The sequence below is a fragment of the Lithobates pipiens genome, unplaced genomic scaffold (genome assembly GCF_037356315.1).
Source record: "Lithobates pipiens isolate NorthernLeopardFrog02 unplaced genomic scaffold, aLitPip1_a1.2 Scaffold_28, whole genome shotgun sequence".
NCBI lineage: Eukaryota > Metazoa > Chordata > Amphibia > Anura > Ranidae > Lithobates > Lithobates pipiens.
Window position 1 is genome coordinate 179,778,101 of NW_027507789.1, and position 72,089 is coordinate 179,850,189.

Sequence of the window (72,089 nt, forward strand, 5' to 3'; positions counted from 1 at the left end):
TGGGAACATCTGGCCAGTTTTTCATCTTCCATTGCTGTACTCCACCCACCCACCTCACTGCTTTTGTTAGTAATCTGTTACTTGTTTGTAATTCAGTTGAGATGTTCAAAAATGTTGACGCTCGTATGCAAAAATTCAACCTTTTTGGTGATTCTGGGGATAGGCATTCTGTCCATCCAGTCTTCCTTTTTTTTTTTTTTTTTTTTTTATTAAACAGTTATGCCAGACAATCCAGGCTGACTGATGACATGTCTTCTCTCTACTTTAGCTAAGCAGTACAACTTGGTCTTCAGCAGCGTGTAATTGTACAATAAAGGAGCAGCAGCAGGCTAATGAGTGCCTCTCTCTGCTCACCCTGACCTCCTTTTCCTGTCACTATTTTACTTGTTGGCACATACACAGCGCAACAGATGTGTTGCCAGTCCCTCTACCAGTCTGAGTCCTATTACATAGGGGATGGACCAGACTGTTCCTAAGCTAGACATTAAAAATAATGTAACTGTATTCATTGGTATATTTACACAAATGCCCGAAGTTCAGCTTTAAAGTGTATGTCTGAACAGAATCCAATAAAGAATATGCGCATCTCTACAATACTCACAGGCTCCCCCATTTTTCATCTCTTTAAAAACCCCAGTTGATCCTGCCAGAAATCTAGCGAGCGGAGAACCCTGCCAGAAATCTAGCGAGCATACAACCCTGCCCTTGCTGGAGTGAAATTGCACATAAGCAGTGTTGTCAGCCCTGCTTATGTTCCTCCCTGTATTGTCTTTGCGGTATTCTCTATTTTTTCTTTTAGCTAAGATCCCAGAGGCAAATAAAACTTGATTATTATTAAATATATATATATATATATATATATATATATATATATATATATAATATCATTTTTTTTTTTTTTTTTTTTGTGTACAGAACTGTCCTCAATGTCCAACTAAAACTGGTGTGTGGTTTTTTTTTATTTATTTTTTTTTTTTTTTGTTTTTTAATGGGTGTACTTTGACTTTAATTATTTAGTGAATCCTTGACCAAGAACAAAGTTATTGAGCAGGTAGTGAAGGATTCAGAGTAGACCCACCTTATATCTCTCTTTACAGGTTCCCTTTAGTAAGGCATGCATTCTCTCATGATAACACTAGAGGGCACTGTAGGAATAGTATTTTTTACATTGCATTGTGTCTCCTCTCCATTGACTTGTCCCCGTTCTAGAAATTGGTTGTCATGCTGTCTTATGGGAATATGAAAGCTGTTTTCATTTGCATTGTATGCATGGTCTTTTTTTTTTTTCTTTCTGCCATTATTGGCGAGTCTGCCTGAAATAATCATCCTTCATGTCTGATTTAATGGCATCTAATCTATTAGTCTGCTCAGTACAGAAACATGACCCTCCACCACATTAGTTATGTAAAATATTTTCCCATTTTTGGATGGAGCAGGGAATGTATAAAACCAGTATCGGGTGTCCCATTGGAGAGGCTTCTTCCCTCTGTGTCTACAGGACAGGAGGTGAGGTCAATCGCTTCTTGAACATGTGCCAAATGAACCCAGAAAAAGATTTAGGCTGGCTATACACTAGTCACATTTACATTCAAAATTGTTTATTTTCGGAAATTTTGTTTGATTTTGTAATGGTTATTGGAGTCAAGTTGATGTCCATTTTCAACCAAAGTGATGTAGCAAGGTCTCCGGCCTGGTCCAATCTAATGAGTACTTTCCCAACCAGAGATAGCTGACATCCTTTTAATATGTGGTGGGTTGTGAGGCATAGTGGGTGCAAAGATGTTTTTTTATTTCTCTTAACAGACCTTTTTGTATTTTGGGGGGGGGGGGGAAGGGTTAGGGCCAGGACACCCTTAAATAGTTGTAGATTCAATTGGCAGACTCCAACACTTAAACAGGAGGACAGCCGTACAGGGAAAGGCCCCAGCAAGGCACCACTTCTGCACGTGCAGGATTGCTGTCTCCTATGGTAAGTCTTTACCAGTTCCTAACACAAATCCTCTCTGCTTCACTACAACTTCTACTTGTAGTTCTTCAGCCCCTTGAGCTCCTGGTCTCTCACTAGACCCTCTGATTCACTGACTCTGAATTCCTGGAGTTCCTCAAAGCTTTGTGGTGGTATCTCCCTTAAGCGCCACCCACGCTTCTGATGGGTCCCTAGCTTGGCACTCCAGATACTTCTCAAACTTCACCCCTGCTGACCGGCTCGGTCCCTGACTTGACACACAAGGCTGCTCTGCAAGCGTCACCTCCGCTGGTTGGGTCCCTGACTTGATCACCACCTGAGGTTTCCCGATTCTCCACCGTATCCGTTCAGTGAAAATACTGCTCCGGTACTTGCTTCAGTTACTCACTGTGGTCCCTGATAACGAGGTTGGTCCCTTTGTGGTGACAGCTTCCCTTCTAACTCCAACCAACAGAACTGTCACTTTTGGTTGGACTGCAAGCCGAAGTCCCAACCCTGTGATACTCTCTTGCTTCTGGATAGGCCCTCAGACAGCCTAGCAGCCAGATGCCCCCTGGGAGAGGCCCAATCTGGGGCCTAGCTACCCGGGGGCACACGACACACATCGACCCAGACAGCCGTCTGGGTGGAACAGAACATAGATCACCTGACTCCATCCGATTATATAGGTGCTCCCAGCAGGCCAGGGGAGTCAAGAAAACCCCCTGCCCATTTGGCTGGAATACCCCATATACCCATAACCTGACCTTGGATATCTAATACCACCAAGTACTCAGCCACCTAGTGGTAGAAGAGAAAAGTGCAACAAGGCCAAACTTAGGGAGAAATCAATGGATCTTTATCAATCAACCAAGATAACTACTCCTGGCAATTAAATTTGCGGGGATCTCCCTGCCTAAGCTACAGGGTGCTACAGTGAGAAAAGTCAGAGGATGGAAAGGTTTTCTTGAGTAAACCGATTTCTAACAGTGAATTTTTTTTTTTTTTTTTTTGTTCAGCAAATTCCATTCAAACCAAAACTGAAGGTTAGAAGACTAGGACATTTCCAAAGTACATTTGATCTAGATTTCTATTGGCGTTATTAAATGTTTTTTGAAAATTCTTTGTACAAACATTTATTCAAAAATCTACCAGTGTGCTTAAATTAGAACTTTCATGAGAAAATTAAGTCCTGTTCGATCACTTCAGGCTGGCCCCTTTTGCAGGTAAAACAATGTAAAAGTTATAGAAAAAAAATGAGGCGCTCTAGATGGAGGATGTATCTCCGTTCCTCATGCTAGTGTGGCAACCCCTCAGTGATTGTTCCTCTTGGCTGCAGACATTTTCTCTGGAACTTCTGGGCTACCTATACAAAAGGGGTGATCTGTTGTTTTGAGGTGTTGAACTCGTGTTTGAGGACACGTTTAGGAAATACATCATGACTGTTGGGCTTCTGACCAGAAAAGTCTATGCTTTTTGGCATCCGCTCCCTGTCCTTGGGGTTGGAATTTTTGGCCTTGAGGTAGGGCCCATCTTGACCTGACCCATCTGTCTGGATCTGCACGCTCTTCAGCATCTCTGATAGGGTCGGAGTGAGGGGTACATTCATCTCTCCTAACATCGCTAAATGTTCTGTTCTCATGGCAATTTTGTTCCAAACCACACATATCCCCTGAACCAGTCTTTCTCAAGTCCAGTCCTCAAGGCGCACCAACAAGTCATGTTTTCAGGATTTCCCTCAGGTGAAAAGGCTGTGGTAATTACTAAGGCAGTGAAACTGATCAAATCACCTGTGCAAAATAATGGAAAGCTGATCCCTTGAGGATTCTATGGTAAAATTACTTTAATTTATTTTAATTATTTGCGATATATGTATGACACTATATACGGGAAATAAACTCAACCTTCAGGGGTGCTTGTTATGGTTTCAATTACTATGTGTAGGAACAAAAATAAATTCTTTTAAGGGGTTATACCCCTAGTGTGTCTTTTTTGTATATTATATATAAAAAAAAAAAAATTATTTATATATATATATATATATATATATATATATATATATATATATATATATATATATATATATATATATATATATATATATATATATATATATATTATAATTTAATTGTAATAAATACTTTTTTTACCTTCAATTTGTATAATGACTTTTATTCTGAGAGGGGGTTCCCAGCAACTCTAAAGTCCCATTTTTGCATGATATTCTCTATAGCAGGGGTCTCCAAGCTTTTTAGCCCCATTGTAGATTTTACAAATATTCGCGGGCCGAAAAAATTTCATTATTTTATAAATAAAATTAAAATCATCTCATCATAGCCTTTCTGTGTGCCTGTGGGAGCCTTTCCGCGCGTCTGTGTCCCCCACTCTGATCACACCACCCCCTCTCTCCTACCGCAACCCTCCACCATGACACACACCTTTTGGGTTTTCCAGTCCTGCCAACAGTTCCTCCCAGTCCTGCGGCTCCTCCATATGTCAGTGGAGGAATCTGCAGCTCACCAGGGTGGGTTAGCTGTCACTGAGGCAGGCATGACAAGACTTCCATCCAAATCTCTGGTGTTGGTGGCAGCTGCACAGAGTGGGAAGCCTCCTTCATCCCGACCTCCTCTGACGGCTCCCCCATGCACAGCCAGCCTGCACATCCATGCTTCCTGACAGCGGGGCCCCGCCTCCTCCCTGCACGCATATGGGAATCTGCCCACAGCTCCGCCTTCCTCTGCCTCATTGGATCTGCTCTGACAGCAGCACACACTCATCGCCCCACCTGCCTTCTACTCTGCCCCGCTGCCTAAAACACAAGGGGGGGGGGGGGGGTTAAAGCAAGCAGTCTCTGAATGAGCTGCGGGCCGGGGTTTGGAGACTCTATAGCAATGTAAAAAAGAAGTGACTGTGAATACACGGTCTCACCCTGCTCTGCACATGCTCAGTTGCTCTCCATAATGGCATTGTGCTGATCGCTAGAGGCCAATCTGCTGACAGCCTAATGATTTATTGCTGTTCAGGGGTTCTGGGCTTCAGCAAAATGGCAGCCTCTGGAAAGAAGATACAGGATCAATGCTGGAGGCCATATACAGCAAATTTTGGTAGCATAATTATTAAAATGGAATGCGTGTTCCTTGCTAAAGAACATTGATTATCAAGTTGTTATGGATACAGTTCCACTTTTAACTTTCTATTCTTGTTCTGGTATAGCACCGCCCCCTTGGGGACTGCTTGGATTTACCTGCTCATCTGCATCGCTGTGACCCTGTAAACATTCCAACCTGACTCTCTGGGTTCAGACATCATTGCAGCACCTTTTAAGTAATAAGATAATACATTTATATTCTATTAACATTTATTGGAATACTTCAGATAAGCTATCCTTGTACAAAGGAGGTAATGGTTCCACTGAGATTTGAATAACAGCACAAACCCAGCAGAATGATCCCTCCGGTATGCCAGTTAAGACAGTTGGCAGACAACAGGATGCTATATACACATACAGTGGTGTGAAAAAGTGTTTGCCCCCTTCCTCATTTCCTGTTCCTTTGCATGTTTGTCACACTTAAGTGTTTCGGAACATCAAACCAATTTAAACAATAGTCAAGGACAACACAAGTAAACACAAAATGCAATTTGTAAATGAAGGTGTTTATTATTAAAGGTGAAAAAAATCCAAACCATCATGGCCATGTGTGAAAAAGTGATTGCCCCCTAAACCTAATAACTGGTTGGGCCACCCTTAGCAGCAACAACTGCAACCAAGCGTTTGCGATAAAGTGCAATGAGGCTTTTACAGCGTCCTGGAGGAATTTTGGCCCACTCATCTTTGCAGAATTGTCCTAATTCAGTTACATTAGAGGGTTTTCGAGCATGAACGGCCTTTTTAAAGTCATACCACAACATCTCAATAGGATTCAGGTCAGGACTTTGGCTAGGCCACTCCAAAGTCTTCATTTTGTTTTTCTTCAGCCATTCGGTGGTGGACTTGCTGGTGTGTTTAGGATCATTGTCCTGCTGCAGAACCCAAGTTCGTTTCAGCTTGAGTACACGAACAGATGGTCGGACATTCTCCTTCAGGATCTCTTGGTAGACAGCAGAATTCATAGTTCCTTTTATCACGGCAAGTCTTCCAGGTCCTGAAGCAGCAAAACAGCCCCAGACCATCACACTACCACCACCATATTTTACTGTTGGTATAATGTTCTTTTTATGAAATGCAGTGTTCCTTCTACGCCAGATATACTTGGACAGACACCTTCCAAAGAGTTCCACTTTTGTCTCATCGGTCCACAGAATGTTGTCCCAAAAGTCTTGGGGATCATCAAGATTTGTTGTGGAGAAATTGAGACAAGCTTTGATGTTCTTTTTGCTCAGCAGTGGTTTTCTCCTTGGAACTCTGCCATGCAGGCCATTTTTGCCCAGTCTTTTCCTGATGGTGGAGGCATGAACGCTGACCTTAACTGAGGCAAGTGAGGCCTGCAGTTCCTTGGACGTTGTTGTGGGGTCTTTTGTGACCTCTTGGATGAGTCCTCGCTGCGCTCTTGGGGTAATTTTGGGCGGCCGGCCACTCCTGGGAAGGTTCACCACTGTTCCATGTCTTCGCCATTTGTGGATAATGGCTCTCACTGTGGTTCGCTGGATTCCCAAAGCTTTGGAAATGGCTTTATAACCCTTTCCAGACTGATAGATCTCAATTACTTTCTTTCTCAATTGTTCCTGAATTTCTTTGGGTCTCGGCATGATGTGTAGCTTTTAAGGATCTTCTGGTGGACCTTACTGTGTCAAGCAGCTCCTATTTAAGTGATGCCTTAATTGTGAACAGGTGTGGCAATAATCAGGCCTGGGTGTGGCTAGAGAAATTGAACTCAGGTGTGGACAACCACAGTTATAGTATGTTTTAACAAGGGGGGCAATCACTTTTTCACACAGGGCCATGATGGTTTGGATTTTTTTTCACCTTTAATAATAAACACCTTCATTTACAAATTGCATTTTGTGTTTACTTGTGTTGTCCTTGACTATTGTTTCAATTGGTTTGATGTTCCGAAACACTTAAGTGTGACAAACATGCAAAGGAACAGGAAATGAGGAAGGGGGCAAACTCTTTTTCACACCACTGTATGTACAATAGAGTACCACTTGGACATAACCTGAAAGAATTTGCAAAGTTAAGCATCAATTCTGAAAATACTACTAGAAAGAGAAACCCAGGCCAACCTGTTCAACGTTTTTATCCTAATGAGATGAAGCTAAACATGGATGGTATGAGGGCCCTTTAAGCAGCAATGACTGTGTCACGTATCTGGTGTGACCAGAGCTGTGTGGACAGCAACTGAGGAACAAATGCAGATAAGGTGAAAATATATAATTTATTAAGATAAATTGATAAATACAACCACCGCCAATATACTATAATGTGCAACCAAACAACCACCAACAGAAACCCACAAATAGTAACAGACAAATATATACAAGTAAAGGGGAATACCGGAATCATAAACTGGGCCAGGCCAGGGTCGACAACGGGGGGTCAACAGCTGGGGAAGGAAGAAAAACAGGACGAGGAGAGGGTGGATGGTTCACAGGAGGGACGGATCAGGAACAAGTCTCAGGGTCCAGGGTTCAGGTAACAGACAGGAACAGGTTCAGAGCTTCACAGGTTCAGGGTCAGGGCACAAGGAAGATACCAAGGCAAGGTATCACTGTGTCTGCCGGGTACTTATACACACCTCCTGCAATTACTCAGGTGACGCCTAATTGCAGGAGATGTCGGCCCCACACTGCCAGGAACCATCCGCTGGTGGATGCCAGTACTGCGGCCCAAGGATCATATAATACTACTAACAGGGGAAGGCTCCCCAGGCAGTTCCAGACTTCCCGGAGACACCTGCTGGGGGACCACAGTACTGCACACCAAATGTCAGACAGTATCATCAGCAGGTGGAACCTTTCCTGACAGTACCCCCTCTCAAAGGAGCAGCCTCCGGACGCTCCAACTAGCTGTTGCTGAGAAAAGTCCATGATGTCAAGCTGGACAACGGATGGAGGTACATCAAGCCGGGCAGCGGGCACATCAAAGCAGACAGCGGGCACATGAAGGCAGATAGTGGACTCCGGGTCCTGGAGCTGGAAAGCGGGCTCTGGGTCATCCAGCTGGGCAACAGGCATGGGTACATCAAGATGGGCAGCAGGCAGTGGCACGTCAGGCTGGGCAGCAGGCAGTGGCACGTCAGGCTGGGCAGCAGGCACGGGAACATCAAGCTGGGTGGCAGGCACATCAAGCTGGGCGGCAGGCACGGGCACATCAAGCAGGTGGCGCTGGTGCCACGACACTGCAACCTCTCCCATATACTCTAGTTGTGGTGCAGGAATGAGCCCTGCTGCAAAGCATTGCATCAAAAATTTTAATTAAACGCCCCTGTTAAACAGGGGCTAAAAAATTGGGCTGGTGGCATCACCCAGAACCAAAAATGTTCTTCCAACATATCAGCGGAGGAGGAAGAGGATAGACAATCAACGTAACAGGTCAGTCACTCAGCATCAGCATAGGCAGTCTTGAAGGGATGTGATATTTAAAAAAAAAAAATTATTTGGTTACATCAGCTTCAGGTGCTTGGTAGCTGTGGGTGATCCAAGACTGATTCATCTTTATGAAGGTCAGTCGATCAACCGAGTCGGTGGACAGGCGCACCCTGTGATCGGTAACAAAGCTACCAGCAGCACTGAAGGTGCGTTCTGAAAGAACGCTGGATGCAGGACAGGCCAGTAGCTTAATTGCATACTGTGCAAGCTCTGGCCAGTGATCCATCCTCAAGACCCAGTAAGCCAGAGGATTTTCGGTGGGAAAGGTGTCCAAGTCTGACCTTGCCCCTAGGTATTCCTGCACCATGTAAATCAGACGCTGGCGATGGTTGCTGGAACCGATCATACCTTGGGGCTGCGGACTAAAAAATTGTCTGAACGCCTCGGTCAGACGGCCACCTTCTCCACCGCTCCTTCTGACCGATGCCTCAGCAACACGTTGTCCAGGACCAGGAGTTTGTAACCTCCCAGTCTCTTGGAACGCGTTGCACAGACCTTTCTGCAAGGCCTCCCAGAGATGTCTCATCCTCTGCTCCCTCTGCGATGGCAAGATAAGGTCGGCAACCTTACCCTTGTACCATGGTTCAAGGAGAGTGGCCAGCCAGTAATGGTCCCTCTCCTTTATCCAAAATATACGAGGATCCTTCCGCAGGCTTTGCAGGATCAGGGAGGCCATGCAGCGTAGGTTAGCTGAGGCATTCGGTCCGGAGTCCTCTGGGTCACTAAGGACAACATGATCCGCAGCTACCTCCTCACAGCCACGTACAAGCCCACGGGTTTCTTGGGACTGTAAATCATCCCTACTAGACTGCTGCTGATGCTGAGTGCCAGCCTCCACCTCCATGCTGACACAATCATCATCCTCCTCCTCCTCCTGCTGTCCCCCCATCACACAGGAAGAGGACAAGGAACACTGTCTGGATAAAGGGGGCTTTGAGAGGCAAGGAAGTCCTCCTCTTCCTGTCTCTGTTCTGCCTCAAGTGCCCTGTCCATTATTCCACGCAGCATATGCTCCAACAGGTGGACAAGAGGTACAGTGTCACTGATGCATGCACTGTCACTGCTCACCATCCTTGTGGCCTCCTCAAACGGTGACAGGACAGTACATGCATCCCTGATCATGCCCCACTGGCGCGTTGAGAAAAAACCGAGCTCCCCTGACCCTGTCCTGGTGCCGTAGTCGCACAGGTACTCATTGATGGCCCTCTGCTGCGTGTGCAGCCGCTGCAGCATGGCCAACGTTGAGTTCCACCTGGTGGGCATGTCACATATAAGGCGGTTCTTGGGCAGGTTCAACTCCTTTTGGAGCTCAGCCAGCCGAGCACAGGCATTAAATGATCAGCGGAAATGCACACAGACTTTCCTGGCCTGCTTCAGGACATCCTGTAAGCCCGGGTACCTGCCCAATAATCACTGCACCACCAGGTTAAGGACGTGAGCCACACAGGGCACATGGGTCAGTTGTCCCTGTCGGAGGGCGGAGAGGAGGTTGGCGCCATTGTCGCAAACCACCATTCCTGGCTTAAGCTGGCGTGGTGTCAACCACCTCTCGGCCTCCCCCTGCAGAGCTGACAAAACATCTGCCCCAGTGTGGCTCCTGTCCCCCAAACAAACCAGCGCAAGCACTGCATGGCATCATTTTGCCTGCGTACTTGCGTAGCCCCTTGAACGCCTACGGAGCACCGCTGGTTCTGAGGACAGAGCACTGGAAGAGGCCATGGAGGAAGAAGAAGAGGAGGAGGTGGAGGAGAGAGGTGTGTCACAACCAGTAGTAGAATTTTGGAGGCGTGGTGGCGGAACAACCTCCAACACTACTGCACATTGTCCTGCATCCTTCCCAGCTGCCAGAAGAGAGACCCAATGGGCCGTGAAAGACAGGTAACGTCCCTGTCCATGCCTGCTGGACCATGAGTCAGCGGTAATATGCACCTTACCGCTGACCGCCCTGTCCAGCGAGGCAAGGACATTGCCTTCCACATGCCGGTAGAGAGCCGGAATCGCCTTCCGTGAGAAAAAGTGGCGTTTGGGGACCTGCCACTGAGGAACCGCATATTGTACAAACTCACGGAAGGGGGCCCGAGTCTACCAACTGAAAAGGCAGCAGTTGAAGTGCTAGCAATTTAGCCAAGCTAGCATTCAACCGCTGGGCATGTGGATGGCTGGGAGTGAACTTCTTTCGACGGTCCAGCAGCTGGGGCAGGGAAATTTGCCTGCTATAATCGGACGTGGGTGTACTGCTAGCAGAGTGCCCGAAAGCACTTGGCTGTGACACACCTAATTCTACACCTTCATTCCTCTCAGAGCAGGTTTCAGAGAGGACTGAAGGTCTAGTGGGGTTGGAGATCCCAGCTGATGAGGAGCAAGGAGAGGTCCGCTTTGTTCTTTGGTGTGGGTCTTTGAGGTACGCTGGCCAACGAGCTGCATGGCAGGTCAACATATGTCTGGCCAAGCGGCTGATGTTTTGACCACGCGAGATACGCTTGAGACATATGTTGCAAATAGCAGCGGTGCGATCTGATGCACTCATCTCAAAAAAGGCCCACACCAAAGAACTTTTAGAATAATGCGTAGGCAGCGCCATGCACAGGCGGAGCTCTGCGGTGTGATTCAGTCGGTGTGCTGCCCCTAAGCTGGCCCCCGGAGGGCATCCTGCCTCGTTGGACATGTGCCTCCTCCTCTCTCCTACCAGGCACCCACGTGGAGTCGGTGCCCTGATCATCCCCTCCCTCTTCATCGCTGGAGCAAACCTGGCAGTATGCTGCAGCTTGTGGAACATGACTGCCAGATTGCTGTCCTTCTTGAGCATCCCCTCTCTCTGCGCTCACGCTACTGCCTTCCTGTAGCTGAGTATCATCATCAGAGCCTACAAAACACTGGGCATCCTCCTGGAGCATGTACCCAACACTGTGCTCAAAGAGTTCAGGAGACTCCTCAGGAGGACGTGGTGGGTCTAGGGAAGGAGTCACTGATGATGACATTGAGACGAGGGAAGACGATGTGTTGGCAGCTGCATTGCTAGTACCCTGAGCCTGGGTGAGAGAGGATGAGGAGGATGAAGAGGGCTTGGTCATCCACTCTACCAAGTCTTCCGCGTGATGCGGCTAAACACGTCCAGCTGCCGAAAAGGACAAGCGCGTCCCATGGCCACGTGCTGATGATGACGATGCACCGCATCCACGACCAGCACTGTTGTCTCTAGACACAGAGCCTGCTTGCCCTCTTTTATCGGCTCGCGCCTGTCTGCCTCTCCTTGTTGGCCTTCCAGACATGGTAATGGCCTGAAGGGAGATGGGAAAACCAGCAATTGGGTAGTGTATATTGTGCTGGAGGCACACAACATCCACTAACTCCTGCAGATGCCTTTATTATAGAACAGGAACACGAAGCTCATTACTAATATGTATATATTGTGTGTTGTCTCATGCTGTTGTGGACTCTTTGCTGTGATCGTTTAGGGTGGGGTTGTATTCCAATGTTCTATTGTGTCCGTCTGCCTTGGATATTATGGGATGTGTATGCAGATTAGCTGTGAGATTGGTGAGGGTGCATTCCTCCAACAACTCTCCCTGCTGATAAGATTGTTTACTGAGGAGAAATTTGAATACACCTGACCTGTGTGTCTATTGTGATTGGACAGTTTACCCCACCCTGAGTCCAAGGGTGGGGGGGGGGGGGTGTCTCCGAGTTTTACATTTGTGGTAACATGTGCTTGAATAAAAGTTTTGATGCTGTTCACCCTACACTGTGTTGCGGCTGGTAACTGGGTGGGCTAAAGGGTCTTGGATAGTGCTGATTCTGGACAGAGGATGCATTGATGGCAGACGTAAACCTGTTGAGGACAGGAGATCATCACAGTGCCCATGGACCTGCACTGCATGTATGTACATTATGGTGGATAGAAGACAATCCGCAACGCCATACATGCTCTTCAATAAGCCCAAGTTTATTTTAACTCCATAAAAGATAAATACATACAGCAGAAGTTAACGCGTTTCAGCTACAATGGCCTTGTTCACAAACACATTGTGGTGCGATGCAATAAAAAAGGCACAGCTCTAGTTTTTAAATTTGAATAGGCTGCCATCTTGCAGCTTGCTTTAACGGTATGAATGGGGTTTTAAGTGTTATAAACTTACTGTAGCTATAGCTTTCTAAAGAGGAAATAAACCCTGATGGGTTTACTTCCTCTTTGATTCCCTGCAAAGGCATCGCATAGTAGTCCATTATGTGTCACTTACCTGACATAGGAGCCAGCGAAGTCACCGCTGTCCCCTGTAGTTCCGAGCGTCCATCTTCTTGGTGGGTCTCACTGCTCCAGCGCTGTGAATTGCCAGAGCAGCGATGACGTCACTCCCGTGCATGCGCACGAGAGCCGACACTCGCGGCATATCGCCACGATCTGCAGCTTACCCAGTGCGCCTACGCGCCGCTGTCTACGGTGCATGCGCCATAGACAGCGGTGGCTGTCTTCAGGTAAATATCTCCTAAACCGTGTAGGTTTAGGAGATATTTCTTGGACCTACAGGTAAGCCTTAATCTAGGCTTACCTGTAGGTCAAAGTGGTTTGTAAGGGTTTACAACCACTTTCTAAAGTCGTTCACAGCAGCTTTTAGAGTATAGGGAATTCATTATTGGTCTTTCAGACTCTTGGTGTTGCATAGTGCTGCTACGACAAAATATCATCCTTGTCCTGCCCCAGCTTGGTCACTTCTGTCTACAACAGTTCACTGTCATCCACCCTGGATACCTTCACTTCCTCACTACACACAGAATCGGGCCCTGACCGCTACAATCCTGGCAGACAGACAATACCAGAAGCCTCAAAAAAAGTAGCCGTGCTCTTGAGTTTGTGTGGTGTAAGACTGTACACACTGTCAGACTTTCCGATGGAAAATGTGCGATCGGACTGTGTTGTCGGAAATTCGATCGTGTGTGGGCTCCATCTGACTTTTTTCCATCGAAATTTCCGACACACAAAGTTTGAGATCTGGATATAAAATTTTCAGATAACAAAATCCGATTGTTTAAATTCCGATCGTGCGTAGACAATTCCGACGCAAAAGTGCCATCCATGCTCAGAATAAATTACGAGATGAAAGCTATTGGCCTCTTTTATAATCCCGTTGTACGTCACCTCGTTCTGAGCAATTGGATTTTCCGACAACTTTGTGTGACCGTGTGTATGCAAGACAAGTTTGGGCCAAAATCCGTCAGAAAAAATCTGACGGATTTTATCATCGGAATGTCCGACTGTGTGTACAGAGCATAAGTCACAGCACGATTTCAGCCAATATAAACCTGGCCTCCAAAAATACCATTCCTGCCTCCACACTGCCAAACAGACCTACTTTATCACTCTCATCAACACCAACTCATGCAGTCCCTGTCAACTCTTTTCTACCTTTACCACTCTACTTCGTCCTCCATTAACACCACCGAGGAGATTGCTAATCACTTCAAAAATAAGATTGAGACAATTCGTCTTGAGATCTCCGCTCTACAGATATCTCCCTCACTTTACACTCCTTGTCCTCATGACCAATCAACACTTCCCTCTTTTAACCCAGCTACTATAGAGGAAGTGACTAAACTTTTTTCTAAAGCCCACCTAACCTCCTGCCCCCTGGACCCTGTTCCTTCCCAAATACTATGGTCACCATCTGACTCTATCCTACACACTTTAACTCATATCTTCAACCTCTCACTCTCTACTGGCATCTTCCCCAACCCTCTAAAACATGCGCTATAGTCACTCCTATACCAAAAAAGGCCTCACTAGACCCCACCAATCTTAACAACCTAAGACCCATCTCTTTACTCCCTTTTGCCTCCAAACTCCTTGAACTACCTCATTGAGAATAACCTTGATCCCCTTCAGTCTGGATTTCGCCCACAGCACGTCACAGAACTGCCTCCTAAAACTCACAAACAACTTCCAGCCAAAACCAATGGTCACTATTCCATACTCCTTACTCTTCCGCTGCCTTTCATACAGTTGACCAGCCCCTCCTCCTCAATAAACTCAATTTGCTTGGTCTCCGTGGCTGCACTCTCAGTTGGTTCGAATCTTGCCTATCTCATTGCACCTTCAGTGTCACTTATAACTCCACTTCCTCCTCTCCAACTCCTCTTACCGTTGGAGTCCCCCAAGGTTCTGTCATTGGACCTCTACTATTCTTGATCTACATGTCCTTCCTGGGTCAGCTGATAGCCTCCCATGGCTTCCACTACCATTTATATGCTGATGACACCCAAATATATCTCTCTGCCCCTCAGCTCACCCCATCAATCTGCTCACGCATCACTGATTTACTAACGGACATATCAGCCTGGATGTCAAACCACTTCCTCAAACTGAATCTATCTAAAACTGAGATCATAATATTTCCTCCCTCATGTGCCCCTGACTTCTCTGTCAAGTTCAATGGCACATCTATCAGTCCGTCCTCACATGCCAGGGTGCTAGGGGTAACCTTAGACTCTGAACTGTCCTTTTCAGGCCCACATACAATCCCTGTGAAAATCATGCCACCTTAGCCTCCGCAACATTTCCAGAATACGCCCCTTTTTAACTAATGACATCACCAAGCTTCTAATTCAATCCCTGGTTATCTCTCGCCTTGGCTACTGCAACTCCCTCCTCATTGGATTACCTTTACATAGACTATCCCCTCTTCAGTCCATAGTGAATGCTGCTGCAAGACTCATCCACCTTGCCAACCATTCAGTGTCCTCCACCCCTCTCTGCCAATCCCTTCACTGGCTTCCACTCACCCAACGAATAAAATTCAAAGTACTAACAATAATTTACAAAGCCATCCATAACTCTGCCCCCAGCTACATCACTAGCCTAGTCTCAAAATACCAACCAATCCGCTCTCTTCGGTCATCCCAAGACCTCCTGCTCTCCCTACCCCAATCTGTCCGACTGTCCCCTAATCTATCCATCTTTAGACAATCCCTGAAAACTCTTCTCTTTAAAGAAGCCTATCCTGCTTCTAACTAACACTGTTCTAGTTCCTCCATCAGCTCATCCCTCACAGCTATTACCTTTTTGTATCAATCGACCCTTCCGTTTTAGATTTTAAGCTCTAATGAGCAGGGCCCCCTGATTCCTCTTGTACCAAATTGTAATGTAACTGTAATGTCTTCCTTTATTTTTTTAAGTACTGCGCAAACTGTTGGCGTTATATAAAACCTGTATAATAATAATAGTGCTGTTAGTCTAGCCTATTTCAGGTCCTGGGAGATGAAGGGTCTAAGGTGAGGGACTGACCTGTCCTTTTGCTATTGTACTACTGGCCCCAGTGCAGGGAGGGTGAGGGGGGAATAAAAATGTGTAGCAAGTTATTTAAGATGGGGGGGAATGAATTCGTTTTAGTCCACCTATAAAGATTGTATTTTTATTGAATGAAGGTAGTTGAGTATAAAAGCCTCTAACGATATTAAGACAGTAGGATCTAAATGATGAGAGAACGTGTAAGAAGCTTTAATGATATTGGATTGCATTATAGGTTGAGAATGCAGAGGAGTGTGGAGATAATGATCTAATTAAATTAGGTGCTAATTCCATAGAAAACCCTTGGGAGATTTATTTAGACTTCATATAATCCAAAATCAGTTTTTTAAACACGTTTGATGAAAAAACACCTTTTTATCAAATTGTATTTTCAGATCCGACTGTGAATGTGTGTAAATAAATTAGGGTCCTGGTCTAAATATTTTACAACAAAAGGCTCCTGTATGTCAGTCTAAACATGTACTACATCCAATTACTGTGATGCACAAATCTCATAGTATACAAATATTTCCCCTCGCCTTCCCTGATTGACCCAAATCCTCCCTTAATTTTGTGTCTCACGCTCCCCCCTCCCAGCCACTGCAGCTCACAGTGGGATGGTTTCAGCAAAAGAGGCAGGGCTGTCAATCCTGAAAGCAGTGGGCAAGACTAGGTGTGGCCAGGTGCTGATTGGCAAGCTACAAGCCTGTGAATCAGCACTGCCAATGCTGATAGCCACACCTCCTGCAATATGTTCATATCCCACTGTAGTGTAAGCAGGTACAGCCTGCATAAGAGTGGAAACTCTACTCTGAATTCAAGAGCAGTGGAGCATTGTTGCCAACCCATTCACAAGCTGCATTAGGTGGACATCTTTGGCAAGATCCACAGGTAATTGTGGGACTTTGCAGGGGAACTACAAGACAACTGTAGGTACAGGTCCACTTCTATTTAAGTGATCCAGCAGGTATTTTTTTTTATTTTTTTTAATGGAAAGCCTTAGTTCTCCTCTTAAATGTGGTAGAACAGAAGACCGTGAAAGATATGATGGAAAAATAGTATTTTTGCAGCTTTTCAGGCTCCCTGCTGTGGATCAGCGTCATTCGTTGCCATGGTGCTGGTGGCCCAGGCCCTATAACTATAGCAGCAAATGACGCTGTTGGTTCAGCCCTTGAGCATCATTTGGTTGTTGTGCTGGCCCACCTTCACCATGGCAAGTCATGACGCAGGACATACTGGGCCTTGTGCTCTCTGCACACCTGGGGAACCCAAATGGCATCCCAGATTACCACGGCACCGCAGTTGAGCAACACTGCTGGATCAGCATCGTGAGTTGGCATGGTGCTGGTAGCCCAACCACTAACCCCAAATGGTACTGTGCATTCTACCCTAGAGCATTATTGGTTGTGATGGTGCTTGCAGCTGACTCAAATGGCATCCCAGTGTGCCCCGGCACCCCAGTTGAGAAACACTGCTCTGGAGAGTCTCAGATATGAACCCCCTGCAGATAGACTCCATATGAGTGGATCTGAAGCCCACGTATTGATAATAAATGTATGTTTATTTTTTCATAGTACAGTAAAACCTTGGTTTGAGAGTAACTTTGTTTGAGAGCGTTTTGCAAGACAAGCAAAATTTTTTTAAAAATTTTGACTTGATAAACAAGTGATACAAGTAGCGTCATGTCACAAATGGGTATAAAAGAAAAGAGAGGTGCCTCTAAGTGTAGCAATGTGGTTACATTTAATGAAGGTACAACATTTAGCAACTCGCATGGTTGATTGAAAGAGCAACATCTTATTATGCAGGCATCCGGGGTAAAGCTGTTCACACCGCCATTGCTGTCATCCCTTCCATACTGCGCTTCAAGCCTCACTTTCAAATCGCTCTACTGCAGGGTAGTCTTCCCGGTCACGACTGCAGACTGACTTTGGTGAGTCCTGGTGGTGCGGAGGATGGTCTATGTGGACTGCTTGCAAGATGCCTGCATACCGTACATGAATGTGCCTCTTTTAATCCTCAACCATGTGAGTTAATAAATGTTGTACCTTCTTTAAATGTAAGTAAGCATATTGCTACACTTAGAGGAGCTTCTCTACTCTTTTATACTCTGTAGCTCATGCTGGATTTTGCTTCTAATCCCCCTGTGGAGGCTGCCCTTTGTGGATGGACATTTTATGGTTGCACAATCACATTGCTATAATCTTTTTATATGGACTATAAACTGAAGTACTTAAAATAAATGGTTGTGGAACAAATCATCTGAGTTTCCATTATTTCGTGATGATATACGTGCTTTGGATTACAAGCATATTTCTGGGACGAATTGTGCTCGCAATCCAAGGTTTTACTGTACTTTTAATAAATGTTCTAGAAATCTTCACTATTTCAGTGCAATCTGGGTGTTTTCATGTACTACTGGCTCCTATGCCTGGTGTGCTAGGAGAACCAAATTATAAGTACAAGCAATTCATTTCACAATAATGCACAGCTGTGACTATGAAAGGGCTCATATGGGCAAGTCTGGTGCTTTGGGCGCAGTCTAATTTAGTAGCAGGAACTTTTGAAAAGGTCAAGCTCTTCAGCAGAGCTATAGAAAATACCAAAGTTGCTTTGTTTTGTAGCAGTCGTCTGTGAATCCATTCATGTTGTATCAAGTGAGTCTGAAAGTACACCACTCTAGAATTTCATGTAAGCTTCCAATTTACCATATCCCAGTGGAATTTCAGAACTTTGAACATCTATTACTATTAACTTATGGTTCTGAAAGGTCAACCACTTTATGGGATATTTCGGGGAAAGATTAATGGTAGCTTGGGTTCTCGTATACTATATGGCCGTAAGTATGAATATCAGACTAACACACCCACACTATATGGTCAAAAGTATGTGGATACTCCATATTTTTGAGTTCAGCTATTTGCAGGAAAATACTGTTGGTGCTATGGCATACAAAGACCATTTTGCTCTCCCGACATTTGTTATTGGTTTGGGGAATGTCCTTTTCTGTTCCAGCATGACACTATCCCTGTGCACAAAGCCAGCTCTATAAAGACATGGTTTGCTTTGGAGGAACTAGAGTGATCTGCATAGAGCCAGGATCTGAACAATTTTGGTGTGAACTAGAATGCCGACTGAGCCAGGACTTCCCCTCCAACATTAGTACCTGAACTCTGAGAGGGCACAAATTCCAACAGACACACTCCAATATCTTGCGAAAAGACTTCCAGAATAGAGTGGAGTGTGTGGAGGCTGTTATAGGCCACAAAAAGTGGGTCAAGTTTGTAATGGTTCCCATGGATTTGGAATCGATGTCCAGCAAACTCGTATAGATGTGACGGTCAGGTGTCTAAAAAATTGGCCAAATTGTGTATATCTTTGGGGGTTATTGTGTCGAGACACTCCCAGTGTCAGTCAACTGCTGCTTGCATGCAAATTTAAATGATGGGTCATGTTTGCTAATGGGTGTTTTATGCCGCGCACATACGACGGACTTTTCGAGGGACTAGGTCCGACAGACTTTCGACGGAGTTCTGACGGAGTTCTGACAGAGTTCTGATGGACTTTCCGAATGAACGGACTTGGCCACACATAATCACACCAAAGTCCGACGGATTCGAACGTGATGACGTACAACCGGACTAGAATAAGGAAGTTCATAGCCAGTAGCCAATAGCTGCCCTAGCGTCGGTTTTTGTCCGTTGGACTAGCATACACACGAGCAGATTTCTCGGTAGGAACTGGGTCCGGCGGAGTTCCGGCGGAAAAATTTGAAACATGTTCCATTTCTAAAGTCTGTCGGATTTTTGCAAATCAAAAGTCCGCTGCAGCCCACACACGATTGAATGGTCTGCCGGAATCGTTCCGTCTGACCTTTTGATGTTGAAAAGTCCTGTCGTGTGTACACGGCATTAGATTGATAGAATATAAAAATAAATGGTGATGACCAGTTGACAGATAAAGACCCCTATGGCTTCATAAGAGGTGGGAGACCAAACCTCCTGCAGGTTTCTGACAAATATACAGTAAACTATCCTATGTGGCTCGCCACTACTTACTCTATCAAAGTATCAGTTGACTGGTGAGTTATTTTTTTTTAACTATTGATAAATGTTTTTTTTATAAATAGAAGTATGACTTGGGTGTGGAATAGTCCTTCTGTGCCATGAAGTGAGCATTTATTTGTTGAACGTGCCTTATAGTTATAGATACCTTCCTTAAGCTTTAATACTGTAGGAGTGATAACTCTCCACATGTGGATATCAATATGCGCTTGGCTCTCTTTCATAAACCACTAGGTTACTCCACTCTGTAATCTGCATTTTTCTGTTTCATAAAAGGTTGTCCACAGTGTTTGATCTGTGATAACTCACAGATTTATTGTTGTCCATCAAGCCTAGAGATGTTCATGACTGGGGGAGAGGTTGGCCTTGATTTTAAGGACACATGATTGGGTTCTTGTCCTGGCTTGTGTTTTTTCTTTCTTTTTTTTTTTTTTTTTTTCTTTTTTCTTTTTTGGAATGGATTGTAATTTCCAGTTATGCCATACTACTGCTTTATAAGTGGACTCCTTTGTGAAAAGACTTTTTTACACCCAAAAATACTGCAAAAACTATAAAATGCGCAGTAGTGCAATAAATTAATCTCATCTCTGCCTTCTGCCAAATTTTTTTTCGAATTTATTATTTTTTTAAATGTGCAGTACCTAAAATAAGGCAAGTTTTGTGGATTGAGCTCATTATGTGTTTTAAGAGGAGCTGGACTGTAAAGAAATTGGTCATAACTTCAGTTGTCTATCTCTGAACCTGAAGGTTACGTTGACATTCTGTTTTCACTGGCGGTAACATCCTGTTTATGAACTTTTTCATCATGGGTTTGCCTTTAATGCCAATAGATTTTAGGTATTTTATTATGATTTGTAGGGATACGCCAAAAGTGACCTGATCAAGACTTTTCAGTGTTGTGACCCTCTGTCATTCCCCATAATACATGGGTAGGCAATCACTATGGTTGGTTGTTCTGTGATCATTTCTTGCCTCCAGTTTCTATTAATCGGCCCCTACGTTTGCTGGGTTGTCAAGACCTAGAGGGTGTCACTTGGCATATTACCGCTGCCAGGCCAAGGAGCCTAAAAATATGACACCTGCTATTCCATTCAGAGATTGCAGCGGTTCTTTCGGCCTATATACGGATAATAATTTCCCTCTGTAGAGATCTCTGGTCTCCTTGAAAAACACATTATTGTTTCAAATAAGGAGCTTTGGAACGCAGTAAATAAAACCAATTAACACTTTGACCTCTTTTGCTTGTAATGTGAGAAAGATTAATCTGCAAGACCCGCATCCACCACCTGCACTGACAATGGAAGAAGATTTATAAAACTGGCACAGGCTGAAAGCAAGGCAATGGGATGCTCTTTTCACAAAATGTATTTTGAGTGTATTTTTATAAATTCTCATCAAAAGCTTTTGCTATGTTCTGTGAAAAGCGGCACAAATGTGTATGTTTTCTATTGGGCATTGAAGACCTGGTTTTCAATCCCTTTTAAGCTTTCTGTCTATGTAGTCTTTATCTAGTAAAGGCTCCTATTGCATCCACAAATTCACCAAAAAATATTTTATTTAAATTGTTCATCTCTGCCCACGTAAAACCCACCTATTTTTAGTAATATCCTCCCAGTCTTGTGTGCGAAATGTCTTGTTGAAATAGGGTTACTAATAGGGAATTGTGCTATAAGTAATACCTATGATATTTTTTTTTCAATTTTCATTACTTATTTTTTGTTTGTTGGGAATAGATGGATTTGGTCAGCGGAGGTCAGATCCAGACGTCCATGCAGCTGCAGTGGCGTTACTACACTCCCAATGTAAACCCTATATGATGCATCGTTAAAAGTCCTGTTTATTTAGGCGCTAGCAATGTTGATGGTATGAGAATGATATATATAACTTTGACCCTGGTTTCTTATACATATTGGCAACTCGAGTAGCCTGATCTCTCCTAATTCATAAATGTGTTCCTGTCCACCCAGGGATTTTTGGGTGTTCCCATCCACCTTGGTGTGTTTTAGCACATCTTGTTCTATTCTCCAGTATATAAAATACATACAGCCAGCGAGATATATTCTATTTCTTTATGGAGTGAACTCTTCCTTATGGACCCAAGATGAAGTCTGCTGCAGGAGTGTGTTTGAGACGTGTGAGACATGCTGGTAGGTAATATAACTCATCCTTGTCCATGCAACAGTTGGTTTTGCACGGAGAGAACTTTTAGTTTAATGCACAAACGCATTGTGTAAAGTACAGTGGCCCTACATTGGCAATAAGATTTTACCTTTTTTAGAGTCAGTTTACAGCCATCAGAATGAGGAAAGGCGCCAGGTTGCTATGCGTGACTGCGCTCTTTACATTGCTCTTTGACATATTGAGTGTAGAATGTGTTGATGCGAAATAAATCGGACAGATGCAAACTCAGAACTGTGTTACTTCCATTAAACTTGCTTTTATTATCTGGACATGGTGAATTTCTCAGTCAGACAGACATTACGGATTGTGTGTTATGGGAGAGGCAGCGCTGGAAGAAATGGTGCACACACACGAAACGCACATGCGTGTTCTGCACACACCCCCCGGGAAGGGTGTCACCGACCACTCTGCACTCCGTTGGGCGGAGAGACTAGATACAGGAACCAGTCAGAATGCAAAATGGCATAAAAATAATAGATACGTTTAAAAAGAAGGGAAGGCGGGATAGCGGTCACCTGGGGAGCAGAGGGAGGAGAGGGCTCCAAGGGTCACCATTTATAGTAGGAGTCGTCGTACCTGGGAAGAGATGAAAAGGGCAGGGTTAATCAGGCAGAATGGAGTTCATGTATGTGTGTTAAATTGTGTTAGGCTGGCCATGCACTAGTAGAATTATGTTCAAAATTCTTAATTTTAAGAAAATTTTGTTTGAATTTCTAAGTGTTATTGGGGTGTGTTCAATTTCTTTCGAAATAACGAGAAAATATTAAAAGAGCGGGGTGACCTTTTTTTTTCTTGTGCAAACAAATTTCTAACAGTGTGTTTGGCTTTCATTCCATAAAGCCCATCTATTCCTAAATTGAATGTTATAAGTGAAATTTTAAAGTACTATTGGATGACTATGATTTGCCATCGAATGTACTGAGCATTTTCATAGGAATTTTAGCATGACTGTTCATTCGAACATCTACTAGTGTTTGGCCACCCTTGACTTAAAGATAGAGTTTTTAGGTATGGTAATTTTGATCGGGTGAGGTGGAGATTGCGACATGTTCTCTTCACCTCATCCAATCAAAATTGCTATACTTAAACTTTAGCTTGAGAAAATGCAAAAGTGTTCCTTGAATGGCGCCTATGCCAAGTAAGTGACCTCCTGAGTTTGCAATGCAGCGGGGCAGTTGCTCAGCATGGGAACAGCTAGTGGAGGCCGCTGAATTAGTGGCTTCTACTCCAGAGATTTCCAGCTTCCATGGGGATCCCACAGGTATGGCACATATGCTACATTGGTTCAAGCTTGACCAATATAACCTTGCCATACCTAAACTTCAGCTTCAGGGTATGTTTGTAATGGAAAGAAGAATTGTTACAATGTGTAATCTATAGAAGATGAATAAAGAGAAGCAATTTGGGCAGGGCTGAGCATAGCTTTGTGTCTTATAGACACAGTTGGGTTGAGAACTAGCATGCATGTCCCCATAGCAAGCAGCTTGCTATGGGGGCACTCAGCAAGGGAGAGGGGCCTAAATTGGGGGAACCAAGAAGAAACCATTTAGGCTCTGCACACAGATCTGTGCAATCTCCTTTTAGAGCTTTCAACAAGTATGTAATGCTAGGGCTTGTCTGAGTAGATAAAAATTGATGGGATAGTTCAGGTAGGTCATTATAGATCTAGATGCATATCTATGTTCTCAATTGGTCACTATTTTTTTTGTAATATTCATTCTAAAGTCTTAAATGCAAAAATCCTAATTGGTAATTCCCATTTTTTAATGAGCAACCAATTATAAACACAATTTTGGTTTTTGGTGATTGGTAGTCTCTATGATTAAGCCCCACATTCGGTGAAACGCATTAGCTTGGGTTCTCCTATGGGCCGGAGACTAAGCTGAATCGATTTTTGATGAAAAAAGGTGCACCGTATGGGCAGTGAGTCAATTGGGCACCATTTTGTTGTAGTTGTGATTGGTTGTTATATAAGATGACCGCTGCCGGGTTCCATCTCACCTTTGCAGTCTGAACTGCTTTCATCAAATATGATTGCGTATGTTGTGCATACACTTACCGTGATCTGCTGTTGTAGTTTCCGTTGTCACCGTACAGAAGATCAGAAAGCAGGTTGTCAGCGGGATTGTCCCTCTTTCCATACCTGAAATATAAGAAGACAATTGGAAGTAATTACAATGCCTGTAAATTCTAACCAGATTATATTCTTCACTGCTTTGAGTCACATTTATCTGCCTTGCTACGTGTAGAAGTGCCTACATTTATTTTTTTTTCTTTATACTAGAGTAGCTTCCTATAATCTGCACATCCGCATTTGGAGAGTCAAAAACACCCCAAAATGTGGTAATTTTTGCATTGTAGTGCTGTCCAGTCTGTCAATGGAAAGTTGCTAACGGCAGAGGATGCAGATGACTTGTCAGCGTGCAGCACCTATTTCTTAACCCTTTGTCAATGCAGCCCCTTAAGAGGCTCTTAATGTGCATATGCAGGCTTCCTGGTCATGCAACCACAGTAATTGACTCTCACAGTGGTCACATGATTGGGAGCTTGTCCAGGAGTGCACAGCAAGGGTTCTCTTAGCATAGAATAGCAAGTCCCCATGGGTGCTTATGAGTAGTGGCTAGGCCACCCTTCCTGCTGCCACATGTGTACAACTGGCAAGAACAGGTTAACTGTAATGATGTAGGAAGTCCCTGTACTGGCTGTTCACTGTGACCAGGGTGTGAACTGCAGGCAGCCAGTAAAAAGGAGTATTCATATCTTTCGGACAGGCCGTGACTCAAGCTGAGCAAAGGTTTGGGTGGGGTGATGGTGTGTCGCCCACTATGCTCTGATGATTCCCCCTTAGCCACTAATTTGTATGTAATCAAGCTCTTATCTGATTTTGTGCGGTATATATATTGTGTGAGCGTTTACAATCAGTGCAAATACAGTTCAAGCTTGCACTTAAGCTAGTATCGTCCAATTCTTCAGTGTAATTCTAAGCTATAATTTGGGGTTCCAGAGTGGAGAAAGCTGTATCTTGGCGGAGGCAACCCGGCTGGGTGCCAGGCGGTTCATCATGGTGTCTAAAGCCACATTTTTGTAAATGTATTTAGGTGCTGGGGCATTAATAATTTTCACCTGCCAGAATAATAATATATTCTGGCCAGTGAAATGAATAAACGCTCAAGCATTAAATGCACCTCAACACTTTTTTATGTGCATTCATAAGCATTTAGGCATTTCAAGCGTTTTTTCAGCCAAGACGCTGCCGCTCCTGGCAGTGGGGGGGGTGTTCTGCCTAAAAACATCTGTAAATGCCTATGTGTGCATAGATACATAGAATAACACTGAGTGGCATTTAGAGGCAGAAGAAATGTCAAACGCTCCTTAAAGTGGAGCATTAGTGTGCATGAGGTCGTAAACCTATTGTCAAGTAAAACCAAAAAGATAAAATTATGTACCACATTAAAGAGACCAGTTTTTCCAAAATTTCAATATGCCACCTTACAAAATGCATTAAAGATGCATTAATATACTACTAGTAGACAAAGCTGTATATAAAGTGAACCTGACATGGCAGAAAGATGGAGACTGCCATTGTTGAATTCTCCCATGGAAATTGCTTATTGACTGGCTGTTTGCTTCAGCACTTTGTCTCAATGACCCCTCACAAGTCTGCAGTTAAAGATTCCTATTTATTCTGATTTTTGGGATCTGTGTTTGGGGTCTGACTCAAAGTTTTGAAGTTTAAGATTAAAGCCAGTAGGTCAACATTGTCCGTAATTACCCTCTGTATTTTCTAATGGCAGGCTTATATTAAAGGGTTTGTGTCACAATTAACTTTTTTTTTATTAGCAGTTCTTTCTGAGACTACAGACACCCCTATGTTATGGAGGAGAGAAGTACTCTGTAATCTAAAACCCCTCCCCTCCTAGGGTGACACCACTGCTCCTCCATAAATACAGGACAGTGAGAGAGTGTTGTCATCCTAAGACAAAAAGTGAGTTACTGGCCGGATCACCAGGTGGAAATAAAGGAAGAAACCCAGAAACAAAAACAAATGCAGCCACCCCATGTAAGGACTGGTAAGCTGCAATGCATTACATTTTTTGTTCTTGGGTTTCTATTCACGTTTTAATGATTGTGTAGGTAAGTGGTTAAAAATGTAGAACATACTATAGTGTGAAAAGTATTATTCTTGTTAGACTTAATAAACCTTTGTCAGCCAGACTGCGCCGAAAGAAACCAGCTACTCACCTCTGCCGTGTCACCAGGTTGATGTAATGCCGCAGGGCTGTCAAATATTTGGTCATTTCTTCTGGTGAAGCGTCTTCTCCAGGGTTTTCCGGTTTGGGTGGATATCCCTCTACTATCGTTCCTAGACATATTAAGACGCAGATTGTAACGGCTACCATCATTGGCCAGAGCTTCAAGGAGGTCACCATCTGAAGGACAACACAAAAGATTGAATTTTTAGTAGGTCTGTGAGTGTCCGCAGACCTTGAACTACAGGATGGCAAAATCTGGGAATATACTATGAAGTGCATACATCTACCAATTTCTTACATGGTATGAGATGACTACTGGATAACATAATGAGGCCTCCCCTGTAAAATGAGTGTCCCCTTCAACTGGATAGTTGAGCCACAAAGCACGCCAAACAAATGTTGTAGAAGTCCAAAGCCTTTTATTTTACAACTAATAGCAAAGAAAGAAAAGGTAGTTAACATATTATGGGGGGGGACTCCATTAATTTGTTGCCGATACTGGCCCAACTAATTGAGTGTTCTGAATTTCTCCTGCCACAGATTTGTGTGTCCACGAGCTCTGTTCTTTGAGTCCACTAAATACTTTGATATGTTTTTGAGGCCCCAATAAAGGGGGGTTTTATTTGGCCCTGAGACACATTGATGCTTTCTTGTTGTTACTTGTGAAATTTAGAGGCTTTGGATTTCTGCCAAATTTTCTTTGGTGCTCTTTGTGGCCCAAATACTTTTGGATTTCCTGATTTGCGTGACCCCTACTTCTCGGTGAGGCCATTTTTATTTTTAAAGAGCTGCTGAACTCAAGCTATCAGGCGTAAATGTGTCCAATGACTTGATTCTACTCTTCTCTTGGACCCCCAAAACTGTATATCGCTGTCTTTCATTTCTAACCCCTCGTCTATTGGTTATACAATTCTTTCTTCGTCATCAAGTATGTCAATATACAAATCTGCAAGTCCAGGTAGCTAGGATGGGGGCTGCAGACAGCATAGTCATAAGAATATAGGAGTAATCAATAACTAAACTAGTAAAATGCCTTCCATACAAAGTAATTTTGTTTTTAGTAGATGTTGTACATACCTTCCAACTTTTTGAGATGGGGAATGAAGGATACCTATTAGCAAAAGTATGGAAGCATAGGACATACCCCCTGCCACACCCCCTTTTAGGAAGAATATTACACTAAAAAGATTAGTTAAACCCACAAGTGCTTTTTTTTAACCATTAGTATTTCTTTATACTGCCTTTTGAAATTGGATGAAAGGTTTAGCATTGCGAAACCCTTTTTGAAGGATAAATGGTGCCAAATGAGGAGCAAAGAGGGACTGTTTTTCAAATCCGGGGCAGTTGGGAGCTATGTATTAGAGGTAAGCCACTTTTCTTGTACCTCTCTGGGACATTAGTGGTCAATTTTTTACTAGACTTGAAATCCTAAATTTGCACCAAGAGATGCTGGATCATACAAAGCATAAACTGAAAAGTGGAAAGGAGCAGATTCAGGAATTACTATTGGGAGAGGGGGGCGCTAGGAGTATTTGCAGCAGCAGGTTATCTATTTTTTTTTTATTTCTATTTTGAGATTGGGTCATTGGTTGTCACTGCAGGTATTCCATATTTTATTCACAACAGGAAACTCAGTTTAGGCTGTAAAGATGCATCAGGGGACCCCACTGCTACTGTGGGGGTGCAAGGGGGAACCCATTGCCTAAATGTTAGGATGCCATGGGGTACTCTATTCCTACTGTCAGGATACAGGGGATAACTCTGTCCCCAATGTAAGGATGCCATGGGGTACAACAAATATTTATCTGTCATGGTGAAAGTGGGGAACCTGGCCCCTACTGGTAGGGTGCAAAGGAGAAACTGCTTACCGTCAGGGACAGGGTACCTCATGGCATCCTACTGTCAGGATGACAATGAGAAGCCATGTCCCTTCTGTTGGGTTGTCATGGAGAACACTGTATTTACTGTTATATTCCACAGCACTTTTTTAAAAGGAGTATCTAACCCGTGTGTTTGATTATTACTTTAAAAAGAAAAAAAAAGTATGAACTTCCAAGGAGTGACACACATTTACAAGTTTTCTGGTTAGTTCTCTAGTTTAAATTTAGGCTGGTAAAATTTATGATTTTCTATTTATGGCCATTTTAAACGGATTTGAAACCAGGTGAGTTTAGTAAAAACTCAGATGAGAATTAAAAAAAAAAAAAAATTCGGGTCATAGTCAAAATTTAAAGTCTAGGTCCGCACAAAACTGACATTTTACCTTTGGGGGAATCCAAGAATGGCGTAAAATTTACATCCATGGAGTAGAGCCAAGACCTCTTCCGGGAGATTTTACAAATGAGGCAAATAAAGTAGCCAGCTTGTATTACGGTTCACCAGAATCTAACCAGTCATAATTATGACTTTATTGTATATTAGACAGTTATTTATTTCCCCTCCTCCAATAACATTTGACTTTCTACAGCTACTCCCCTAACAAGTAATCCCATTATAGGCAACCTCTTCTCTTTCTGTGGTCCATTAGAAGATAAGCTGCAGTGAGCTACAAAGCAAATCTTGAGGGTCTATTCACATTTTTCCATTTTATTTTTAAAATTGTATCAATTTTGGTGCATGAAAATTTATTTCAAGTAGTAGCTGGTTGAGATCCATGTGCTGCTGTGTAGTGTGTTCTAAAAGGGATTTTTTATGGGTCCATTCACGCCTACACATGTGCATTACCACATGTATAGAACAATGTGAATCCAGCCTCTAAATGGTTTGCATTTCAGTCTGTTTTTTGGAGTCCTTTGCAGAAGAGTTACAAATGTATATCATTTGCATGTCTCAGAAATACATCTTGAACAACAAGATTCAGCTTTGATGTGAGCATCAAACACTATCCCTTCAATTCTTTAGAAATTGCAAAGTATAACACTGGCTCCAAACAATAAACAGAAAAGAAGCCTCTGAATATTTTGGTTATCCAATGTTATTTTATAGAACTGTTACATCTATTCCTCAATTCAGTTTGGATAGATTCACGGAGAGCTAAACAACCTGACCATTTAATATATATCCTAGGGACTCTAATGTTGAGGTCTCTGTGATGAGTTCCCAGGTCTCCACACCTGTGGCAATTGAGGGGCTATCGCCCATTCTTGCTGAATTTCAATTTTTTCGATCTTTATTAAGGAGGAGCTGGGACACACCAAAATCCGGAGCCCGGAAATATGGAGATATTACTATTGATGTATCTGAGATCTAAGAAGCCAAAAACTGACCCACCCACCAGGCTCCAAGTATACCTAAATGCACTATAAGGCCAAGAGCTTGTGGAAAACTGATCATTGCACTTATTATAAGGCCAAAATCATGTGGACACCCCTCTAAATAATTGAGTTCAGGTGTTTTCCAGACCTGTTTAGATGACATTTAGATGACTGTGCCCTTTCAACCTTATGGTGCTAGTTTTAGGGAAGGCCCTTGTGTACAAAGCCAGCTCCATAAAGACATATTTTGATAGGTTTGGAGTGGAGGAACCCTAGTGCCCTGTACAGAGCCCTGAGCTCAACCTAATTAAAAACAGGCCTTCTGATCCAACATCAGTACCTGACCCAACAAATACTTTTGGCTGACTGGCCACAGATCTACTCTAGGTCTGGTGGAAAGCCTTCCCGGAAGAGTGGAGGATGTTCTAGTCACAAGGGAGGATAACTCTATATTACTATTTTTGATTTTGGAGTGGAATATCCAACAAACTCATAGTGGAGACAAAAAAGGTAGTTGGAGGGGACATAAATAGACAAAAGCACATCCAATGAGGTGCTTTTGTCTATTTATGATTGTACAAATCTTTTTGATACCATTGTGACTTTTGTATTTTGTTTTATTATGTATTAAAATTGTTCTTTTTAAATATATTTCCTTGTCTTTGATGAATCTAGGCACCATAATAATCCCCTTCCCCTCCAACTACTTTTTTTGTCTCTAAATATTTGGGGATGAGGTGCCATATCTGAAACGGACCCCATAGCCACACTTCTCCACAATTTTGCTAAACTCATATTGGAGTAATGGTCAGGTTTCTGCAAACTTTGTATTCATATAGTGCAGGGATATACAATTAGCGGTCCTCCAGCTGTTGCAAAACTACAAGTCCCATCATGCCTCTGCCTCTGGGTGTCATACTTGTGGCTGTCACGGTCTTGCTATGCCTCATGGGAATTGTAGTTCTGCAACAGCTGGAGGACCGCTAATTGCATATCCCAGACATAGTGCATAATATAATGATGACACCATGAACTCACAGAAATATAGCCCACCTAATTGAAGTGTATGCCTATTTATGAGACGGTGGACAGCAGACTTGCATATTATTAATGAGCAGTAGGAGCTTTAAAACAAGCCTGCATTTAGTTATTTAGCTGTGTTTTAATGTGATGTTAATCATTCTTAAATATCACAATTTCTTAAAATGAATTTCTTTCCAATGCCTACAGATATGGAGATGAATGAAGGCTTCGATGCAGGGATGAATGAGGGCCTATGATTGTCTTAATGCCATGATAATGGGCACAGGTTCACTTTAATTTACCACTTACTAAAGTTTCAGAAATTTGCAATGTGCCTGTATCGAGGCATCATAAAAGTGTGATGGCCAGAGTCCACAATAATAAGTGTATTGTTTCTACTGAGCGTTTAATGCGCATTATATATGTATGTCATAGCATCCTTTTTTAAGGTAAATATCACAAATGCTACAATGTGTAACTAAGGAGGTGTGTAATTATGGATCTGTGTATACTTTACTGGCTTGAGTAATCTCTCAAACATATTTACAAAAGCACCAATACATATGGTCAGAGATCATAAAACTCCTCATATGGGCTATTGGCTATAAAAAAACAAAAAACAAAAAGTCAATTATTAGGTTACCTGCTGAATAAACCTGGCCAATTGCTGCAAAAATACAAGAAATCGGAAAGGTTAAGGTTGGTCTTAGATGAGCTAAAGCTTCATAGAGAAGGACAGGTAATGGGATATTAGTCCTTGAACCTGCTGCAGTATAGCTTGTGACTTGGCCAATGAGCAGACTTGAAGCAAGCTTGGTTAAACACATGCTTCTTTTAGCATATGATCAGCACTCATTGTACAGAGATTTTCCGTGTGTGTGTGTGATCAAAGTATCCTCCAATAGCCAACAGCCCTTGTCCCCCACCACCTCCTCCAGGGAAACCCTCTACAGGTAGATTCAAAACAACTGTCACATTAACTATGTTCTTGTATTGTCTTCCTTGGTGTACATGGGTAAGTCCATAGGGGATGCAAGGTAGCCTCACGATTTTATATTTAGAATAACGCATTAAATGTGTGTTGTTTTTTTTAAAATAAAGATAGAAGGTATGCTTTGTATTTTTATTACTAAATATGCTATAGAAGCTGTGAAAAACCCATAAACTATCAACCCATATTGTAGCCAGATAGAAGTCCTAACTGGGTGGCGAGATTTCATAACTAGAGTCTTTGAGAGATGTAATTAATGACAGCTTCAGATGACAAATTAGATCATAGCAAATACTTTGTTTTTCTAAACTACTTAGGGATTTACTAACATTCCATGGAGTCTTCCCTAAATTGCAGTTCTTGGAAACATGTTAGATGTGGGTTGCAAAATGTTATTAAATGTCAAGGTTCATTCCTATTCCAAATATGTAAAATGTTTGGTGCTATATTTCTTAGCTGGAGTTCCCTTTAAAGTATGTTTAAAGCCCAAACTTTTTTCATTTTTGGAAATAGCTAAACACCTTGTCCTCACTTCCTGTAGACACAACAGGAAGTAAAGGGAAATTAGCCCCTTTAGACAGTTTTCGCCAGAACATGTGCCCCCATTGGAACATTCAACCTCCCCCCCCCCTTTTTTTTTCTATTCTGGTAAATAAAAATCTTAGATTTCCCATTCAACATTAATGACCACCAAGACAGGGTTAATGTCCTTAGCAGGGGTACAGGCAGCAATAAAAAAGATGGATATGGGCTCTAACTTGTAAAAACTTCTTCAATTTAAAAAAAAAAGGAATAAAAAACACATTAATAACTGTTTACGCTATGTTACTGTGTTTTGTGTTTTCCTGAAACCCACAGAAAATGTATACCTTCAAATAAATGAGCTATTGATATCATTAGATGTCCATGCTATAAAACACTGATTTTTTTTTTTTTTTTTTATTAAAAATATTCCATTTAAATTGCAAACTACAACCCTCTCAAAAAGTATTTGATATTCTGCAGCCTTCTTTATTGGTATTTTAATGCTCTCACAAATATCACATGAGCAAAAAAATAAATAAAAATCACATTGGCAAGGCAACAGGTTCATCCTTAAAAGGGACTGGCCTAAGCAAGAGTGTCTTAACTTGAGGTTTGGAATCCTGAGTCTTCCCATCTTCTTTGGTCCTTTTTTTTATTTATTTATTAAATTGTTTTTCCTTCTGTATCATTTTTACATTGGGTTGGGGGGTCTACTGAATAGCGGTAGCTAGGATTTTAATAAAAGGTGTGATTTAATATTGGCCCCCAGCACTCCCACACTTGCCTTGCCTTTGCGCTACCATTGTTCTGTTTGCCCAAAGAAAGGAAGAGAGGAAGCCCTATGTTGCTACCTTGAACTTCCATTTGGGATGAGGGCCCCCTTTCCCTTCGCTTGTGTCAAAATGCTGGGTGTCTGATCAGTCAATCATCAAGCACCAGTGTGCTCTCATAGGAGGGTGGAGTGCCATGCTCCTCAGTACTGGTAAGTACCAGGTATGTCACTTCGCTTCCTCAATTGAATGAAGTTGTGGGGGATTGAAGGAAAGGGGAGTATAAATTGCAGCTGGGATTAACAGTAAAGCAAACCTGTTGCATGGACAAAGCGCATGTCCATTTTAAGACGTTAACCTGGCAACAGCAATACATAAGTAATGTATGTGTGTTAGGAACCTTAGATTGTAAGCTCCTTGAGGGCAGGGGCTGAAGTGAATGTATAATACATATGTAAAGTGCTGCATAAATTGATGGAACTATATAAGTACTTGAAATAAATAAGCAATAACATTTAGCCTCCCCCACATGCTAGCAGATATTTACACACAGAACAAAGCAAAGCTTCGTACAGACATCTTGGCCAATCATCATGATCTGGTCAATAACAGCTGTACTGGGAAGCAGCTGTATGTCTGTGGCCAATATGTGATCATGCCCTTGCTTCCCAATCTCGGGGATGAACCAAGATCCCAAAATGGGTTCTGTGGTCAGTCGCAATTCTTCTACCCAGATATGGCCTGCACCAGGAAATTTAATTGGCACATAAACATTTACACCTGACCATAAAGTTGTGCTTTATTGTATGGCAGAAATACATCAAGAACTTCAAAGTGTATGCATAGGCCAAATTTCTTTAGTTTTGCATAGAGTAGATAGGAGTTAGAACCACTGTCAGGTTTTTATTGCCGTGTGTGTCCCGGTTACGGAGATACGCCAATCTAAATTTGCACCGATTGTCCATGGTCCTCGAGAAAAAGCAAGGGGATTTCCAAAATGTACTGCTGTGACCAGAACAGGAGGTGAGTGGAAATCTTCTAATGGGAATACCTGTTCTGGTGACAGTTACGTAGGTAATTGCCTTCATTTTGTAGAGATTTCCTCTGACTCCTGGTTGCGTCACTGATATAGGAAGTAGAGTAAAATCTCCCCAATGGGACACAGGCAGCAAAAAATTTACTGATGGGTTTTAACCATTCTTTACTATCCAAAACAAAAAAATGTAATCCCTACTCAATAGAAGCCATGGTTTTCCTACATTGTATTGAAGGCCAAAAAGCCTGGAACGGCATCATGAAATTTTAGAATAGATGGCTCAAGAATATTAGGCTATATTTTTTTCTACCAGTGGTTCTGGATGTGAATTTGGCTTTTTGGAGCATAATGGAATGATTTGTATGGCCTTGTCCACTGTCCTGAAATTAGTAATAATTCTCTTATTTTGGGATATATTGTGGAATGAGACATGTGATTACCTTCTGTTTTTAGGAAAGCTTTACTGTGCTATGGACAGATTTGTTTGGAGGGCTTTATAATTGCCTTAGTCCCTTCTTACCATAACCTGCATGGTTATACTGTCTAAAAAAATAAATATTTTATATATATATATATATATATATATATATATATATATATGTATAAAATATTTTTTTTTTCACTTTAATTTCAGATATGAACACATTTACTTAAAGATAAACAAAAAGTGATGCAGGGATGACATAGGATTATTATTACACAGCCTCAGGATACACATCCATTGTACCATACAGAATACTAAAATATAGAACTGTCAATAGGATTAGCAGATCAATTACTGAAGATGGTGTCTTGCAAATCGCCAACAAATTATCAAGAGAGAATCTCCACTAATTATTTAGTGAAGGTTCAACAAGTTGGAACAAGTATGGATTATCTGGGCTGGGGCACATTGGGGCTGATTTACTAAAACTGGAGAGTGCAGAATCTGGGGCAGCTCTGCATAGAAGCCAGTTTATTGTCAAAAGCTTAATTGAACAAGCTGAAGTTAGAAACTGGCTACCATGCACAGATGCATCCGTGTTTTTTTTTTTTTTTTTTCTTCCAAACCAGTTTATTTTAAATTCATTATGTTTAAAACAGAAATGTATCAGTTTTCATCCAGTTTTTGCACTCTCCAGTTTTAGTACATCAACTCCATTATATTTCTATTATACATTTTATTAATATTAGACTAGAAGCAAGGTCCGGTGTCTATGAATGTATTTATAACCCTACTGATTTATACTACATAAGTAATGTAATTGTTTATCTGGAGTTATATATGGTACCATACCATTAAACTATTAAAGGGCCAGTCTACCCAAAAATTATGTTTTAGTTCTAGATGGAGCTTGGTGCTTTTGAGTCAGCCACGGCTTCTTGTATATCTTCAGCAGTGAGATTTCCTTGCTATAAATTCCATCTATGTTTCTGTCCACCTGGGCGTTTAGGTGTCCCCACCCTCCATTGTATGTTCCAATCCCTCCTGTTATTTTCTCCTTTAATATAACATGCCAACTGGGATGGTGGGAGCCTCAGTGGGTATAGCGGGTATGCAGACCTGGGAACTCAGCCCAGAGATCTCACTAATAGAGTCCCCCAGGGTAATAAGAAACTTATTAAATGGTTTAACTCATCAGCATCAGTTTTGGGTGTACTTACCTTCTAAAGCAGCCAGCAGTCAAAACGGATAAGGGCAAATTTTTTGTTTGAACTAATCACATAGAGGTTCTCATGTAAGAACATGCATACAACCTGTGTGGCTAGTATGGGGACATGGTGGCTAAAGCCGGGCATAGAGTGAGTAATTTTCTTTCCTGCAATCACGTGTAAAACCCGACAGGCTGGACGTTCAGCCTGCCCATATATGGTTGGAATCTCTGCTGGTTCTGCAGATTCCTGCTGAACCAGCCAAAAGACGAACAGTCTATGGCCAGCTTTAGGATGTATAACTTGCTGGCTGCACTGAGGTTCTTTCGTAACCAGGACACATTTAGGTTTACTCTCACAATCCAACAAAAATAATGGTAAATTATTTGTCTTCAGTCTATCTGGGCCCTAGAGCAGCCATTCTAGAACAGGTTTCTATTGAACCTTAGGGTTCCCCCAGAGGCTGCTAGGGGTTCCTTAAACATTGCTGATGGGACCAACATATTGCCAGGGCCAGCTGCATGACATAAATTCTCTTTTTAGCTGTCTGTAAGGGAAGAATTCTTCCCCAAAAGCCACCAATGTAAGGTCTTTTTTTTCCCACTCACCCCCCTTTCCCCCAATGAGTTTTTTTTTTTTTTTTATTATTATAATAACAGAGATTCGTTGAGACCCTAAATTAATTTCAAGGGTTCCCCCATGGCTAAAAAAGAAGGCTGATCTAGAGTATGTGTAAATATTAATCAGAAACATAAGTACGCAATGTGGTTGATTTACTAAAACTGGGGAGTGCATAATCTGGTGCAGCTGTGCCAATCGCCTTTCAGTTTTTTTTTTGTCAAAAGATAATTAAACAAATTGAATTTAGATACTGGCTACCATGCAGAGCTGCACCAGATTTGCGCACTCCAGTTTTAGTAAATCCACCTCAGCCCTGGATCACATTTATGCGATTTCTATGCGGATCAGATGCGATCTGAAAAGCAGAGATTGACATGTCACCTAAAAAAAAGCATTATTTGCATTGAAGGCTGTTCACATATGTCGTGCAATTTTGATCCGGTTCAAAAAAGGTGTCCTGTGCAAGGATAGTGCGGTGAGAATTTCAGCTCCATATACTTCTATGGCACCAGATTGAAACTGCAGTCCAGTGTTCACATCACTGCAAAATTTTTTTGCCTAGTCACAAATTCGCACTGAAATTGGACATGGCAAGCAGAAATCGCAATGCAAATTCGCACCGTGTACCGCTTTAAATTCACACTGAATTCACAGCGTATAAGTGTAAGCAGTGTTTCCTTAACTGCTTTTTTTTAGTACTCCCAGGAGGTCATGTTTTCAGAATTTGCCTGGTTGAGGGACTCATCACCCATGCAAGAATGCAGACAGCGTGACCAATTAAAGGGGTGTAGAGCTGGTGTTAAAGCAAACCCATCATGAGAAAAAGGCAGAGACTGCCATCGCTGATCCATCTTGAAAATGCTAGTCGCCTGGCACACATTGCTCTTCTTAAATCATTACTTTTAAATCACTGACCCGGAACGAGTCCGCAAAGAAGGACTTCCAACTTGTCTGGTGTTCCAAACAGTAGACTTTTTTTCTGTGGTTAGTGACTCGTTTAAAAGCTTAAAACTTTTAAAAGCCAGTGGCTCAACATGACAGACAGGTAACTAGCATTTTCAGCGGAGAAACAATGATCAACCCCAGTATCTCTTCCATGACAGGGTTTCTTGACGAAACCCTAAGGCTATATGCACCACATTGCAAATTGTTCTGTGCACTTTGCAAAGTGCTGCGGTATATGTTGGTGATATTCATATAAGTAACAGCATAAGAATAAGTTACTTACTGTCTGTTGGAAGGAAGGGGATGTGCAGGAAGGTAAGGATGCTTTAGGTTCCTCTGTATCCCTCTCGCTCTCTGTCTGTCTTTGTAGGCTGCTTAGAAGATTCTGTTTCATCCTCTGATGTCTATGGGTTTATATGTCTTGTGATTGCTGAAGAATAAGCCAGACTCCTCCTCCTCCTTCCTTAAACTTCCCTTGTTTCCCCTATGAGCACACACTCACTCATCCCTGATTGATCAATGACTTGTCTATTTTGGTACCTTGTGCGTGTCATGGGGAAGGTGGGGGTGTTAAGGACCAAAGAGGTTGGGTGGGGGCATCAGAGGTGTGCGTGGGTGCAAAATAGACAGTCTATTAACCTTCAGGTATAGGGCATAATCTGCTTTTACAACTCAATTGTTTTATCATTTGATGGCCGTAGATGGCAGTTAATTAGTTGATAATGTTTGGGAGGAGGGTTAAGACATTTGCCTTTTATTTGTTCATGTATGAAGAAGTCCGCTTGTGATTGTTTGGGTTTATTGCCTGTAAAAAAAAACACTATCAGTGTATGCGAACATTAGCGTCCTCATTCGTATTTGTACGGTCTTGTGATACACACATTGGGTGCTCATTAGCATCCCAAGTTTGTTATTTTAGCAGATGAATAGACCAAAGAATTTATAGAGGTCCATAGGCTTGGCTTGGAAAGTTGGACCTCTAAGCTGTCCATATGTTACTATGGATTTTCCTACTCTAGGGGCAATCTTAAGAAACAGGGTATATTAGAAGGGCAAATAAAGTCGAAGAAAGCCCTAAGACTAGCCATAGATTTATTTATTTTATTTTTATCAATTGGCGAAAAAAACGAATGGGTTCCTCCATCCACACAAGCAAGATGGATCAAGGAATCCTCCCAACAGTGCTATTCTATTCTGATGCCTCTGCTGTCATAATGTAGTGATCAGCGCTGCAACCACTGATCGAATAAAAGTTTACAAAGAGTCCTGTTCAACAGTCCTGGGAATGGCCACAGATGGATAGAAATTCGCCTGGTCCCTGATGAACCCGACAAATTTCGATCTGTCTGTGGCCAGCTTACCTGAATGACCTTTATATTGTGGAAGCACCATGTATCATAAAGAATTGTCGTTTAGCTGATTGACCCTTTTTTGTCCTTTGTTGCATATCAGTACTGCTAATCTGCTGCCTCCTCATTGCAGCGATTTTCGACCTACATGTATTCCAGTGATGGCTACCTGTTGTTTCTCAGGGTGGGTGACAGCAATGCACTATAGCGGAGTAATGTGTGCTAAAGTGACCACTTATTGCCTCCATTGAAAGCCCCAATGGTGTGGTAGCAGAAAAGCAACAATTGAACCCCTGTGCCTGTTATAGGCACTGTCGCTCTATAGAGGTAGTGCGTGGACAATGACCTTTGTGGCGGGATCACCTGAGTGAGCAATGAACTTCATGGTGGGATCCCCAATTATTTTGATTGAAAATGATTGCTGAAATGAAATGGTAAAGCTTGACAGATTTTTAGGCAAGTGAAAAGCACAATTGAACCCCTGTGCCTGTAGCTGTCATGGCAAATCACTGAGTGAATAGTAACAAAAAATTGGGTTATGTATTGGATTATACATTAAAATACACCCACCAATTTATTCTCTAGGGCCTCTGCTATAAAAAAAAAAAAAAATATATATATATATATATATATATATATATATATATATATATATATATATATATTATGTATATTTGGAGGTTCAAGCTAATTTTATAGCACAAAATACTGATTTTTACATGTAAACAAGTGCCAAAAAAGGCCTGGTGCTGAAGTGGTTAAAATAAACATCACAATTTTTCTAAATATATTTATTTAGGAGGGTTAACCGTGTTCCAGAAAAGCACCCCCTGCTTTCGATTTATAGAAACTGTACTATAGCTTCCAGCAATGAAAAGCACTCTATGAATGGAGGATGGGCGGATGAATGAATAGTCCACTTCCTCCATTCATAGGGCACGTTTCATTGCGTACAACTTTTTATGAATGGAGGATGGGGGGTGGAATAGGTAGACACAAGCAACAATTCTGACGAGTGGTCCAGGTCCTGCATCAGAAGATCACAGCTTTGGAGGTATCGGGATGGTAAAAACTACTTTTTTTTTTTTTTCCCCTGTTAACTTACTACTGAAAGTTATTGAACACACTTCTGTTTCCACCATGTATTTGTAGCTCCGGCTCCTGAAGAGCATGTGCTATGTATTTTTTTTCTATTTAAAATTCCTAAAACCGCAGGTTTTGGGCTTGATTATACCAAATTATGGTTTCAGTACCAGTCTAGCTAGATTGCACTGGGTTCTGCTTGGCCACAGGTGTCGCTGTCACTTCTGGCAAGTGTGAGAATGCAGTTTAGCTAGGCGCATTGAGTGCCAGTGGGAGTGTCATCTTGCTGTGCATTCTGGGAGAGGGTACTGAAGGTACTGATATCACATGCTTCTGGGTTCTGGTCCAGAAGATCTTTCTGTCCCTTTTGATCCTGGTTCTCCTGACCAGCCCCCATAGCCCTGATGGCCTGGGGTGCGGATCCATTCAGTTCCTTGTCTCGGGGTTGGCTAGCCCAAGGCAAAGTAACTGGAAGGAGGATTCAAAGGTTGTCCGGTGCCGTCTCATCTGTGGAGAGGCCCAGCAACTGAAGAAGCAACCAGGGGAGGACTCTTCGGGAGAAGGCCATGCTGAAGGCTGGCTTCTCAGAAAGAGCCTGGAGGCTCAGTTGAAAGACCCCAAGCGAATCTACACTCGTACGGTATCGCCGAACCGGCTGCAAGATACTGGTACCGTATGAGGGCTCTCTAAATTTGTCTACATCCTTCAGTTACTACAAGTGTTCTACAACAAGTCTGTGGCAGAGACTTTGTTCAAGCGTTCTACATGCAAGTCTGTGGCAGAGACTTTGTTCAAGCGTTCTACATGCAAGTCTGTGGCAGAGACTTTGCTTTATTCGAACGCTCTATCGGGTAGCTGTGAGAAGCCAGTTGTGAGTGGCCATTCTCTGGATTTCTATAGTGAGAGACCTCCTATCTTGAGCAGTTCTTGAGTACCTGAACTTTCTACCTAAACCCTCTATCTTTCATTAAGAGACTGTGTTTTGTCTACCTGTTTTGCAAATAAAAATCCCAAAAGCGGATCCAGTGTCAGTTTCTACAATTCTTTGGGCCATCTACCTCGGGAAACCCCTAGATGTACACGAGGTCAAGAAGGTAACGGTAAGCCCAACAAAACCAGCCGCTCCTTCGGGGGACAGTGCTACATAATCTTATCTGATCAATTAAAATACTTTGTTCATAAATACAATTGTATCTCAGTGCTGCCAAATGATGCAAAGCATTCGATAATTTTCTGCCCTCCTCAATCAGCTCAGTTATTCCAATCTGATCTAAACTGAGTCAAATGACTGGAAAGGAAGTTTATGGCTATTTGATTGTTTGTTTGTTTGTGGATTCTACTGTTTTTATCAAATTCAAGCTTGATCGGATAAAAAAAAAAAAATTGAAGTGCATGTGGCCACCATAATAGGAATTCTTAGGGTGGCCATACATACTTTGATAAATGATTGATTTATTATCCTATACCAATAATTGATAGTCTCCAACCTATTGGTTGATTGATTTTCCACAATTGGGGGGGGGGGGCTGGATTTCAATATATGGTTAAGATATGATCTTAACTTATGATCGTATGTTATTTATCACATCTGTTTCCACGAGATGTGCCTCATAATATGATCAATTGAAATACAATTGTGTGTACTGTCAAATTCACAATGGGAAAGAATTTGGCACCCTGGCTATTCGACTCAGACTGACCAAATCCAAAATCGAAATTGAGTGTTGATTGGTCAGAAAGGAACTCATGGCTATTTGAACAGTATGAGGATTTGATCGTTGTGATCCAATCGCACATCGATTGGATAAAAACAATTGATACTTACGTGGCCAACATTAGACAGTCTCTCAAACATATTGGACCTGCTGTTCTGGTGACCACTGTAAAGTTTTGAATCTGGTGACAATGGTCCCAGAAAAGGTGGACGCAAACACCCAAAACACCCAGGTGGTAAAAAAAAAAAGTACTCACAAGTAGATCTCGTTATTGAAATATCAAGATTACCTAAGAAGCTAGTTGGTTGATTTACCCCACTATCCTCCACTTAGAACCAAAAACATTTTTGGGTGGGTGGAACCTTTTAACCCTATTATGATCAAGGATATCAAGCTGTTTCACTCCAAAAAAACTGTGCAGTTTTTAGTTTATGGATGTTCTGACCTTTTCATGCACAACCAATTGGGTGATCATGGAAGGGTGGGTGTATGCAATGCAGAACATAAGGACAGCTCTATGGTCTATCAGTGTATTGTGGTCTCTCCACAAGTATTAAGGAGAATGCTTTTCAATTTGTAAACTCGTTTCAGTAAAACCCAAGCGTCAAGAAAAGGCAGAAATATAGGGAAGTCTACCGAGAATAGGAGATCTGAAAAAAATAGTTGACTAAAGGACAAGATAAGTGGGACTTCCATGGCTTTAATACAATGAGATCAAAGAGTATATATCTAACCAAAAATGTTCTTCGTTTTTGATACAGCATGAAACATTCAGAACCTCTGTCTGGTTTTATTGCTCTTCAGGGCTTTTTTATTTTTTATTTTATTTTTTTACTTTTTTTTATTAACTTAATTTTATTTTATTTTATATGTAATTTTTGCAAAACAATATGGGCAAAAGAACCTTTGGTTTAAACCAGAAACACATTGTATGCATTTATCCTATATAAGACAACTCTTAACCCTTCTTCTCCTTCTGTACCAGGTTATTGTGAACAGTCATATAGGGTGTAGGCAAAGCAAAACTTTTTTTTTTTTTTTTTATGCTGCTGATAGTTGAGTTGTCAGTCACTGTGATGTTTCAAGTAAGCGTAGGACAAAGTATAAGTGACATATGGGGTATTTTAGGACTAAAAAACAGCTAGAATAAAATGAATGCGTGCAATTATTTGCTCTATCAATGTATGATACTTGACCATTTAAGTACAAGCGCTGAGAACCAGACACATTTTACAGATGTATTAAATATAATAAAGAAATGAACAAATTAAATTGGGAGTAAATGGATACAGAAACTGAATTGTACTTGTTAAAGCACATCACAATAGTGGATAGTGCTGCTATCTATTAGTAGGTCATAAATTGTATTGCTTTTCCAGAAAGACATGAAACTTAACAGGCTCACCAAATCAAACACCGTTTCCCGAAACCTTGCCTAAAATCCACTAACGGGTCACTTAGTTAATGGCCAAAAGTTTATCAACCACCATTCCCACCTGTATGGCCAACAGTATGTTGTTGACCCTTTAAATTATTAAGTTCAGAGGTTTTCATTGATGGGTTCTGTTAGTGTTACTGCATGCAACAAAATTTTAGACATTTTGTTCTCTTCCAACTTGCACCAACAGTTTTAGGAAGGTCATCTTCTGGTTTAGTATGACTGTGTCCCCGTGCACCAAGTCAGCTCTAAAAAGACATGGTTTGGTGTGTAGGAACGCTAGTGTCCTGCTTGGGGACAGAGACCTGACCTCAACAATACTGAACACCTTTGGGAAGTGTATGGCAGGTCCTTTGTCCACCATCAGTACCAGACCTTAAAAAATGTTGAGTGAATGAGCACAAATTTCTACAGACACACTCCAAAAAGTATTTCCAGAAGACTGGAGGCTTTTGTAGCTACAACGTGGGAGGGACTCCATATTGATGCCCACTGTTTTGGAATGGGCTGTCCCACAACTCCTATAGGATCCTTTTCCTGTTGTGATTACCCACTGGGGTTTCTTGAGACACCAGGGCCTTTTAAGAAAGCGACTTAGAATGGGTCACAATTAAATGCCAGGCATTAAAGAAAAAACAGAGCACCGTGAGGAAATCTACACACAGATTCCAAGCAGATATCGACCTCTCTAACCCAAGGATCACTAGGCATGGGTACTAATTGGACTCCATGCTGCCAATAAACTTCAGGGGTTGACAAATGAGTTGATGAGTTAATCCATTCTTTCTTTCCAATCCAGAAGCAAGTTGGCAACATAGGAGCCTGAGAATATTATGTGCATACATGATACAAAACAAAGATGCTAGCCATTGCTTTGCAGGTGTATTCACTACTTTTCCCCCAGACTTAGTCCAGCCTCAAAAATAACCACTGCAATTCTATCACCCTATGGGTCTCCAGGCCAGCCTAATAAAAATAAAAACTGGACCTGCTGCCTAGAGTAGTAATAAAGTATCATCCCTTTATTGCCTTGAAGACCGGGGTAGAGCGTTGTTATCCTGTAATAGGAAAGACCTATATAGTGACCATTTATTTTAAAGAGAGCTGCAGATTAAAATTTTTTTGCTTTTCCAATAATAATGAAGTGTTGGCATTTAAATACTGGCCTCTGGTATAGTGACAGGTTCAATTTAGCATGTTGGTGTACATAAGATTTTCATTTGGAAAAACATTATGTTGGTAGCAGGTTGAATGTTATATTTTATAGGTACATTATATTACCAAACGTATTGGGACGCCTGCCTTTACAAGCACATGAACTTTAAAGGGGTTGTAAACCTTTGTTTTTTTTTTTGTTTTTTATTTATTTATACAGTCCTGTTGGAACAGGAAGGGGCCATCCCCAAACTGTTCCCACAAAGTTGGAAGCATGAAATTGTTCATATGTCTTCGTATGCTGATGCCTTAAGAATTCCCTTCACTGGAACGAAGGGGCCAAGCCCAACCTCTGAAAAACAACACTACACTAGGATTCCCCCCCCCCCCCCCCCCACCAAATTATTTGGGCCAGTGCACAAAGCGCACAAAGCAAGGTCTATAAAGATATGGATGAGCAAGTTTAGGGTGGAGGAACTTGATTGGCCTGCAAAGAGTCCTCACCTCAAGCCAACAGAACACCTTTAGGATGAATTAGAGTGGAGACTGCGAGCCAGGCCTTCTCGTCCACATCAGTGCCTGACCTCCCAAATGCGCTTCTGGAAGAATGGTCAAATATTCCCATAGACAAACTCCTAAACCTTGTGGACGTCCTTCCCAGAAGAGTTTAAGCTGTTAGAGCTGCAAAGGGTGGGCCAACACCGTATTAAACCCTAGGGACTAAGCCTGGGAATTCCATTAAAGTTCATGTGCATGTAAAGGCAGGCATCCAAATACTTTTTGGTAATCTAGTGTACATTCCAAAGAGACAACTTCCCAAAAATGGGTTGATTTTTTCCTTGTAGGCTTGGCTGTGGCTTAAATTTTCCCTTGCTGCCATGCAAAGGTTTACTGATTTAATTTGCTGCCTTGAGTTTCTGTTTGTTATATATATGTCGTACCGTGAAGATGTCTAAAGCTGAACTTTAGTTATTTTGTTAAATGCATATGGTTTTATTTACTAAATCACTAATCCCCTTTTGCAACCCAGGTGTCCCTACCAGACAGCATAACTAGGATCTCCACCTCCACTGCAGTAAATGCACAATTTAGGGAGCCTTGCATCAGAATTATTATTATTTTTTTTTTTTTTTTTTTTTAGATGCATTTACTGGTTGCATCTATAAATGCAAATACAGAAGTGATTTTTATTTTTTTTGCCAGAAGTTTAGCTTTAATGTTTGGTTTCCTTTTAAAAATTTGGCACAAATAAGTTGCACAACTTGAAACCTATCTAGTTTTCATATTAGTAAGACCATGCTTGTTGACTGCCGGTGGTCTGCCCCACTGTCCGAGGTGCTTAGATCATTTTACCATTGTCCATAATTCTGCTAGCCTTTACTGCTCTCCATGCCTCTGCTTTACTGCTCTCTACAGTTCTCCTAGCCTTTGTTGCTCTCTATGGAGCTGAAATAGTTTATTTTATTTTTATAATAAAATACATTTACTGCTGCCTGTGGTTTTAATTTCCTGTAGCTCTGCTGGTCTGTACAGTACTTCTGTCTAATGCATATGCTCGTCTTTGTCTATGGATCTTCCAGCCTTTGCTGTTGTCCATGGTGCTGAACTCATTCACTGCTGCCCATGGTTCTCCTGGTCTTTACTAATCCTCGTGATTTGGCTTTACTATTGTCCCTGGTGCTGAACCCATTCACTGCTGCCCATTGTTCTTCTGGTTTTAAGAATACTCATAACTGGACTTGTCTTTACTACATTACTACTGTCCATGTTTCTCCATTGTGCTGGACCCATTCACTGCTTCCCATGGTTCTCCTGGTCTTTACTAACCATCATGATTTGGCTAGTCTTTACTAATGTCCATTGTTCTGTCCATGGTGCTGAAACCATTTGCTACCATATACCTGTTAGTCTGTACTGCTGTCCATTGTGCTGAACTCATTCCTTTTAGTAAATACAGAATTACCCTCTTAAAGTGGGAGTAAACCCTGTTTCAAAAAAACACTTACATTCCCGGCATGCCGGAAATGCTAACTTTCACATTGGTTGTGCTCTCAACCAAACTTTCAAACCATCCAATGGCTGGTTTCATAACTGATCACATGTGCAGCATTATGGCAGTTGAAGAATCATTAGAGGACAAGATGGCAGCTTCCTTGACTCAAAACGATAGGAGGGTTTACTTCCACTTTAAATGGGTGCTTACAAGTCAGCACCTCTATTACAAATACAAAAGTAAAGATTCCCCAATTAAACTGCAAAAATAGTCTCTTATGGAAGAAATCCAGAGAATAAACTTTTCACAGCTGGATTCTCACAACCTCCGGATAGACCTCCTCTCACTAGGCCTAGCGTTAAGTGCGTTAAATAAAGCAAAGTCTCTGCCACAGGCTTGGATATAGAACACTTGAGGAAAAGTCTCTGCCACAGACTTGGATATAACTGAGGGACGTAGACAAATTTAGAGAACTATCATACGATACCAGTATCTCTCAGCCGGTCCGGGGATACTGTATTAATGTGTATCAATAAAGTGTCCTTCAACTGAGCCTCCAGGCTCCTTCTGAGAAGCCAGCCGTATGCATGGCCTTCTCCCAAAGAGTCCTCCCCTGGATGCTTCTCCAGTTGCTGGGCCTCTCCTTAGATGATACGGCAACGGACCACCCTTGGATCATTAGGGCTTCATATCCATTCAGGCCTGTCCCTGTAGTTGCTTCGCCTAGGGCTATCCAGCCCTGAGGCTCGGAATTGCATGGATCCGCACCCCATGCCAAGAGGGCAATGAGGGCTGGTCAGGAGGACCAGGACCAAACAGACAGAAAAATCTTCCGGAACCCCGAAACACGTGATCGCAGTACTTTAAATACGACCTCCCAGAATGCACAGCAGGAAAACCATCCCACTGGGCTGGTTCCGAGAAAAGAATGGCACTCAACACATTTCCAGCCAAACTGCATTCTCGTACTTGCTGACAGTGACAGCTACAGCCGCAGCCAAGGAGAACTCAGTGCAATCCAGCTAGACTGGTACTGAAACCATAATTTAGCAAAATTAGCCCCAAAACCTAACTGTGGTTTTATGAATATTAATTTTCAAAAACATATAGCGTATGCTCATCAGGAGCCGGCGCTACATGTATATGGCAGGGCTTAGAATGTATTGGTATGTTTCTCTCTGTAGGGTCAGTTCACTAAGGTTCCATTCACACTCATACGACTCCAAAGTTGCGCCGACTGTGGAGTGCAACTTTGACGCAACTTTACATGGGTGCAACTTGGAAACAACTTTGGCTTTGACCAATGAAATTGGACAACTGTTGCACTGTTGTTCCCCTTTCCGGCGACATTATCAACAACAAAATGGCCGCCGGCTGACTTCCGGGTCTCCATAATAATGGCTGCCATATACTAGCTCTGTTTAAGCTATTTAAGGACACTTCCTACTGTTGTGTTTATCCCCTGATGAAGTCACGTGACCCGTGACGACCACGCGTCGGGACACAGCAACCAGGAAGTGACGTAGACCGAGCCCGCAGCTCGTTTATACACTGCTTGTACAGACTGTTTGTTTGTGAGTATTTTTAAACTGTTTTAATAACAATAAACCTGTTGAAGCACTTTACACTATGGAGTATTCTTCCTCCATCTCTGCTTAAACCCATGTATATGCCATACCACTGAGGAACCCTGACTGCAATACCACAGAGGAAACCCCCTTAAAGGGACCATATCATTGGTCAGGACCTGGGCACCCCACATTAAAGGGAAAATTCCGCTAAAGGATCCCCAAAAGCTCTCTATATATACACTGTTACCTTACAGCGGTAAGGTAAGGGGACATCCATTACTGGTATATAAGGGACCACCAAGGCCATATCCCCTTCCACCAGCACCACTGCCCTTCCCATTGCAACAGCTCCACATCGTATATCTTGCTGAAGAAGTCACATCCTATGCGATTTTGAGAATAATCGCAGCACTTTGCACTGAAAACTGACTTTTTGTCTGATACACTTATATTTTTTGTCACTTAATTATTATTTATGTTTGAAGGTTTGCCTATGTGCACCACAACAGAACACCTGCACTCTATGCGATTTTAGGATCGCAACACGCTGCACTTTTGAATGTTATATTGTGTTTTTTCTTTTTTCTTGTTTTTATTATTTCACAGTTTTATGTTGTAGATTTTACACTAATAGCAAAGAGCATTATTGTTTTATCAGCCACACATTGGAATATTTGCACTTTTATGCAACTACAGGATCGCAACACGTTGCACTTTGGATTTTATATGAATTTTCACTATTTTATGTATTTATGTTGTGGACTATTAGTAGAAATGAGTGTTGCTGTTTAAACTAGTCACATAGACATACCCAGACCTGTATTGTTTACTGGATACCCCCCTATTGCGAATTTTATATACTGCTTTTATCAATAGATATATCCTCCTTGTGTACAGCGCACCACTACCTTTCATACTCATTGTTGCACTGTATAACATTCAGGTTTGACTTTCATGCAACTTTTGAGGGTTAACATTGAAGTCTATGGCCTTCAAGTTGCATAAAATTTGGCCCAAAGCAGTGCATGAACTAGTTTGAAGTTGCTGCAACTTTAAGTCGCACATATATGAATTGCCATCATTGGAAAACATGGGAAACAATTTGTTATGCGACCTTGCCAAAGTTTCATGACAAGTCGCACAGGTGTGAGTGAAGCCTAAAGCATGAAATGGGTTGTGTTTTCATTAACGTGCTCCATCTCCAAATTTGTACAATCAACTGATATTTTTGAAGAAGAGATTTTTTTTTCCCGCATAGATCAGATGAATTTATTGCACCCATGTTGAAATATTTTGCATGTAAAAATCAGTTGATAATTCTGCACGACTTTCACTTTGCTACTGTCTGTGTGGAGAACAGAGGGCAGGAGAAAAGGTTACATGAAGAATTGAGGCATGCAGTACAGGGAAAATAGTCCACGTAATTAATTACCCAAATTATTAGGAGATAAATATATATATAAACACACTTTAAAGACAAACTGCATATAATTTGTAATAGAAACATCTTTGCCATCTGAAGCTTCCCTCCAACCACTTTGCATATTTTATATATACTGTGATTCTGCACTTTCTAAATATGCTGCAGAAATCTCCCTCCACTGAGTCTGGCTGCAACCATTTTAACTGTGGGCAACTGAAGCTGCTGCCTGTTCACTTCTTGGATTTACAGAGACACAGAGGCGCACCTCCAGCTCTGCAGCTCTCATTGGCCCTCTTATGACTCACCCCCCTCCCTTCCTGGAAAACTCTCATGAGCGAGAGCTGTGCATGATGTCATAAGCCTAGGCTTTTTACCAGACAAGAAACAAAATGGGCTGTAGAAGGTATTTACTGGCAGAAAAAAAATGTTTTACTATCCAAAGTTAAAACCACAAGGGGATAAGATTTATTAGATGGAAAGATGAAAAAAATGACTGATGTTCCACTTTAATTACTTACACAGACTATTTTAATGACACTTGTTACTGTCACACATTCTTTTCTCTTTTTGTCCTTCCAGACCCTTTTTTCTTCATCTCTTTTCTTTTCATCTCTCTGCTCATTGTCCTTCTCTTCTTCTTTCACTTATTTCCATCTTTCATCCCCTTCTCTCTCCCCTCTCCTTCTCTTCCTCTCTTCTTCTTTTGCTCTTTCTTCAATTGTTTACCCTCTTCCTCTTTCGCTCTCCACTATTCCTCCTCTCTTCTCATCTCTCTTTCCTTCTCTCTTATCTTGTTCTCCCCACCTACTTTCACACCCTTCTTGTCTCTCCCCTCTTCTAGTCTCTTTTCTTCTCTTCCTTTTTTCTTTTTTAGTTCTCTTTCCTTTTTCTCCTCTCTTCCTGTGTCTCTTCTCCTCCTCTTTTCTTCTTTTGCTCTACCCTTTTTTTTTCTCCCCCCCCCCCCCTTTTCTTGTTTGTCTTTCCTTCTTAATTCCCTCCATTCTTCTTTTCGCTGCATTTTCCATTTTTCCCCTCGTCGTCCTTCCTTTTTTTTTCGTCCCTTTTTCATCTTTCACTGTCTTCATCTCTCTCCCCTCTTCTCCATTCGTCTTGTTTCTTGCTCCTTCTCTTCTGCCTTCTTCTTTCACTCTCTCGTACCTTTTTTTTCACCCCTTCATCTCTCTCCCTTTTTTCCTCTTTTCTTCTTGTCTCTCCTTCTCTTCCTCTCCTCTTCTGCTCTCTCCCCTTCTTTCACACGCTGCTTCTTCTTCTCCTCCCTCCTTCTTCTTCTCCTCCCTCCTTCTTCTTCTCCTCCCTCCTTCTTATTCTCCTTTCTCCTCCCTCCTTCTTCTTCTCCTCCCTCCTTCTTCTTCTCCTCCCTCCTTCTTCTTCTCCTCCCTCCTTCTTCTTCTCCTCCCTTCTTCTTCTTCTCCTCCCTTCTTCTTCTTCTCCTCCCTTCTTCCTTCTTCTTTCTTTTTTCTTCTTCCTCTCTCCTCTTCTCCTCTCTCCTCTTCTTCCCTCTTCTCTCCTTCTTCCCTCTTCTCTCTTCTCTCTCTTCTCTCTCTTCTCTCTTCTTCTCTCTCTTCTTCCATACGTGTGTCCAGTTCTGGAGACCTCACACAAAAATATTGACTAAATAGAATGAATCTTAAACTGAGAAAAAAAAATAGTTTTTTGTTATATTTTTTGGGGCAAATTTATTATAGCAAATAGTTAAAGATAATGCTTTTTTTTTTTTTCAAACTTGTCGCATTTTTTTTTGTTTATAGCAAAAAAATAAAAACCGCAGAGCCGATCAAATGCCACCAAAAGAAAGCTCTATTTGTGGGAATAAAAGGACATCAATTTTGTTTGGGTGCAACATCGCACGACCGCGCAATTGTCAGTTAAATCTATGCAGTGCCGTATCGCAAAAAGTGCTCTGGTCAGGAAGGGGGTAAATCCTTCCGGGGCTGAAGTGGTTAATATGTACAGTCTGGAGGAAAGAAGGGAAAGGGGGAAATGTGGCTGAAACCTTTAAATACATCAAGGGGGTGAATAATGTACAGCAGGGCAGTTTTTTCAATATAAAACCAAAATCAAGACCACAGAGACATGACTTCAAGCTAACTGGAGGAAAGTTTTAAACTAACCTCAGAAAGTATTATTTTACTGAAAGGGTAGTTGATGCTTGGAATAATCGTCCAGCAGAGGTAATGAGACAGTTAACAGTAAATGGCTTCAAACATGCTTGGGGCAAACGTAGATCTATACTCGGACAATAAAGGTAACGAAAATACGAAACCAAAAAATAGGCAGACTTGATGGACTACTCTGTCTTCTTCTGCTGTCACTTTTCACTTTTCTGGGTGCAGGTGATTTGACCTGTGTTCTTTTATGCCACTGGGAGCATTTGACTTGGCCTTTGGTTCTGGAGTCAATGAAAATCAAATTGTAGCTTAATCCATGACCTTTTTATTTTTGTTTTTCATAGTGTGGAATGGTTACACCCGATCAGGTTTTTATTGCTGTGTGAATCCCATTGTGAAGACCTCTATCCGCCTCCTTGCCCAGTTGAACAAGAACAAGTAACAAGCAATATCCTAAAGTGGGCAGAAATCCCTTCTTGTTTCATAAGAACAGGTCTTTACTGGAAGATTTCTCCTTTGTTCCAGTTCTGGAGACACCCGAGACATTTTGGATTTTTCCTCACTTTCTGTCCCAACCCTCTCTATCAAAAAAACGTTTTGGTTTGGCCGTAGATATGCTTTAAAAGAAGCCGGTAGGCAATTTAACTCCAGCATCCACCTTGAATACCAGTTTTGGGTGCACTGATCCTTTTAATACAAAATGACTTTCCTCTACTGTTTTACCTATATAACTTCAGAGTAGTCTAGTCACTCTTCACCATCCAATCAGATAACCCTCATTAGTCTGTATATTGATTTCTAGATTCCTTTACTAATGAATGGGCATGACCAATGGGTTAATTTCCCAGAATATTCAGCATGCCTCGTTGATCTATCTGACAGTAGGTATCTCATCCACAAAACATCTCCTGAGGCATTAGCAGACAATCCATCTGTTATCCTAGTTTCAGCGACTTATCTCGTCATCATTCAGCATCTTCGGCAGAAATATGGGCTGTGTGCCTATTAGCCTCTGCCTTCGAGTACCGGGGAAGAATGAGTAAGGGGGACGGGGTGATTAAATAATCTCTCAATGGTAGACACACACAAATCATATTACCCATCCGCTCACCTTTTGCCTGCCTGAACTATTGTGGATAAGAGATCTCTGCTGTCATCAGCCATGCCTGAATGGAAGTGATAGGTGGTGCCAGTCACTCAGTGTTTGTGTGATTCAGGATCAATAGGCCAGCCAGAGATTGTGTTTTGACCTTTCAAACTTTTCTCTCATTGCCAGTGATCCTTTTACATTCAATGGCTCTTCCTATCAGTAAGAGCAAATGAAGTGGAGGATACAAAGCCATTAAGTGTGGAGGTAGCAAAGAGACACTCCAATTATTGCCCTTTCCTTACATTCTGTACATATTAAGTCACCCTAAATGGCCTGCAATGAAGATGTTAAAAATCCATTTAGGGTAGAGCTTTTGGGGAAACCTATGAATGCAATGACTACTTGGCCAAAACATGTGAACACCCTCCCAAATTTTTGAGTTCAAGGGTTTCCAGTGTATAGAACTTTCTAGGGGACAGCATTCAAATCAATTTTAGACAATTGTGCACTTCCAAACTTGTGGTAACAGTTTGGAGAAGACCCTTTTTCTGTTCCAGCATGACTGTACCCCTGTATACAAAGCCAGTTCCATGGCATGATCCGTTTGGTATGGAGGAACTTAAGTGGACTGCACAAAGCCCAGGGTTCAACCCTACTAGGCCAATTGTGAGCCTATTCCTCTTGTCCAATACCTGACCTCCCAATGGATTCAAAGCCCCATAGACACAAAAAAAAGGCAGAAGCTCATATGAGTGTGATGGTCTGGTGTCCACAAACATTTGCCCATGTAGTTCATAAATACAATTACTAATATAATTAATATGTATGAACATTCACATGTCCTCACATAAAATTTTGATGGCTTGTAACAACTGTCGTGTAGTCTGTTCTAAGTTGACTGTCATTTTAGCCTTGTATCACCAAAAATACCACTTGATTTGTATTCATTATGTGTTTAAGCTAATGATGATGTAAGGCTATATCAGAAAATGTAAAGGTCTAGACAACATATGAAAGTTTGAGATAAGAGTTTAGGCCTTTTATATGAGGCACGTGACATAACTAAGTATTTATGTGCAAACAACCTAACAAACTGCAATATGTTCATACATAAGTATTAAATATATACACATCAAAAAGCATAGTACTTCTAAGATCTAGTTTATTTAATTTATACCATACTATGCAATATTTAACCTTTATTGACCTTCTGAAATGGAGTACATAATGGCTTTTATCACCTATTATTATTATTATTATTATTATTATTATTATTATTATGTGTTTATGATGATTACCCTGTATATGTATGAATTGTACTATGCTTTTTGATTTGTGTATATACAGTACTTAATTGCTTAATACTTATATATGAACATATTGCAGTTCATGTTGTCTGCAAATAAATACATTATCACGGATCTTTTCTCAGTTCAAGATATAGGGATGGAGTCGTATAATTGTATGCGCTTCATTTAAAGTCCCATAACCCTTCTTAATTTTAACATACATTTTTTCCAAAGTTTTTGGGAGAGGCTGGAAAGTAAAATCACTTTGCCAGCAACAAGCGGACTCACTGTGGCTTGGTTGTCCCACCTGCTCAGCCCAGAGATGCACTCAACAATACTTTCTTCATGTGGGTGGATATTGTTTTACTATTAAAGTGTTTTCGATATATAGTCAGAGAAGCCCCTCTCCTTGTTTTTTGATGCAAACTGTGTGGCACTACTAGTCCCAAACTGGAAGTGTCAAAAAAATCTCCTTCTCTTTTCTTTTCCTTTTTTCTCATTTCTTTTTTTTTTTCTTTTTTCTTTCTTTCTCTTTTTTTTTTTTTTCTTTTTTTCCGTCTTCCTTTTTTATTTCCTTTCTCTTTTTTTTTTTTTTTTCCTTCTCTTTTTTTTTTTCTTTTTTCTTTTCCTTCTCTTTTTTTTTTTTTTTCCTTTTTTCCTTTCTTCTCCTTTTTGCGCTTTTTTTTTTTCCTTTCCTTTCCTTTTCACTCTTTTCCTTCTTTTCTATTTTTGCTCTTTTCCTTTCCTTTTTTGCCTTTTTTCCTTTCCTTTCCTGCTCTTTTCTTTTCCTCTCTTTTTTGCTCCCTCTTTCCCCTTTTGCTCTCTCTTTCCCTTTTTGCTCTCTCTTTCCCTTTTTGCTCTCTCTTTCCCTTTTTGCTCTCTCTTTCCCCTTTTTGCTCTCTCTTTCTCTCTCTTTCCCCCTTTTGCTCTCTCTTTTCCCCTTTTCTCTCTTTCTCTCTCTCTCTTGCCCCTTTTTGCTCTCTCTTGCCCCTTTTTTTGCTCTGTCTTTCCCCTTCTTCTCCTTTTTCCTTTTTTACAGTTTTTTTTTTTTACTTTCCCTTTTGCTCTCTTTTCCTATTTCTTTCTTTTTTTGCTCTTTTCCCTTTCCTTTCCTTACTTGCCCTTTTCCTTTACTTTTTTTGCTCTATTCCTTTTCTGCCCTTTTCTTTTCCTCTCCTTTTTTGCTCTCCCTCCTCTTCTCTCTCTCCCCCCCTCTTCCCCCCCCCTCTTTTTTCCCCTTCACTCGTCTTTTTATCTTTTTCTTTTCTTTTGTTATGCTCTCTTTTTCCTGTCTTTTCCTCTCTCCCACTCATGAGATGTCTGTCCTGACTATACACTACAGTGCTGCATTTTTCTGGACAGATGTGTACCGTCACATTTCTGGAGCTGTATAAATGAAATACACGCACCAGAATTAACACAACCTAGAGATGCGTGCATCAGTGTGTCCCATACATCTGAGTATACCTTTCCAAATGTGGAGTTAATTGGTTCTTGATGGAATTGGATTGCAGAGGTCAAGGTGGAAGAAATGACGAATGCAGGGAATAGGTATCCTAGGAAGGGAAATATTAACGCAAACATATAAAGCAAATAGGTTGAGTGTTCCCTGTTTAATTTGAGTTAAAAGACAATCGTCGTGTGTAATCCATATATTTGCCTTGCTGTTTAATATAATAATTCTGTGGAGGTTGAGTGTGTATGTGGGTTGGTGGTCAATAAGTGGGGGATGCATCTATTTAGACAGTCAAATGTCTATATTTAATTCTGATCGACATGGTCTAGAACTGGGGTAGGCAACCTTTTGAGCACAGTGTGCCGAAAAATGTTTTGAAAGAAATTGAGTGTGCCGATTTTATAACAAAAAATATCAACTTCACATTCTTAATCATGAAAAATTTTTTTTTATAAAATGCTGTAAACGACTTTAGTAAGAAATTAACATCATGCATCTTCACGCCTCAGATCACTGTCCCCCTGGAAATCTCTCCCACCACTGTAACCCCCTGCACATCTGCCCCACCACTGTAACCCCCTGCACATATGCCCCACCACTGTAACCCCTTGCACATATGCCCCACCACTGTAACCCCCTGCACATATGCCCCACCACTGTAACCCCCTGCACATATGCCCCACCACTGTAACCCCCTGCACATATGCCCCACCACTGTAACCCCCTGCTGATCTGCCCCACCACTGTAACCCCCTGCTGATCTGCCCCACCTCTGTAACCCCCTGCTGATCTGCCCCACCTCTGTAACCCCCTGCTGATCTGCCCCACCTCTGTAACCCCCTGCTGATCTGCCCCACCACTGTAACCCCCTGCTGATCTGCCCCACCACTGTAACCCCCTGCTGATCTGCCCCACCACTGTAACCCCCTGCTGATCTGCCCCACCACTATAACCCCCTTTCTCATCTGCCCCACCACTGTAACCCCCTTTCTCATCTGCCCCACCACTGTACCCCCTGCTCTTTTGCCCTACACCTGTAACCCCCTGCTCATGTGTTCCATTGATGTACCTCCTTTCTCTTCTGCATCCCTCTGCTCCTCTGTCCCACCGTTGTAACCCCTTGCTCATCTGTCCCACAAATGTACCTCCTTTCTATTCTGCCCCAACACTGAACTCCCGCTCATCTGTCCCACCATTGTAACCCCCATCTCATCTGCCCCATCACTGTACCAACCTGCTTTTCTGTCCCACCGCTGTACCCCCTTCTCATCCCTCCCACCACTGTACCTCTTTTCTATTCTGCCCCAACACTGTACCCCCCTGCTCATCTGCCCCATCAATGTACCCCTTTTTCTTATCTGCCCCACCACTGTACCTCCCTGCAGATCTGCACAACCGCCGTATCCCCCTGCTCTTCTGTCTCACTACTGAATCACCTTCTCATCTGTCCTAACACTGAACCCATCTGCTCATCTGCCCCACCACTGTAACCCGCTTTCTCATCTGCACCACCAATGGACCTTCTGCACAGCTGTCTCACCTCTATACTCCCCTGCTCTTCTGCCCCACCTCTGTCCCCCCTGCTCTCCTGCCCCATCACTGTAACCCGCTGCTCATCTGTCACCACTAATGCACCTCCTTTCACATATGCCCCACTGCTCTACCAACCTGCTTTTCTGTCCCACCACTGAACCCTCTTCTCATCTGCCCCAACACTAACCCCCCGCTCATCTGGCCTAACACTGTACTCCCTGCTCTTCTGTCCTACTTGCTCTTCTGTCCTACTGCTGAACCCCCCCTGCTCATCTGGCCCAACGCCGAACTCCCCTGCTCATCTGGCCCAACGCCGAACTCCCCTGCTCATCTGGCCCAACGCCGAACTCCCCTGCTCATCTGGCCCAACGCCGAACTCCCCTGCTCATCTGGCCCAACGCCGAACTCCCCTGCTCATCTGGCCCAACGCCGAACTCCCCTGCTCATCTGGCCCAACGCCGAACTCCCCTGCTCATCTGGCCCAACGCCGAACTCCCCTGCTCATCTGGCCCAACGCCGAACTCCCCTGCTCATCTGGCCCAACGCCGAACTCCCCTGCTCATCTGGCCCAACGCCGAACTCCCCTGCTCATCTGGCCCAACGCCGAACTCCCCTGCTCATCTGGCCCAACGCCGAACTCCCCTGCTCATCTGGCCCAACGCCGAACTCCCCTGCTCATCTGGCCCAACGCCGAACTCCCCTGCTCATCTGGCCCAACGCCGAACTCCCCTGCTCATCTGGCCCAACGCCGAACTCCCCTGCTCATCTGGCCCAACGCCGAACTCCCCTGCTCATCTGGCCCAACGCCGAACTCCCCTGCTCATCTGGCCCAACGCCGAACTCCCCTGCTCATCTGGCCCAACGCCGAACTCCCCTGCTCATCTGGCCCAACGCCGAACTCCCCTGCTCATCTGGCCCAACGCCGAACTCCCCTGCTCATCTGGCCCAACGCCGAACTCCCCTGCTCATCTGGCCCAACGCCGAACTCCCCTGCTCATCTGGCCCAACGCCGAACTCCCCTGCTCATCTGGCCCAACGCCGAACTCCCCTGCTCATCTGGCCCAACGCCGAACTCCCCTGCTCATCTGGCCCAACGCCGAACTCCCCTGCTCATCTGGCCCAACGCCGAACTCCCCTGCTCATCAGGCCCAACGCCGAACTCCCCTGCTCATCAGGCCCAACGCCGAACTCCCCTGCTCATCAGGCCCAACGCCGAACTCCCCTGCTCATCAGGCCCAACGCCGAACTCCCCTGCTCATCAGGCCCAACGCCGAACTCCCCTGCTCATCAGGCCCAACGCCGAACTCCCCTGCTCATCAGGCCCAACGCCGAACTCCCCTGCTCATCAGGCCCAACGCCGAACTCCCCTGCTCATCAGGCCCAACGCCGAACTCCCCTGCTCATCAGGCCCAACGCCGAACTCCCCTGCTCATCAGGCCCAACGCCGAACTCCCCTGCTCATCAGGCCCAACGCCGAACTCCCCTGCTCATCAGGCCCAACGCCGAACTCCCCTGCTCATCAGGCCCAACGCCGAACTCCCCTGCTCATCAGGCCCAACGCCGAACTCCCCTGCTCATCAGGCCCAACGCCGAACTCCCCTGCTCATCAGGCCCAACGCCGAACTCCCCTGCTCATCAGGCCCAACGCCGAACTCCCCTGCTCATCAGGCCCAACGCCGAACTCCCCTGCTCATCAGGCCCAACGCCGAACTCCCCTGCTCATCAGGCCCAACGCCGAACTCCCCTGCCCATCAGGCCCAACGCCGAACTCCCCTGCCCATCTGTCCTACTGCTGAACCCCCTTCTCATATGCTCCAGCATTGTACCCCCTTCTCATATGCTCCAGCATTGTACCCCCTTCTCATATGCTCCAGCATTGTACCCTCTTCTCATATGCTCCAGCATTGTACCCCCTTCTCATATGCTCCAGCATTGTACCCTCTTCTCATATGCTCCAGCATTGTACCCTCTTCTCATATGCTCCAGCATTGTACCCTCTTCTCATATGCTCCAGCATTGTACCCTCTTCTCATATGCTCCAGCATTGTACCCTCTTCTCATATGCTCCAGCATTGTACCCTCTTCTCATATGCTCCAGCATTGTACCCTCTTCTCATATGCTCCAGCATTGTACCCTCTTCTCATATGCTCCAGCATTGTACCCTCTTCTCATCTATGATGGGCGTGATATGCAAAGTGGTGAAAGGAAGCTATGATGAGGCACATCTACCTGTCCTGGCACACTCATCCTGCTGATCCATCCACCTTTCGCATCCAGCCCACGTGCTTGTATGTGGTATATGTGATGTATGTGATGTCACATATAAGCATCTGGAATGGATGTGCAATGATGAGCTCAGGTCCAGGGGTATTTTCTGAAAGCGGTGGGCCTGTGTGCAGGATCATAAGTTGGGCCCCCGCAGCTGAGAAACCGTGTGGAGCTCTGCACTGCAGCAAAAGTTGGGTGTGATGTTCATTGTGCTGAATACTGGCTGCGTCTTAAAGGGACACAGAGTGCCGGGGTTCAGTAGTAAGCGACGGAAAGGTTCAGGAATAATTGATTCAGATGGTGGATGGGGCTAGCATGACTGCGATTGGCTTTAGCAGTTGCCAATGACAGTCCTCCTCCTCCTCGAAACTGCACCCAATCTCTTCCCCATCACAAAATCTGACAATCGCAGCTACAGCAAAGTTAGAGAACGAAACAATGTTTCCCATCTGTTCCAATGTGAGGGGCGCAGTGCTTCCACCTCATTGCAGGTGCGGCGTGGGGAATTCTGCTATTGGAATACATTAGTGTCTCACTGACACTTCCATGTTCTGCTGATGGGGAGGGAGTGTCGGCAAAAGAAGCTTTGCATGCCGCTTCTGGCACCAGTGCCGGGGTTTGCCTAACCCTGGTCTAGAATGTTCTGAATGGTAGATTTTGTGTGTGAGGGTTAGTCAAGTTTCTTCAGCTGTATAACTACAGCTTTTTAGTTGACTCAAACTCATAGTTCATCATAGGTGGACTGGCTCAATCACTGGTTTCTGGTAAGTCCAAGAAGTACCAGGGGGTCAAATCTCCCTGCTGAAGTTCTTTCCTCTGCTTTATCCTACCAAAGTGTCTTCTCATGCTGCACACTTTAATGTAAATCCAACTAAGGGATTAGGACCTACTGGTAAGAACTGTGATCAGGAATCAGACTGCAACCATGCTGGAACTGCTGCATGACCCGTTCATCTTAAAGTTACACTCACCAGGGGCGCATGCGCGGCGGGAAACGAGGCAGCAGCTAGGTCTCTGAGCTCCCGGGGCTACGGAGAAGTTATATCACTCCCCAGGACGATTGGGCCCGACTTTTGGTCCACAAATAACGGGAATCGCCTGCGGGACCACTTGTGCATGCCGACATCTAAGAAAAGCAAGCGGAAGACCGCTCAACGCTCTCTTACGGCCTACCTTCTACGGACCTCGGACGGGCCAGACATGTCCCAAGATGGCGCCCATTCCCCCAAGGCCGATGCAGCCTCGCGTCCAGCGGGCCCGCTCCACGGCATGGGCGACGCTCTCACTAAAGCGGATTTGGAGGACAGCCTGTCCTCTATGTACGATAGGCTGGCGAAGAAATTCCAAGCGGAGCTGCATAAATCCACGAGCTTGATTTCTCAGGAAATGGCGGCCCTGGGCAATAGGACAGACCTCCTGGAAGTTAAGCACGACGAACTGCACCTTGCCTATTCGGACTTACGAAGGGATCATGAGCTGCTCGGTGACACGGTCGTTCAACTTCAAAACCACTTAGAGGACCTTGACAACCGCAACAGGAGGAATAACGTTCGTGTGCGAGGTATCCCCGAGTCGGTGACCGACCTCCCGGCCACGATCGTTCGTCTGTTTCAACTTCTACTTCCGAACCAGTCTACCGAAGCCTTTACATGCGATCGTCTACATCGCGCTCTGAGACCCAAACCTCCTCCCGATAAGCCGCCCAGAGATATAGTAATGTGTCTCAAGGACTACCTTATAAAGGAGGAAATCCTTCGTGCCTCACGAAACATGCCTCGGATCCAACTGGACGGAGCTTCTGTCCAGATCTACCCGGATATTTCACCGGCAACACTAGAGAAGCGAAGGAAGATGAAGGAGATTACCTCCTCCTTGCAGTCTGCCCACATACGGTACCGCTGGGGTTTCCCGTTCAAACTGATTGTGCCTCATAACGGTTCTACCTACATAGCCTCTACGATATCCGAAGGCAAAGATATTTTGGTGAAGCTGGGTCTTCTGGAACGACAACATTCGCCTCGCCACCCACCGACCCCGCGACCATCCCCTATCTGGGCTACACCATCGCCTCAAAGGGACAGAAGGTCTCGCAGACTCCAGCCACTTCCGGATGTTTGAGGTCTGTTTCTCCATACCGTGACCTCTTCAGAATTCCTCCCTTCGTCTGTCCTTGTATCTCCCAATGCCCCCATTTTCTAATGCTCAACAGGTGCTCGGCTACTACATCATCTGTTTTCTCCATGTCCCGGGAGGCTGAGGAAATTGACTTTGTTTTTTCGTTACCTCCCTGTGGCCTCACCCTCTCTGACATTCGTAGCTGCGCTTCCCCCCTTCCATACCTGCACACCATTCCTCACGTATCCTTAGTCCCAGAGACCTGAGTATCAGGCTTTTTGGACACACTCATCTTGTTATAGTCTCCCAGTTGACTAACGATTTTCACCCACTGTGGGACATGTGTGTAGCAGGTGGCAGTTGGGCCGTAAGGCCTAGTATTTACACAATTTTCTTGGTCCGGCTGGACTTTCCAACCAGACCCCATAGAGTGTTAAGTTCTATTTTTATGTTTATGTTTATTTGCTTTGCTGACTTCACGACGGAATGTATTTTCTTTGCCTATAAACTCGGGGCTGATGGATCTCCGATTCATGTCGGACCTCCTGATGGCCCCATAGGTACTAGATTGGGCCTGATATTGGCACATGCGGGCCCCTCTGGTTTTGGACTCAACCATTTTAACCCCAATTCTCCCCGCGGATCACCCGCACCTTTGCGGTTGAACACTGGCGGATATGGGTCTCCGTGTTATCTCACATAATGTGAGAGGTTTTAACTCCCCTCACAAACGGAGGAAAGCCTTCCGATACTATAAACGTATTGGGGCGGATATCATCTTACTACAGGAGACGCACTTCTCCTCGGGGGCCTGCCCCACATTTTTTGATAAGTCATATAAATTACATTACACTACTACATTTGATTCCAGGACCAGAGGAGTGGCAATTTATATTCGTAATTCTGTTTCATTTGAACCCTCACATGTGTTTAAAGATCAGGATAGCAGGTTTCTAATTGTTCAGGGTACATTGCAGGGTAAGGAGGTAACGATTGCTAATCTGTACGCCCCTAATAATGCACAGAGTGCCTTCTATCACCTTTTCCTACGTACTCTCGACAGATACATCTCCCCCCACCTGATAGTAGGTGGAGACTTCAACTTAGTGGCTAATCATGCGGAGGATAGAAGCCGAACGTCACATAGTGCTAGGGTTTTCCCTAAATTTCTCTCTAAAGCATTGGATGGTTTGCAGCTTATTGACACCTGGAGGGCCCTTAATATTGGAGCTCGTGAATATACACACTACTCTCACCCTCACGATAGCTACGCTAGGCTTGATTATATTTTTGCTTCCCCGGTTCTTTTGGCCAATTCCACACACACTACTATCCACCCGTGCCCATGGTCTGACCATCAGATTGTAGCCTTTCATACCTCCCACGTGGGCCTCTCCCCCTCTCTTGCCTCCTGGCGATTGAATGATTCCTTACTCTCAGACCCCACTACCCATACTCAGATTGAGAGCCACCTAGCAGACTACTTCGCGATCAATGACACCCCGGACATCTCACCCCAGGTTCTTTGGACCGCTCATAAAGCGGTTCTCCGTGGTCGTTTGATTGAAATAGCAGTCACTAGGAAGAAACAATGTAATGCTAAGATTCAGGCCCTCACACGTGAGCTGCGTGCCCTCTACCAGTCCCACGTACAGGCACATTCCCCTGATGTCCTTCTGTTGATTAATCAAAAGCGTACCGAACTAGACAATATCCTCTCGGAACGTACCGAGAAATCACTTCGGTGGTCAAAAGCTAGATTTCTGCTACATAGTAACACGGCTTCCAAGATGTTTTCGCGTAAACTACACCAATCTTTACAACCTACTCATGTTTATAAATTGAAAAATGACAAAGGTACTCTGGTTTCACACCCTAATGAGGTGCTCAAAATTTTCTCATCCTTCTACCGAGATCTTTTATCTTCCCCCTCGCATCCAATGCCGGATAATGTAGATGAGTGGCTGAACTCGCTCCCCCTTCCATCCCTTTCCGATGCACAGCGGGCCACACTTAACGCCCCCTGCACCGAACAGGAGGTGTTGGACACTATTAAGACACTCAAATCCTCTACAGCCCCTGGCCCGGATGGCTACACCTCCACGTATTACAAGAAATTTTCACAGATCCTGGCCCCTAAATTGTCCAGACTCATTAATCAGACGCTGCAAGGACAGACTCTCCCTGACGAGATGTTGCATGCTAATATGACCCTGATCCCCAAACCCCATAAAGACCACTCCCTACCCCAGAATTTTAGGCCCATTTCGGTGTTAAATAATGACATTAAAATACTAGGAAAGATATTGGCAAATAGATTGGCCCCTATTGTAGGTGCCCTTGTGTCACCGGAGCAGACTGGTTTTATCCCCAATAGGCAGATCACTGATAACATTCGTTTGGCAACGAATATCATTCAAGATGCGAACCTTTTCTCCCGTAAAGTTTTGATTTTCGGGTTGGATATCCAAAAAGCGTTCGACAGTGTCCTCTGGCCCTATCTAGACCGGGTCTTGGCCAGGTTTGGATTTGGGGGCGAATTCATTAATGGTTTTAAAGCACTGTATCATAGACCCCATACTAGGATCAAACTCCCCGGTAGTTCCTCCGAATTTTTCCCTATAAGTCGGGGCACCCGCCAGGGCTGTCCCCTGTCCCCACTTATATTTGCCTTGGCTCTGGAGCCCCTTGCCAGGGCCATTGTTACTAATCCAAACATAGGTGGTTACTTGAAAGAGGAAGGGGAGTACAAGCTTAGCCTTTACGCGGACGATGTCCTATTGTTTTTACCCAATCCTTTGATAGCTCTTCCCAATCTTCTGGAGCTCTTGGGCACCTTTCACAAGCTTTCGGGCTTGGGGGTGAATATAGCTAAGTGTGCTGCCCTTCCTATCAACTTTACCCCTGCAGAAGTTTCTAATTTGCGCTCATATTTTGGTCTCTCTCTCTCTAAAAACACCATTTTATACCTAGGGGTCCAGCTAGCTCCTTCCTTACCAGAAATCTATAGCGCCAACTATCCTCCGGCCTTTACAATGGTTCGGAGGTGGCTACGTTTGTGGTCAACTTTTCGTATCCCTTTGATTGGGAGGGTGGTAGCGGTTAAAATGTCTATTGTGCCGAAACTTTTATATTACTTCAGGGCTCTCCCTATCTATGTGTCACGCCAAGCCCTCACCTCGCTACAACGCGATATTAACACTTTTCTATGGCTGGGAAAGAGGCCCAGGCTAGGGAGACATCTGACACATCGCTCACTTTTACAGGGCGGCTTGGGACTCCCAGATGTATGGCTATATTACTTAGCGGCCAGGTTGGCCCAGACAGCTCAATGGCATGCTCCAACGGTTGGTATACCGTGGTTGCAATTTGAAACTCAGTCTTTGCGACCTTATTTCCTCCCGGGTGTCCTGTGGCAGGAGAATCTCCGTCCAAGGGACTTAGCCCCTCTCAATAACATAGTGAGTAGCTCCTTATACCTCTGGTCACTGTATAAGACTAAATCTCGACTGCGACCTAACAGGCCTACTTTGGCATCGTTTTTGGGCGATAGGAGATTCCCCCTGGCGTTTGGGTCTCCTGTTGCCTTCAGATGGTGGATCCAAAGGTCTTTGGTCACTCTGCGGGACCTTTCTGGTAGACGAGGTGCCTTCACCTCCTTTTCACAACTCCAATCACAACATGAGGTGCCAAGGGCCGAATTCTACAAATATCTCCAGATTAGACACTTTTTTCAGACACATTATAGTTCTTTAGGTGACATCTCTAATACCCAATTTGAATCTTTATGCTATAGACACTCCAGAGACAGGGGTATTATTTCTACGGTGTACAAACACCTTCTGGAATCCCAAATGCCAGAGAAAACTAGGGCGATGTGCCTCTGGGAGGCTGATTTAGACACAGAGTTCACGCCTGAGGAATGGAGTGTGATGCTTGTGAATATGCATAAGTGTGCTAGATCTATGGCGGTGAAGGACACCGTTGTGAAGCTTCATACTCGGTGGTACCTCACCCCGGATAGGATTCACAGGTTTTACCCCACGGTTCCTGATCGCTGTTTTAGGGGTTGCCCGGATACAGGCTCTCTGGTCCATATTTTCTGGAGCTGTCCCCAGCTCCGGGGGGTTTGGGATCAGGTACGCACCACGGTGTCCTCGATTGTGGGATCCGTGGTTGATTTGTCACCTGCACACTGTCTGTTGTTCGCTCCTATAGCAGGGGTTTCCCGCCCCACCCAAAGGTTGATCAATACACTGTTCTGTGCTGTCCACTGGACGATAGCGCTACATTGGCGCTCGCAAGTTACCTCCTGGTCGGGGGTTCTTGGTAGGATGGACGCTATCCGTCTAATGGAACGGGTACATCACACCATTATGGACACCATGCATATCCATACTGCCAAATGGTTCGAATGGCCGGAGTGTTCCGGTCCTATGGGGGTTCCCTCCCCGCATATCCCTTAGTAGGTGTTACACCGGTGTCCGGGCGATCCCATTGCATTTGTATATTGATACCTTTTTGTTGGTTTATTCTCCTATATCTTTGATCCGGACCTGAGACTAGCGCCAGCTTGTAAACAGTACTGTAGTGTATTAGCTATCTGTCGGTGAAGTCAATAGCAATGATTATTGCAAGGTTAACTTTTTGTTTATGTTTCTTTTATTTCCCCTTGTTTTACTAACTCTCTATTATGTACATCTTTGCACTTGATAAGCATCGTCTGGTGCATACGTTCCAGGCTGTGTACGTTAATCACTTTTTTAAATGTTCCTTGTTGGGCTTGGACCGCTGCTGTGCCAGCAACATTTGTATGATGTGTATATCCATTATGCTCTCCATTGATGCTGTCATGTACTGGTGTCTGTTGATCTACTTATGCTTCTTTTACCACCAATAAAAACGTTTGTAATCAAAAAAAAAAAGTTACACTCACCAGCCACTTTATTAGGTATTATTAGACCCCTTTTTGCCTTCAGAACTGCCTTACTTCTTCATGACATAGATTCAACAAGGTGTTGTAAATATTCCTCAGAGATTTTGGTCCATAATGACATGATAGCACCAAATCCCAAAGGTACCCTGTTGGATGAGATCTGGTGAGTGTGGAGACCATTGGAGTACAGTGACCTCATTGTCATGTTCAGGAAACCAGTGGTGAGATGATTGGAGCTTTGTGACATGGTGCATTATCCTGCTGGAAGGAGCCATCAGAAGATGGGTACACTGTAGTCATTAAGGGATGGACATGGTCAGCAACAATACTCAGGTAAACCTGAGTGTAAACAATGCTCAGTTAGTACTAAGGGCCCCAAAGTGTGCCAAGAATATATCCCCCACACCATTACACCACCACCACCACCAGTCTGAACCTTTGATACAAGACAGGATGGATCCATGCTCTCATGATGTTTACGCCAAATTCTGACCCTACAATCTAAATGTTGCAGCTGGAAATGAGAGTCCCCAGACCAGGCAACATTTTTCCAATCTTCTATTGTCCAATTTTGGTGAGCCTGTGCAAATTGTAGTGTCAGTTTGCTGTTCTTAGCTAACAGAAGTAGCACCCGGTGTGGTCTTCTGCTGCTGTAGCCCATCTGCTTCAAGGTTCGATGTGTTGTGCATTCAGAGATGGTATTCTTGCATACCGTGGTTGTAACAAGTGCTTATTTGAGTTACTGTTGCCTTTCTATCGTCTGCCCATTCTCCTCTGACATCAAAAAGGCATTTTGCCCATACAACGGTCGCTAGCTGGATATTTTCTCTTTTTCAGACCATTCTCTTTAAACCTTAGATAGGATTGTGCATGAAAATTTAGTTTTAGTATATCAGCAGTTTTTGAAATGCTCAGACCAGCCCGTCTGGGACAAACAACCATACCATGCTCAAAGTCCCTTAAATCTCCTTTCTTCCTCATTCTGATGCTCGATTTTGAATTTTTCAAAGAGAAGGAGGTTGTAAGATAGTCTGCTATATGCCAGCCAACATCCCAAACTGAATTATGGTACAAGATAAGGGCAGGACTTTTCAGGCATAGACTGTGAGGCATACAATTATGTCAAAAAAGTATAAAGTATTTTATTTAATTTAACACTTAATCAAAAAATGATCACATAGTACTAGTACAGACAATTATTTGAAAAATATATATATATTTGTGCCCATCACTTGGGGTGCATAATATACCCGAAATTTGCAGAAATATATGCACTCAAAGTGTAAACATACAACAATTGATCATAGGCATACAGTGTTTCCTACGCGTTTCCTAACTCTTTCTTCAGGGATAATCCAATATGCAAGTTCTATGTGTAGCAATATGCCCAAAAGAACACATGGACCCAAAAAGGTGTAATGGGAAAGACCAAAAGGTGCAGATACAGTGCCTTGCGAAAGTATTCGGCCCCCTTGAACTTTTCAACCTTTTGCCACATTTCAGGCTTCAAACATAAAGATATAACATTTTAATTTTTTGTGAAGAATCACCAACAAGTGGGACACAATTGTGAAGTGGAACGAAATCTATTGGATATTTTAAACTTTTTTTTAGCAAATAAAAAACTGAAAAGTGGTGCGTGCAAAATTATTCGGCCCCTTTACTTTCAGTGCAGCAAACTCACTCCAGAAGTTCAGCGAGGATCTCTGAATGATCCAATGTTGTCCTAAATGACTGATGGTGATAAATAGAATCCACCTGTGTGTAATCAAGTCTCTGTATAAATGCACCTGCTCTGTGATGGTCTCAGGGTTCTGTTGAAAGCACAGAGAGCATCATGAAGACCAAGGAACACACCAGGCAGGTCCGTAATACTGTTGTGGAGAAGTTTAAAGCCGGATTTGGATACAAAAAGATTTCCCAAGCTTTAAACATCCCAAGGAGCACTGTGCAAGCGATCATTTTGAAATGGAAGGAGTATCAGACCACTGCAAATCTACCAAGACCTGGCCGTCCCTCTAAACTTTCAGCTCAGACAAGGAGAAGACTGATCAGAGATGCAGCCAAGAGGCCCATGATCACTCTGGATGAACTGCAGAGAACTACAGCTGAGGTGGGAGAGTCTGTCCATAGGACAACAATCAGTCGTACACTGCACAAATCTGGCCTTTATGGAAGAGTGGCAAGAAGAAAGCCATTTCTCAAAGATATCCATAAAAAGTCTCGTCTAAAGTTTGCCACAAGGGGGCGTGGCCAAGATGGCGATCTAGGAGGCAGCAAGATTTAGAGCTCTGCTGGATATCCTGTCTTTATCCTGACTCTGGACAGCCTGTGGGCTATATACACTGCCTATCTTGCGGCAGATGTCCTCCAAAATAAGACACAGGGGCAAGAGACTCCATTTCCCGCTGCCTATTGAGAATTCTGGGTCGCAAGAGGTCCCGCGTGCGGCCTCCTCGAGGTGTCTGCAGAACATGGCCTCACAGACGGAGATGGCGGACCCGACGGAGGAGAGACAGCTTGGCTTTCAAGAAGTGATGGCAGCGATCGCCACCTGTCAGGCGACCCTCACCAATAAGATCGAAGCGGTGCAGCTAGATGTCGGGCTCATCAGGCAGGACTTGGACAAACTACGGTCTCGGGTGACGGAGGTTGAACACAGGTCTGGCTTGACAGAGGACACAGTGGCGGAGCACACTGCCTCCATTCGCTCCCTCCAGACTCGGGTTCGCGCCCTGGAGTACAAAGTGGACGACGCCGAGAACAGGAATAGGAGGAATAACCTCCGCCTTGTCGGTCTGCCGGAAGGTGAGGAGGGGAAGAACCCGACAGTGTTCGTGGAGGAGTTGCTAAGGTCCCTGCTACCGAACGCACAATTCTCCCCGTACTATACTGTGGAGCGGGCGCACCGCGTGCCTCCTGCCCCCGGACCGCCCGGAGCTCGTCCACGGACGCTAATCTTCCGCATGTTGAATTTCCGAGACCGGGATGAAGCACTACGGGCCGCCAGGAGAGAGGGTGACCTATTGTACCACAATGCCAAGCTTCTCTTCTTTCCAGACTACTCCATGGAGACGCAGAAGCTCCGCCGTGCGTTTGACCAAGTGAAGGCGGGTTTGCGGGCGAGAAATATTAAGTACAGTGTCCTGTTCCCTGCCAAGTTGCGGGTCCAAGATGGAGAGACAGTGCAATTTTTCACCTCGCCGCGGGACGCGGCCGCGTGGTTGGAGACCTTGCCCCCCCGGGGTGAAGAGTGCCAGCTCCTATTTTGTCCCACTGCTCTCTCTATTCCCCTGTTTACTTAGGTGCTCTGGCTGTATTCCTCACTTTTTCCTTTTTTTTACACTGCTGGTGGTGCCTTTTGCGCAGGCTGGCCAACTGCATCGGATGAGGTACTGTCCTATCTGTTACTGTGGCACAGAGCCCCTTCCCTGCCTGTGGACATGTCGTTCTGCCTGAATGCTGAACTTGGGTTCATGTATTGGTTTTGGGTGGGGGTGGCGTGCTCCCTTTCTGCTCTCATGGGCTTTGCCAGCAGGGAACGGAGGGTTACCAGGTGGGGGGTCTTCCCCCCCCCTCTTTATTTGTGACGCTGGATGCCTGGCCGGGAACATGCCTACATGTTGACTGGGGGTATACAAGCCCTTGCGGCTGGACGTTTGGACATGTGGGTGGGGGGTTATTTTATGGAGGGTATCCGGAGGGGGGGGGGGAGGTGGGGGGGAATGTATATGTATGATACTGTGTACTCGGGATGTCCTCCCCCCTCTTTGACTGTTTGTCTTCTAAGTGTGCTTAGGAGAATGTTAATATGTTAGCGTTCCAGCATCTCTACTGTCTTGTAGGGTGGGGATTTTTGCTGTCAGCTAACGTCCCTTTGATAGTTCTTACTGTTGCGTTTTTGTAATTGGGTATGGGAACCAATGCATCGCCAGTTTTAGGGGGGTGCGGGGTGGGGGGGGGGGTTTTGGTTTGGGATTGCGTGTCTGCAGTTGCAGACGGTGGGGTTGTGCTTTGTGTTTTTATGTTTTTTTGTGGTTTTGTTTGCTGTTTTGTTTGGAGTTGCTATTGTAATACGAGGCATGAGCTAACCTGTGGGGGTACATATCTATACATGGGTACTGTGGCAGTATGTGACAGGCACTGTGGTGTGATCTCTGGGGATTGGTGGCTGGGGGTGGGGGAGGCGGCCTGGGTCCGATGGCTTTGTAATGCACAGTATGGCTAATGTTTCCATCTTGTCTTGGAACGTGCGGGGGCTAAACTCTGCTGTTAAGAGGTCTCTAGTGTTTAAGTACTTGCAGAGGTATGCCCCCCACGTGTGTATTCTCCAAGAGACGCATATGCTTGGCCAGCGGATCCTGGGTCTCCGGAGGGCGTGGGTTGGCACGCATTACCATTCTACTTACTCGAACTATGCTAGGGGGGTTAGTATACTGATCCGGAGATCTCTCCCGTCTCAGGTTCTGGATGTCCGTACTGACCCTGGGGGAAGGTTTGTGATCCTGCACCTGACTATTTGTGGAAGGAATGTGGTTTTGGTGGGATTATATCTTCCCCCTCCAGCCGATTCGACGGTTCTTTATGACATCATGCGGGTGGTGATGGGCTATTCCACGCAGGAGATCCTTATATTTGGTGATTTTAACTTGACTCCTAGGGATGATCTTGATAGACTGCACCTTGGGCACAGGTCTTCCTCTGAGTTACAGCAGTGGGCCACTACCTTTGCTCTGACTGATGTGTGGCGGCATTATCACCCGCATGATCGGGAGTATACGTGCCACTCGGCATCACACAGAGCTCTATCCAGGATCGACTTAGTTTATGCCTCTTCCGGGGCGCTTGTGTGGACGCAGGAGGTCCGCCATTTGCCCAGGGGTATTTCAGACCACTCTCCACTGTGCCTAACCTTATCTCTGGATAGACCCCCCTGGACTGAGACTCTGGCGTTTGTCGGGCTTCTGGGTGACGGATGACAGGGTTCTGGAACCAATGACTGAAGCACTCTGTCAGTATTGGACTGCTCATGGAGCACCGACACCTGTACTGACTGCCTGGGATCCTTTTAAGGCCTGGACGAGGGGGGCTTTCATTTCCCATATTTCCCATGCGCAGAGGGAGGCTGAACGGACCGTGCGGGAACGGGAGGGGGAGGCTGGGAGGCGGGAGGCGACCTACATCTTGGATCCTAGCGGTTCTAATTACCTGCGGTGGCGGGGTGCGTTGCGGGAGCTCTCGCTGTGTAGGGTGGAACAGACTAAAAAATCTATGTTGCATGCTAGGCAGCGGGTCTTTGAATTTGGTGATAGGAATGGGCGGCTGCTGGCCTGGCTGGCAAAGGGGCAGATGGGATCCACACATATAGCTCAGATTCGGGATGTCACTGGGGATCTACTGTCTTCCCCTGCTGCCATTAATTTTCGGTTCCTTGAATTTTTTAGAGGGGTCTATGCTTCTCGTGCTGGGCCCGACTCCGCAGAGACGCGGAATTATTTGCAACAGATCCCCTTCCCTGTGCTATCCCGGACGGATAGGGATATGTTGGATGGAGATATTACCCTGGAGGAGGTGCAGGCGGCGATTGGGGCGCTTCAGCCGGGTAAGGCCCCGGGTATGGATGGGTTACCATCGGAATTCTATGTGCAAAATATGGAGCTCCTTGCCCCTAAACTTACTGCCTTGTTCTTGGGACTCGGGGCGGCGGATGCCCTTCCTGAGTCCATGGAAGAAGCGGTCATTGTCCTTATCCCCAAACCGGGTAAGGACCCGCAGGAGTGCTCCTCCTACAGACCCATATCTCTACTAAATGTAGATGGCAAAATACTAGCGAAGGTTCTGGCCACCTGACTCACATCGGTCATTTCGAAGTTGATCCATGCCGACCAGACTGGTTTCATGCCTGGTAAAGGCACGGACATCAATATACGTCGTCTTTTCCTTAATCTTTCTATCTCGCATGACAATAGTGGCTCCCGGGTGGTGGCGTCCCTTGACGCAGAAAAGGCATTTGACTCTGTGGAGTGGGGATACCTTTGGGAGGTGCTTCGTTGCTTTGGGTTTGGCCCTGGTTTTTTGCGTTGGCTGCAATTGCTCTACAGGGCGCCCCGGGCTAGGGTGCGCACCAACGATCGACTCTCGGAGCTGTTTCCACTCCACAGAGGCACGCGTCAGGGGTGTCCTTTGTCCCCCGGGTTATTTGCCCTGGCCTTGGAACCCCTGGCGATTTACATCAGGGAGTCCCCGGGAGTTCAGGGACTGGTGGTGGGCGGAGTGGAAGAAAAGATTTCGCTGTATGCGGATGATGCCCTGCTCTATCTGAGGGATGCTGGTCCCTCATTAGGAGCCGCCTTACGGATCTTCGACCAGTTTGGAGCTCACTCCGGTATCCGTATTAACTGGTCGAAGTCGAGTTTGCTTCCCTTGGATGGAGGGATG

General features: G+C 44.0%; 1 protein-coding gene across 1 annotated transcript; it reads right to left on the reverse strand.

The window, feature by feature from the left end:
* Nucleotides 1–22,289: 22,289 nt before the first annotated feature.
* PYY (peptide YY) lies at nucleotides 22,290–37,548 on the reverse strand. The gene is made up of 4 exons (XM_077460014.1): nucleotides 37,391–37,548; nucleotides 26,300–26,487; nucleotides 24,117–24,200; nucleotides 22,290–22,633 (listed from the first exon to the last, which is right to left on the reverse strand). Exons 1-4 carry the CDS (start codon nucleotides 37,499–37,501, stop codon nucleotides 22,606–22,608), a joined length of 411 nt encoding a protein of 136 aa, XP_077316140.1. The 5' UTR covers nucleotides 37,502–37,548; the 3' UTR covers nucleotides 22,290–22,605.
* Between the last annotated feature and the right edge of the window lie 34,541 nt (nucleotides 37,549–72,089).

Excerpts from the sequence above, each read along its gene's own strand:
- PYY (XM_077460014.1), bottom strand. The coding sequence starts at position 37,501 with ATGAAACAGAATCTTCTAAGCAGCCTACAAAGACAGACAGAGAGCGAG. Across the intron at positions 26,488-37,390 it reads CCCCTTCCTTCCAACAGACA|ATGGTGACCTCCTTGAAGCT; the intron begins GTAAGTAACTTA and ends GTTGTCCTTCAG. Across the intron at positions 22,634-24,116 it reads AACTACAACAGCAGATCACG|GTACGACGACTCCTACTATA; the intron begins GTAAGTGTATGC and ends ATCTCTTCCCAG.